The sequence below is a fragment of the Zingiber officinale genome, chromosome 11A (assembly GCF_018446385.1).
Source record: "Zingiber officinale cultivar Zhangliang chromosome 11A, Zo_v1.1, whole genome shotgun sequence".
Taxonomy (NCBI): domain Eukaryota; kingdom Viridiplantae; phylum Streptophyta; class Magnoliopsida; order Zingiberales; family Zingiberaceae; genus Zingiber; species Zingiber officinale.
Window position 1 is genome coordinate 22,587,579 of NC_056006.1, and position 70,547 is coordinate 22,658,125.

General features: G+C 38.9%; 4 protein-coding genes and 1 long non-coding RNA gene across 7 annotated transcripts; all 5 read left to right on the forward strand.

The window, feature by feature from the left end:
• The first annotated feature begins 101 nt into the window (after positions 1 to 101).
• Positions 102 to 2,829, forward strand: LOC122030843 (auxin-responsive protein IAA17-like). The gene is made up of 6 exons (XM_042589886.1): positions 102 to 166; positions 270 to 736; positions 1,489 to 1,718; positions 1,980 to 2,121; positions 2,291 to 2,352; positions 2,547 to 2,829. The coding sequence occupies exons 2-6, from the start codon at positions 276 to 278 to the stop codon at positions 2,582 to 2,584; spliced, it is 933 nt and encodes a 310-aa protein (XP_042445820.1). The 5' UTR covers positions 102 to 166; positions 270 to 275; the 3' UTR covers positions 2,585 to 2,829.
• A 14,242-nt stretch (positions 2,830 to 17,071) lies between these two features.
• On the forward strand, positions 17,072 to 23,236 carry LOC122032268. 3 transcript variants are annotated; one of them, XR_006126012.1, is made up of 6 exons: positions 17,072 to 17,532; positions 17,624 to 17,787; positions 18,729 to 18,945; positions 19,286 to 19,360; positions 20,491 to 20,615; positions 22,657 to 23,236. It is a non-coding gene; the product is annotated as an uncharacterized LOC122032268 (long non-coding RNA). The 3 variants fall into 3 exon arrangements; XR_006126014.1 differs by having other exon boundaries at positions 20,496 to 20,615; XR_006126013.1 differs by having other exon boundaries at positions 18,763 to 18,945.
• A 3,802-nt stretch (positions 23,237 to 27,038) lies between these two features.
• Positions 27,039 to 28,653, forward strand: LOC122032267 (cationic peroxidase 1-like). Its single transcript, XM_042591547.1, has 4 exons — positions 27,039 to 27,317; positions 27,407 to 27,598; positions 27,673 to 27,838; positions 28,166 to 28,653. Exons 1-4 carry the CDS (start codon positions 27,087 to 27,089, stop codon positions 28,555 to 28,557), a joined length of 981 nt encoding a protein of 326 aa, XP_042447481.1. The 5' UTR covers positions 27,039 to 27,086; the 3' UTR covers positions 28,558 to 28,653.
• An 8,681-nt stretch (positions 28,654 to 37,334) lies between these two features.
• On the forward strand, positions 37,335 to 38,136 carry LOC122031294 (peroxidase 4-like). The gene is made up of 2 exons (XM_042590422.1): positions 37,335 to 37,380; positions 37,745 to 38,136. Exons 1-2 carry the CDS (start codon positions 37,335 to 37,337, stop codon positions 38,134 to 38,136), a joined length of 438 nt encoding a protein of 145 aa, XP_042446356.1.
• A 2,311-nt stretch (positions 38,137 to 40,447) lies between these two features.
• On the forward strand, positions 40,448 to 44,043 carry LOC122031295. Its single transcript, XM_042590423.1, has 3 exons — positions 40,448 to 40,628; positions 43,252 to 43,391; positions 43,483 to 44,043. The coding sequence occupies exons 1-3, from the start codon at positions 40,448 to 40,450 to the stop codon at positions 44,041 to 44,043; spliced, it is 882 nt and encodes a 293-aa protein (XP_042446357.1).
• Positions 44,044 to 70,547: the final 26,504 nt, after the last annotated feature.

Here is a 70,547-nt window from a genome sequence, read left to right on the forward strand (position 1 = left end):
CTCGATCCGCCAAGATGCAGATAGGTTCCGAGAAGGCGTCGTCCCTTGATCTCTTGTCGATCGTCGTCGCCTCCCTCTCCGACGGATAAGGGCTAACGATAAGCCCAAAGTGTCTAATGTAGGAGGAAGAGGAAGCTGCTAACGATCAGCAAAACCAGACGCAAAGGTGTCTTCGTTTTTTTTTGTTTTTACTCCTCTGCCCTTTGCGATTGTTTGTTCGACTACCTTTGAATCTTCAGCAGTTTGATGATCTCCTATTCTCTATGCAGAGGTTGATGTCGTCGACGATGGAGCATGATTACATAGGTCTGTCGGAGCGGAACTCCTCTGCCGGCGGAGTCGAGGGAGGGGTTCTGAACCTCAAGGCCACGGAACTCAGGTTGGGGCTGCCTGGGTCGGAGTCGCCCCACCGCGTGGAGAAGATCGGGCTCACCCTGGATTTGCTCCCCAAGAGCTTCGTCTCCGGTGCCAAGAGGGGGTTCTCCGACGCCAACGATGGGGGCGGGACGTGGGGATTTGCCGCCGAAGGTGGCGGATCTGAAGTGAACTCGGTAAAAGGTGGCGGCTTGTTTTCGGGGAGAGGGGAGGTTGCGTCCGGTGGCAGTGCAGGGCAGCTTTCTGGGCAAGGGAATGTGGGGAAGGACCTAGCGGTGAAAGCGGCTGGGCAGGAGCGGAAGGTCACCCCGAAGGGCTGTGGTTCTGTTGGGAATGATAGTCCGGTAGCTCCTGCAGCGAAGTAAGTGTGATAAAAATGATCCTAGATTTTTCTTTCATAGATTCATAAATCTTCATGCGTTCTGGTTTATGTTTTTTGTTTCTTTTTTCCCCCCTTTTGGCATAGCTTGGATCTTTTAATCGAATTTGTTATAATTTCCCTCGCCGTTTCACTGATTTTTTCTTTTTCTTGTTTGCTCTTCGCTGTTTTTTCCCCTTCTTCCTTACGTTCGGTGAAAATAGAGTCCTTTTTGGGTGCACAAACGTAGAATCTGGGTGACATCCGTTTGGTGGTTTGTGGTTCAACAAGGGTTTGCAATGGTATAAACTCTGCCATTCATTTAATAGGAAGAATCAATTTTTTTCTCGGCGCCAGGATCTTTGTATCCATGAAATGACATTACTAAGAAAGGAATTTAATCAATTACTTTATGTAAAATATTATGTATGCTTTTGAGAGACTAAGATCTTCCCTTGGATGTTAACATATGTATTCAAGTTTTGTCTACTTCTGGGTTTCTAGACTCGAGTGTTTTGATACTGAAATCATAAAGTAATTTAATCAATTACTTTATGTTCAATTGTAAACCATAACACTTTGGAACAGACATGAGATGCATAATTTTTCCATAGACCTACTGCCAAATTATCTTCTACTTAATTGATCATGTACGATACAGATGTAATTAATTATGTAGATGGGATTTTTAGTTTGTTTCTGTTATGCTGAAAGAAGTTAGAACATTGAACATGTAACGGGCATGCATATGGCAGAGCACAGGTGGTTGGTTGGCCACCAATCCGTAGTTATCGGAAGAATACTATGATTACAAATCCATCTAAGGTTAAAGATGATGCTGATGGAATACAAGGGCAAGGGTGTCTTTATGTGAAGGTTAGCATGGATGGAGCTCCTTATCTGAGGAAAGTTGATCTCAAAATATACAAAAACTATAAGGAACTTTCATCAGCACTTGAGAAAATGTTCAGCGGCTTCACAATTGGTGAGATTTAATTATTCCTTATTATTTGTTTTTTTTAAATGAAATAGAAAATAACGAAGAATGTTTTTTGTTCAGATATATGTTTCTTTATGCCATTATTTGCAACAATACTCATTTTAACAAATATCAAAACCTTAATTCAATTTTTTCCCATGAGAAAATAAATTAAATCATGGATGGAAGCCTGTCTATCCAAATCAAATTAATTTCGCTGAAACTTAATATGGTGCATATGATTGACTCCTTTCCATTCGAATTCAGGTCGGTGTGATTCTCATGGAATACCAGGCAGAGAGGAGTTATCTGAGAATCATTTGATGGATCTCCTGAATGGTTCCGAGTATGTCATTACTTATGAAGACAAGGATGGAGACTGGATGCTTGTCGGTGATGTGCCATGGGCGTAAGTAACCTTATTTGCTTTTCATAGTTCATGTGTTTTCTGTTTCATTAATTCTGTATATTTCTATTTGGACGTAATGTAATCAATTTGTCTTTCTGGTCATGAATTATTTGTTGTCCCTGAAACTTCCATTCACATTCTTTTCTGCTAATTAAATGAAATATTTCAGGATGTTCACAAACTCATGCAGGAGGTTGAGGATCATGAAAGGTTCAGATGCTATTGGACTTGGTCAGTAAAATCCTTTCCTTCACATTTCATTTTCTGGATTTTCGATCTGATATGTAAAGAAGCATCCCTTCATTCCATGTTTTAGTGTGTCCTTAAATGAAGTTTGAGTTTATTGTGCCACAATTAAGTTGCTTGCTTTTGCTCACATTTTCCATGCAACCTCAAGACTAACAAAACTATGATTGTTTCTGTAGCCCCAAGGGCCCTGGAGAAATGCAAGAACCTGAAATAGACACATTATCATGGACACAATAATCAAATAGCTGTAAGTGTATTTGAGAATGGAAGTTGAAAGGGTTTAGTTATCAATTGTTTTATATAGCTTATGCTTTGTGGCTTGCTGTTCTGAATGGACTATTTAGGCTTGTTACTACATTCCGATGCTTAAGTCAGGACCTAAGTTTGTTGGACTATGCTTGCTTGAGTTTCTGCGAGTTTCCCTTGTAATTGTAATATAAATGCTTGGATTGCTGTTTGTGACTGATTAGCCATTATTTACTATTCGAAACTCAGTCTATGGTTCCATTTGGACATCTGAATCAGCCATCTGATGGATGCCAGTGGTCTGGAAAGAAAAAAATTGTTATCTCCAGATTTGCTTTTATCATTCCTTCCCTTTGAAACATTTATGTAAAAGATGTATTTTAAAACATCTCCAGATGTCTGTAACTTTGTGTATTACTATATTTTGCTATGACCTTACTGTTCTAGCCTATGACCTATTTAGTTATCATCTAGTCTCGTGCCATACAGTTTTCATTTTTATCCTTCTCTACCAGCTCAAATCCTATTCTAGAACAAATCCTATTCTTTTCTAGTGATTACAATTTCAATACATGTCTGTGTCATGAATTTCCACTGTATATACTAAGTGTGTCAAGAGTTATCTCATGTTGCTTTTTCTGGGTGGTGTAGTTGCCGTTTTCTGAAAGGTGGAAACTACTTGAAGAAGAAGTAATTCGACCAAGGAATTATGAGAGAAAGCAATTAGAATCTGACAGCAAGGGACATCCCATTTATAGATATGATATGGAGTCATTTTCAGTATGTAGATGTCAAGATACATGAGTTAATTAGTATGGCATGTTATAGATATTAATTAGTATGGCATGAGTTAATTAGTATGGCATTTTCAGTAATAAGTTGGGAATTTTAGGCAGGATCATGTTTTGGGTGTTGGAGGATTTGGTAGAGTTTACAAAGGTTTGATCAGTGAAGATTTCAGGGATGGACTGCAACCCCTTCAAGTAGCAGTGAAAGTCCATGATGGTGATAACAGTCATCAAGGTCATAGGGAATGGCTGGTATCCATCTCCAATAACTCAATTGTTGGTTCTGTCTCATCGCTTCCGATTCCTTCGTCAAGGTAAAAGCATCGCACTCTCGGTTCCGGTTCCTGCTTTAATCTCTTTTAGTCTTGATTTTAATCATTTACTTGCATTAAAATCATTAAACTATTAGTGAATTATCGATCTGCTGTAGTAATGCTGGTGAACTTGATGAAGGACTTGTTTTTATGAGGTCTTGTTAAGTGATGAAACCTTCTACATTGCTTTAAATGCAAGCAGTTGGTTGATTATCCAATTAGTGCCCTATAATTTGTATACGGTTCATTAGTACCACAATGATTATGCGAGCATAAAAATAAAACAATAACATATTTTCCAACTTGTCCAGTAATTTTTCATTCTTTAATTTGTTGGATACAAGTTCAATTGTTAATTAACTTCCATAATAGGGGAACAAATGGCCATCTTTTGGATTTGCAATTCTATTTGACGTCAGCTATCATATTACTAAACTTTCATTCTGATAATGCCAAGGCACAAAACTTCCAGATTGCTAGTTTTTTGTTTTCTCTCTATATATTTTTTTCATGAATCATGAGTTACCTTGGACTTTTGTTATCAATAAACTCTTGCAATCTCCTCAAATACTCCTTATTATGTTGTTATGTATGTAGAAATATGAGCGGACAACAGGAGAACGTTGCAGTTCCAAAGTTGAATGAAAGGATATTGTCGTCATTGTCCAAGAGATCAGTGGCTGCCCATCCTTGTCATGATCTTGAAACAGGTAACCGAAAACGAAAGAAACAGTTCCACTAATATTTACACATCTATTAATTTGATTTGTCTCAGTATCTGTTTCTGAACATGAATTTGTCTCCAGGTAAAGAGCCCCCTGTTGTGTTCAATGTGGTAAGTGTATTTTTTTCCTTTTAACTGATAAAATGTACAAAATAAAGTATCAGAAGTGATATTGTTTTTTACAAATGCAAACTAATTTTGAGTAAATCATCTTTTTGCTCGTTTATCAAATTAGATTGCCTCCCAAAAGGATGCAAGGGTTAGATTTGAACTTGTTATTCATAGATCTATCACTATATGATGTGGTTGAGATAATTGATGAATGTTTATCTTTTTAAGCATTCCAATTAGTCATCTTGTTACCTGGTGCTCTTATTGCATTTTCAACTATGATCTTTGGTCTTGGTTTACTAATATATTATTTATGTGTTTTTACAATTTACAAATCTCAAGTACTCTAGAGTTGAAATTGATGAAGTGCGGTTCGAGTCGGTTGAATGCATGCTAGATTACATTTGAAGTGTGGTTCTACCTTGATGTGTTAAAAGAATGTTCTACTTTGATTTTGATATCTATTAGCTAGCTTTTGATGTAAAAAGAATGTTTGAGTATTTTATGGATACTGTTGTAAGAAGATTATTTATATAATTTGTGAATATTTGTGTATTTTATGGATATTGTTGAATGAAGAATATTTGTATAATTTGTGAATATTTATGCTTTTTTTATTATTGTCGATTTTTCATTGTTTCGGAAATCAAATTTGTGCTGTTAAAAAATATACATATTACATCGGTTTTCCACCGCTGCAAAACCGATGTTATTAACTAATATTACATCGGTCATTTACCGCTGCCAAAACTGGTGTTATTAACATACAATATTACATCGGTTTTACACCGTTGATGAAACGGTGTCGTTAAGTGATACTACACCGGTTAATAACTGATTCGAAGACCGGTGTCGTTAAGTGATACTACACCGGTTTTAACCCGATGTCTAAAATGGAAGACTTTTAACATCGGCTTCATAGACATCGGTCGAAAATGAAATAGACACCGGTGGAAAACCGATGTCTATGAGGATTTTTGTTGTAGTGTATCTAAATTCTTTTTGATCCTACAATTGGTATCAGAGCTTGGACTGCCAAAAGGTTTAACCGCTGACTGTGCACAAGAGCTATGGTATGATTGAGCCATGTAAGTACAATATTGACCTCTAACAAAGAAAGTGGGGGCTCCTATTTTTGGATCAAGAGGACCAAACACCATGCAGGAAGTCCTAGTTACAGCTAGATAAGGAAGTCCATTAGGTTGGGTGGACAGAGGGGCAGGAAGACTTGGTGGGTCGAGGATCGGACATGGGAAGTCTGTGGTCCTTTGTTTGAGGGCAGGATTGTTAGGGTTGTAAGGTTGCAAACATAGTCCCAAATTGAAAACACATGGAAAAAATCATGAGGTTAAAAGGATGGATGATATCTCCATTGGCATGAGGCCTTTTGGGGAGATCCCAAGAGCAAAACCATGACGGTTTAGGCCTAAAGTGGATAGTATCATACCATTGCGGAGATATCTAAATTCTTTTCAATCTTATATATAACCCGTGCTAGTCATACATAATTGATGATGTCCTAATGCATCAATTCGACGACTAGGGAAATTTCAATATATTTATAATTGCACATGTATCGATAATCACTGGTTGCGATCCAATCACAAATTCTCTCATGCTATGAATTATATTACGGGCATTCAGTAAATGAGTTTAAGGTAATCAAACATATAATATGCACTCAAATAGTGAATTTATACTTATCAAATAAATAAAAAAATTGTAAGGCGATTCCTTAGGACATCCCTCAAATTCTAACACTCCCACTATGTCTAAAGCCAACCGTCACGATGTCTTAAACCATAAGTACAGACGTGACTCTTAAACTTGCTTTATGGTAGAGCCTTTGTCAAAGGATCCGCTAGATTCCTTTTATTGGGAATTTTATGGAGTTGTATTTCTTTCCTACTAACGATCTCCCTGATCATATAATAACGACAAAGCACATGTTTTGATCGCTGATGAGACCTTGGTTCCTTTTCTTGCACAATGGCTCCAGTGTTGTCACAGTAAATAGGTAACGCTTTAATAATGGATGGAAACACTCCAAGTTTAGTAACAAACTTCTTGATCCAAACCACTTCCTTTATTACTTCCGAAGCTGCAATGTATTTCGCCTCACAAGTAGAATCTGTAACAGTGTCTTGCTTGGAACTTTTCCAACTAACTACACCTCCATTTAAGATGAATATGAATCCAGGCTAAGACTTGGAGTCATCCTTGTCCGTCTGGAAACTAGCATTTGTATATCCACGTATGGTCATATCACCATCTCTATAAACTAAGAACATATCATTACTTCTTCTTAAGCACTTAAAGATCATCTTGACAGTCACCCAATGATCCATTCATGGATCAAAATGGTATCTACTCATAACACTCAGAGCTTATGATATATCATGTCTTGTACATAACATAGCATACATGATAGATCCTATTGTTGACGCATAAGGTATCTTATCAATGCAAATTCTCTCGTCTTCTATCCATGGGCACATAGACTTCGAAAGTTGAATTTCATGCCTCATAGGTATGAAACCTTTCTTGGATTTAGACATGCTAAATCATTTTAGTAGGGGTGGGATCGGGTCGGGACCTGTCCCGTAACCCCGTTACCCAATACCCATCTCGATAAGAATTGAGATTTTTTTTCTCCCGATCCTGTACCCGAAAAGTGTCGAGACCCGAATGTTCGGGATCCCGAATATTCGGGATCGGGTAGGGACCCATAAGAATATCCCGAAAAATATTTTTTTAAAGAAAATCTATGGAGACTCAAATAATTTTTTAGTACAATACAAATAAACTAAAACGACTTCGTGGTACATAACCATTAAAAACTAAAATATCTTCCTAGGACATCATAAATATATTAAAAATAATCAAAAAAGACTAAAACTCCTACTTAGTTTATACTTTATACCTAATACAAGAAAATTCAAAAATAAAAGTTATCATGTTAGTCATTGTATCAATAATGAATTGATGATATGGTGACCTTAGTCCTTAGAAATGCTTGGATTCAACCTAAAAGATCACAAAAATTATTCTTTATATCATTTTATCAATTTTCATATGCTAAAATAAACTAACTGACTATCTTTTTCACATATTGCCAATAAATTATTTAGAAACAAAATTATGATGAAGTATGAGAAAAATGGGAAACACATAAAAAATAAACATAATGGTTAGATGATTAAAATATAAAAAATATATTTAAAATAATATTTTTAATATAAAAAATAATATTATAATATAATCGGGTCGGGACGGGATTCCCGTCAGGAGAAAAAAAAATTCCCGATCCCTTTCCCCATAGTGATCGGGAAGGGAAAAATCCCGAACCTTCGGGTCGGGAAAATGTCAGGTCGGGATATTTTCAGGTCGAAAATGGGATGGGATTCGGGAAGGGTCAGGATTTTCGAGATTTTTTCCAGCCCTACATTTTAGGACTCTGTCTATATATGTCGACTGTGAAAGACCAAGCAACCTTCTCGATCTATCTCTATAGATTTTTCATCTCGAGGATGTAAGTTGCTTCTCACATGTCTTTCATGGAGAACGTATTGGACAACCAATCTTTAACTGACTGTAGAATTGACACATCGTTTCCTATAACCAATATGCCATCAACATATAATATTAGGATTACAGCTACACTCCTACTCACCTTTTGATACACACAAGGTTCGTCTGAATTTTGTGAGAAATCAAATTGTTTTATCGTCTCATCAAAACAAATATTCCAACTCCTGGATGCTTGCTTTAGTCCATAAATGGACCGTTGAAGCTTGCATACTTTATTCTTGTTGATAGATGTGAAGCCTTCGAGTTGTGTCATATACACATCCTCGAGTAGATTTCCATTAAGGAAAGCTATTTTCACATCCATCTTTCATATCTCATAATCATGATGAGCTAATATGGCCAAGAGTATCTGAATGGATTTAAGCATGGCCACAGGTGAGAAAGTTTCATCATAGTCAATGTCTTGCCTTTGACGATAACCTTTTGCCACCAACCTTACCTTGTAGGTAATAATATTACTATCCATGTCAATTTTCTTCTTGAAAACTCATTTGCACTCTATAGGCGTAAGGCCTTCAGGTGGGTCCACCAAGTTCCAAACTTGGTTTTCGTACATGGAATCCCTTTCCGACTTGATGGTTGTAAGCCACTTGTCTGTTTCTGAACTATTCAGAGCCTCTTTATCATCAGTAGGTTCCTCATCCTCAATGAGTAACATATCATTTGATTCTCTTACAAGAGATCCATATCTCTCAGGAATATTGCGTGTCCTACCTTATCTACGAGGTGGTTGTGTTATAATCGATTGCGGTTCTTGACTAGGAATCTCATTAGTATTTATTAGAGTCCCTTGAACCTCATTAAGTTCAATCATACTCTCACTTGCTCCCTGTAAGAGAAATTCTTTCTCTAGGAAGGTAACATGCCTTGAAAGAAATACTTTTTATTCCAATGGGTGATAGAATTGGTAATCCTTAGTTTCCTTAGGGTATCCAATAAATAAACACTTATCAAACTTAGCATCCAACTTGTCTGATATAGTCCTCTTCACATAAGTAGGGCATCCTCATATCTTCAAATAAGATATGAGGGGTTTCTTACTAGTCCATACCTCATATGGAGTAGTTGAGATTGCCTTCATCGGGACTCTGTTTAGCAAGTAAACAACTGTCATGAGTGTATAACCCCAAAAGGTCTTGGGAAGATCTGCACAATCCATCATTGATCTAACCATGTCCAACAAGGTTTGATTATGCCTTTCCGATACATCATTATGTTGTGGCATATAAAACGGAGTCCATTGAGACAATATACCATTATCCCTTAGATAATCTAGAAACTCTTGGCTTAAATATTCACCACCTCAAACAGATCGAAGTATCTTAATATTTTTACCAAGTTGTTTCTCTACTTCACTTCTGAATTCTCTAAACTTTTCAAAGGCTTCAGACTTATGTTTCATTAGATACACATACCCATAATGAGAGTGATCATCAATAAAAGTAATGAAGTAGCTATAATCTCCTAATTCATGAGTTGTCATTGGTCCACATACATCGGTATGTACGAGCCCAAGTAACTCATCAACTCATTCACCCTTTTGAAAAAAAGGTAACTTTGTCATCTTGCCTTTTAAACATGAATCACATGTATCAAATTATCTAATTCAAATGATTCAAGAACTACAATCTTTTTTAATTCGGGCATGCGTTTCTTGCTTATATGGCCAAGGCGGCAATGCCACGAGTAAGAGGTTAATTGATTATCTATTTGGGCATGTTTATTGCTCTTTTTGATATTGAGTACGTCACTAGATATATCTAACGCGTAGATGTCATTACATAAAGTTTCAGTGCCATAAAGAATATCATTTAAGGTTATATAACAATAATTGTTACTAAAAGTTAAACGAAAACCTTTTCTATTAAAGAAAGAAATAGAAACAATGTTCTTTATTAATGTTAGAACAAAATAATAATTATCTAGTTCTAAGACAAGTCCACTAGGAAGTTTTAACAAGTATGTTCCGATGGCGACTGGGACAACCTTTTCTCCATTCCCAACTCCCAGACTTGTTTCTCCCTTGACGAGTCTTCTGCTATTCCTTAGCCCTTGTATATTATTACATATATACGAGCCACACCCAGTATCTAATATCCAAGTGTCTAAGGAAATAGCATGACAATAAATAATGGAAATACCTGAAGAGGATGGGACATCGGATGCATTATTCTTCTTCACGAACTCAAGATAGATCTTGCAGTTTCTTCGCTAATGTCCATCTTGCCACAATGATGGCATGAGCCCTTTTGTGCCAGTTCTACTATCTTAGCCTTTTTGCTCTTCCCTTTATCCTGATATTTTGGCTTCCTCTTAGAACATTTCTTCAAGGAGTCTACTAAAATCATAATTTTCTATTCACCCTTAACAGAAGTCTCCATAGTCTAGAACATATTTATCATCTCGGGGATGGTCGATTCCAAATTGTTCATCCGATAGTTCATCATAAATTGTGAATGACTTTTTGGTAAACTATATAGAATTAATTCAATACTTAACTCATGATCTATCGTAAAATCGAGTGATTTTAAATGTTTATGTAGTCGCTCATCTTTAATATGTATTGTACTATAGACGAACTCTTCTACATCTTTGAGCAAAAGAGAAGCTTGGAGACCTCGAACTTTTCGGATCTTGCTTGCTCATCAAATAGCTCACAAAGATGATAGACAATATCATAAGCATTCAAATGCTCATGCTATTATTGTAATTTAGGGCTCATAGCGGCTAGCATGATGCAACTAGCAAGTACAGAAACATCTTTATGTTTATAAAAGGCCGATAGTTGATCTGTAGTTGCATCGGCATCAAGACTGGTGGGAAGAGGTCGAACAAGGACATAAGCTAGCTTCTCAGCTTTGAGAACAATTCTCAAATTTCAAAACTAATCCAAGAAGCTCGACCCAGTCAGTTTGTTCAAGTCCAAAATTGAACGTAGATTAACAGAAGTCATAATTAAATAATTAACCTATAAATACAAAAACAAGAATGTATAAGAGACATGATTTTATTTATGTAAACAATTTATATAAAAGCTCGCTTATTTATCAAATTCAAATACCCTTATTTTGAATTCAGGAGATGGTAGATTTTCTCCAAGTGGGTTAATATCTATCATAGATAAGAATAACCTTGACTTTGGCTAACAAGTCATTCTTAGCTATAGTGGTAGATAACATATTTACTGATTGCATATCATTTACATGCAACTATCACATTGTGCTAGCAACTAATTGATCTTCGCATAAATATTGGGTTGTTAACACATTAACAAGTATATATCAAATGCATATCAATCAACTTCACCTCTATCCACATTGATCATGACTTTGACACAACAAATCAACGCTTCAAGTTTAAAACCAAACCGTTAATTATGAGATTGCATCTCTATGGTTTGAACATGTTTAATTTCAAGTTAAGTTTGACTTTGGCCAACAACTCAAACAAGAACTTAAACTCTGGTTCTTACCATATTAATGGAAGGTGTAGATTTTAATATTGAGTAAGAGATTTAGGTCTCATCTACATCATACAAAATTCTATCTACATAACATTACACACATGACATAAATGATGACATGACACGTCGCATGCATGGCATAAATGATGATATAACACATCACACGCATGACATAGCATGACACATCATACATATGGTGAGATCTAATCACATCACGCGCATGGTAAAATCTAATCATGTTATAATTAATGCATCTACATGACATACAGTATGTCATGTTCATGGTATAAATTTATATATGTTATAATTCTATTTTATAAATAAAAATATGTTATAAATCAGATTTTAATAAATAAAGATTTATTTAATCAAACTAGGAAATCAATTTCCAAATTTAATTAGCATATCTTATCTAGAATCTTTCTATTAATCAATAATCTTTAATTATTTTGGAAATAAATTTTCAAATTAATTTCCTAACCATTTAGAAAATAAATAATTAATATTTTAGAATAATTCAAATCTAGATTTTTTTTATAATTTTTCAAATCTTTTCAAATTTGGTATTTCCTCACAATTTAGGGAACTTTCTAAAAATAGAATATTTTAAAAATCTAATAATTCCAAAAAATATTAATTCTATAATTTAATTTAGAATATCTAAAATCTGGATTTTTTTTATAATTTTTTAAAATCTTTCGAAATTTAGTATTTTTTAACAATTTAAAAAACTTTCCAAAAAAAGAATATTTTAATAAATCTAAAAATTTCAAAAAAGATAAATTCTAAAATTTAATTTAGAATATCTCATATTAAGATTTTTTTAAAGTTTCAGAATCTTTCCATATTTAGTATTATCTAACAAATTAGGAAAATTTTTAAAAATAGAATATTTATTAAAATTCATAAAATTTCAGAAATGATAATTTTAAAATTAATAGAATATTTCTAAATTTAATTTTCTGAAATTATATCAAAAACTTTCCAAAAATAAAATTTTCTAATAATTTAGGAAACTTTCCAAAAAATATAAAAATCTTAATAATTCCAAAAAAAAATCTAAAATTAATTACAACACAAATTATGAATCGTAAAATAATTTTGCGATCATGTCGAAGCACAATCAGGCTCTGATACCACAGTTGGGATATGCCTGATGCGATGTGTACTAAAACACATTTCGTAAATAAGCGCAGTGGAAAATAAAATAATAATAAGTCCTAAATTATTACATCACATGCACCACACACATACAAGGATACAACATGCCAAATATGATTGCCTAATTAAATTATTTACGAAAAGTAAATTTACGCTAGGTGTACCTTGCGGATGAACTGTAACTAGAATGACATCAATCGTAGCAACGTTGTCGAACCTCGTCTCTATTTGTATCCACTTCGAGCTCCTCAAGACAACTCCTTGAGTACAAGCCTCTCCTTCAGAAGTTACTATCCACGAGCGAAGAAGAGGGATCAAGAGGAAGAAGAAGAAAAGCATACAAGGAAGATATTTCTTCCTTGTGGTGGTCATGGCAACAAGGGGAAGAGCTTCCCCTTATTGGCGGTGGCAAAGAGAGAGGGGAGAGGGAGAAGAGAAGAGAAATTGGGTTAAGGTTTTCCAAAACCTTACAAGTCAATTAATGATCTCATGTGTATAATTTTCTTGCAACCATATCAATATATAGCCCTTATTAATGAGTTAGATTAGAAAGCTCAAATCCAGCCCATTATCCCTTAACCAAAAATTAGTCTATTAACCCCTTGGTTTGGTTCACAACTAAGCCAAGTTGGTTCATGACTAATTTATAAATATTAAACTAAATATGGTCCAACTCTTCCATAAGAGATGTGGCTCATCCGCGCTTCCATTGCGACAACTATTTTCATATTTGTCTTATGTATGGTCCAACCAAATATTTATCTCTTGATCTAATAATTCTATTCTTTAACTTGTTGTATGTCTTTTAGAGACTCGTTAGTGTGTGTGATCCAATAGGTTCCTGATTTATCTTGGCTTTCTATAATTAACTACTTAATTATAGAACGATCATGAGTGACACCTAGTAGGATATCATGATCCCCAATTAGTCGGAAAATTATAATTATATTGATCTTAGAATTAATTCTAAACAGCAGCTACAGTGAGTCATGTCTCGTTCCTTTCACTCGTCTTATACCCACTCGATTCAGGACATGGTCTATGCGTCTTGTCCCCACTAGGTTGACTACGTCACACCTAGCCCAAGTAATACTTCCTCATTTTACGAATTCAAATTACTCGTACATATGTACAAGAGTCTCGCACTCTTAACATGTGATGCTTTGGCCAAAGACTTTGAATGATAATTCTAATGAGTCGCCATAGGGTATACGTCTCCTCGTAAGGAGCAGTGAATCCTCTATGGGCTATCCAAACACCTTCGCACACTTCAACTTATACACAATTATTCGGGTTCACGCCTCAATGAGATGCTTGCTTAAGATATCAAAGTATAAGTCTCCATGACCAAGATGATTTGTATCCCTCAAGTCAAAGGAAACTTGGACTCGTGCTACAGTATGAACTTCACAGACATATTTATATATATGTAGAGAACCATATGAAGTTTTACAATGAGTCACTCCAATGAACTAGTTACCATAACCAGTATTAATGTTTAACTCTTGGCATCACAATGTCTCTAGCCAATGAGAAAACAACTGCTTGGCTAAACCAAGGAATATAACACGTGCTAGTCTTATAGAATTGATGATGTCTGAATACATCAATTCGATGACTCGAGAAATTTCAATATATTCATAATTGTACATGTAGAGATAATCACTAGTTGTGATCAATTCACAAATTCTCTCATGCTATGAATTATATTATGGGCATTCAGTAAATGAGCTTAAGACAATCAAACATATAATATGCACTCAAATAGTGAATCTATACTTATCAAATAAATAGAAAAAAAAAATCGTGAGGCGATTGCCTCAGGACATCCCTCAAATTCTAACAAACCTTGAGCTGCCAAGGCTTCCTTATTGCTCAATATCCGATCAACTTTGACCTACGAAGACTACTCATTGCTTAGCATCCAGTCAACCTTGACCTTCCAAGACTTCATCGTTGCCTGACATCCAATCAACCTTGACCTACCGAGACTTTCTTATTGTCTAGCATTTGATCAACCTTGACCTGGTTGGACTTCCATCATCACCAAGTGTTCGGTCATCCATAATCACTTTGACTTTGCTTCTCATACCAAATGTCCAATTTTTAATGACCCACTTGGACTTCCCTTCTCATGCTAATTTCATGCTGGACTTCCGACTGATAAGTGTTCGAACAACCGTGATCCACTTAGACTTCTCGTCTTCATGCCAACTTCCTATTGGTCTTTCGATAATCAAGTTTTCAGTCAATCATGACCCACCTAAACTTTTCTCACATCATGTCAATGTCACATTGGACTTCCAATATCATCAAATATCTGGCCAACCTTGAGCTACTCAACATATATATTGCTGAAACATTGAAACTCAACTCAAGTTTGGTTAACCTGGTCAACATTTGCTAGAGGTCAATTGAACCAACATTGTCAATAGTATTCCATAAATTATCCATGTATTGGAAAAAGAATTTAATTTTTTTATAAGGTTTAGTATCTCAAATGTTTCTTTAAAATTGGCCAAAAGTTAAAAAGGCGACCCTTATTTTTGGAATCAATAACGCCTCATTTTGATTTTTTATCAAAAGGGCATCCCATCCCCATGTACAATTACCAAACTACTCTCCACTATATAGTAGTAGCTTATTCTCATTACTATTGTTCTCCTATTTTTTACCACCTAAATCAGTATGTTCTAGCAATTATGAAACTATAGTTGATACACAGTTGCACCATCTACGGTTTCATAGTTGCTCCAACTGAGTTGTCATACAGTTGTGGTAGCTACAGTTTTGTAACTGCTACATAGTTGTAGCAGTTCGATTTTATTGTTTCTATAATATGAAAAACTTTTTTTAAATCAAAATTATTTGAAACCTCCGAAAAGAATTTAAATGATACTTTTTTAACTTGAAACCTAGTCGTTATGGATTCCATCCTTTAATTAGTAATAGATCTCTAAATTATCTTCAATTTAATATATTATATATCCCATTATTCAACCCGAGTCAAAAGTTATGATCTCTCAAAATTTAGGGTTTAACATGCACATTATAGCTGCTATGAAACTGTAGCTACTACAATTGAGTTGCCACGCAGTCATAGTAGCTTCGATTTCATATCTGCTATAACATGATTATTAAACTCCTAGAGGTCATAACTTTTGACTTAAATTGAATCATGGGACACACAATATATCAAATCAAAGCTCGTTAAGAGATCTACTATTGATTATGGGGTGAAAATCATAATGACTGGGTTTCAAGCTCAAAAAATATCATTTAAATTTTTTTCGAAGACTTCGAACAATTTTAATCTTAAAAATAATAATGTTATAGTAGCTATCAAACCATAGCTGTTATAACTATGCGGTAACTTAGTTGTAGTAGTGACAATTTCATAGTTGCTATAATGCGCCCGACTAGCTCAAGATTTAGTGGGAGATGAATAGTATTAGAAGATAGTTATGTCATTTTATAGGGGTGGATCACTCTTTTGATAAAAAAAATCAATATAGGATGCCCCTTCGATGATTCAATAAAAAAAGGTACCCTTTTAACTTTTACCCTTTAAAATTTTGATTTATTGTTTCTTTTAAAATGTTAAATTATAAAAATAAATCTAAATCATGAATAAGATGATATGTCATATTTAAAAAACTTCAATATTCAAATATTTTTCTTTTAAAAAGTCATTAGGAAGAGGAAGGGAACGCTGTTTTACTTCAAATAGATGAAGAACTCCTACTTTTTGTACCTATCAAGGAAGAGGAAGGAAAAGAGAAGAAGGAAGATCATCAATGAAAGAGGATAAGAGAATCTTTTGAGAGTCAGATCGTCGACAAGAGAGGCGAAGAATACGAGATCATCGGCGAGAGAGGAAAGGGGCATGAAATTATCAGTTGGGGGGGGGGGGAGACGATGGGATCACAGACGACTGCAAGGGAGGTACTACAATAAAATTACTAATAGACAACACAACAAAGACAATAATTTTAGTGAAAATTATTGTAAATTTGATAAAAGATAATGATTTTTAATAAAATCATTATCTTTGATACAACGATTACCCCAAAAGACATTCTTAACAACAGTTAGAATAATAGTACAATAAATTATTGTCAATAAAAATATTTTATAATATTTGGAATAATGATACATAAACCATTGTCGGTGTGCTAATAAGGCAATGATAACCGTTGTATTTTCTCCTACCTCAAAACTTGTGCATGAGAAAATGTAAAAAAAAAAGTTAAAACACCTTAATTCTATATATGTTCTAGAAAATTAAGGACTAGAAGATCTGACCTCCTGTTCTAGTGCACAATTCCTTTATAAATAAATGCACTTCAGACTTCGACCTCGCTTCACCGCTCTACCATAAAACAAAAAAGAGAGATAGAAGAGGAGGATGGAGAAGATGAAGAATCTCATGGCCGTCGTTTCTTCTTCCTCTCCCTCTCCGCTGTCGCTGCTGTCTTCGTTCTCAAGTTTGAGAGTGAACGGGCAGGCGGTGGCAACACGCCCCGGCAGCTATGTCAGTGGGTTTAGTTTGTGATGAGGAGGCACCCACTGTCCCTCCTTCCTCCTCCCGCCCCTTCGACGACGACGACAACTACCAACCCTACAACTCCTACTCCTATTTTGTCGACTGTAGAAGGCAACTTCACTTTCCTGCCATCGCCCTCTTCATTCTTCTTTTCTGAGACTGAAACTTCCACGTGAGGAATCCGGACCAACTAGGCATTGTGTATAATGTCCTAAAAAGTGTTGCTTCTTGATCCCGATCTTGCTTGCTTTTTTTTTTTTTTTTGTTTGTTTGTGAAGTGCTTGACTTGGCTCTTGCTACACGTTGAAGGAGTGGACCAGAGTTTTTGGGCTTGCTAGTTGCAGATCCATGACCATGGAGGAGATCAAGGAGCCGCTGATGGGGGACGAGGAGATGCCTCCTTTGCTGGAAGACCAAGAGACTGACACCAAGCTTCACTGCATTGCTCTCTTTGTTGAGCCCTCTCCCTTCATGTAAGTAAAACACACATGTTTCTTCAGTACATCGAATCGTGTTTATCTTAGTTTTTTCCCTTTTTATTCTTTTTGTTGATTGCTGATGAGTTCGGATCATGAAGCTTGGTGCCCAAGGCGATCGTTCCTTGTTGCTTGGACGGATTTCCTTATGGTTTGTGATTGTTCGTTTGGCCAAATTTCTTCTCTCTTTTTTGGGAGAAAACAAATTTATTTAATTTTCTTAAAGAAAAATTAGAGTTGTTTATCATTCTAACGAATGTTGGATATGGTTCTTGTTTGGATGAGTTGCATCCAGGTTAGATGCGTCGATCCTAGCCAAAAAAAAAAAATCATTATCTTCCTTATTAACTGCCAAAAAAAAATTGAATTTTGAGGCAATTTTGTGATTTGAATGTCTTTTCTACTTGGTTAAGTTTCCTTGTGCTTGATGAAGCACATTATTTACTAAGTTATTGCCAGATTAAGTTAAGAGATTAAGGGATCTTCGAAGTGGTTTCCCTTGGTTGGGGTGATTATTCTTATTTAAGTGAGTTGCCTCTATGGTTTTGGTCCACTTATTTTTGTCTATTTGATTTTGCATGTCTAAACCAAGAAATCTTATTCTATATGCTTTGGTGATTTAGAGGTGAATATTTCCTGGATGAGGAATCTTATTATCCTCTGCGCATTGTTTTAAATAACCGTCATTGAGAAATTTTCTATCCTAAATTTATTCTATCTCAATTTTAATGTCAATTTAAAGAGTAGTCTATGCTACTTCAGTCAAACATTTCCCCTAAAATAAAGAAAATTGGGAGTTTTTAATTAGACAAAGTATCTTGTTACTTTTGGATAGATATCAGCAAAACATACCTCATTCTATAATAGCTTCGATAAATTTGTTAAATATTTTTTTGTTTCTCTAATTGTTAATTGAATTTGATTGACTATTTGTGAAGGTTAATAATGTAGCGTTTGGTTACATTAAACCAGTTTTAGAGGTGACTCAAGAGGAATACAAGCACATCATGAACACCAACTTGGAAGCTGATTTCCATTTGAGTCAACTTGCTCATACTCTTCTTAAGGCATCTGGACAGGGCAATATCATCTTCATTTCCTTGATTGCGGGTCTCGAAGGATACTCTTCTTTGTATGTCTATGGATCATCTAAGGGTATGTACATACCTTATTTTTTTTCTTTTAAAAAAAATCCATTCTAATATCTAAACGCAATATGAAGCTAGGTATCTAACCAAAATTTGGATTGGTTGTCTTTAGGAGCCATGAACCAACTCACTAAATGTCTCCCTTGTGAGTGGGCTAAGTACCACTTTAGTCATTTTCTCAAACTATTTTACGTTTTGTGCCAATCTTTATGGCCTTAATGAACTTTACCTTTTGTGTTTTGCTTGAGAAGTGAGTATTGATTAACTTCTCTAGAAAAATTGTTGTTTGTTGTTACATCTTTTCCTTGCCAAAAATGCGGCTTCATTTCCCTTAAATTCACTTGCAGCTACTCTAAAGCAGTTACAAAAGCTTTCTCCAGAATTTCATTGTGTAAGTTGAGGACCTATTGGATGCAAACATAGTAAGTAGGCATTGATTGGATGGTTCTTTCTTCAGTACACTTAACCCTTCAATTTATTTGTAGGTTCATTACTTGCAATACTTAAATGCTCTTTATCATGATGATTATGTTGCTACTTTAGACAACCTGCACTGCTACTTCGACAACATGTATAGATTTGTATGTGCCTTTTGACTTTTGGTTGAATCTAGAGTTGGAGTAAATTCTTCATGGAGTGGTTATAATAATTTGACATTATGTTAATTATTCATCCTCATGTTTGTTTACATGAGAGTGGACGTTGATTTACCTAAGCACACAAGAAAGCATGGAAAAGGCTGGGATAGTGCACAAGGCTCAATCATTGCTCTGGAAAGGCTTCATATACACTTTAGAGATATGATATTTTGATATTTGTTCCCAACTAAAAGTCAGAAATCATGGAAGTTTTATTCAATTGAAGAATGGGGTTCATATCAGATCTTTTATTGGTATCATGTTTTCTAGAAGAATAGCATGGCTAAATAATATGCTACACTCTATCCCTGTTTGTTCTATTGAATGAGACACATTGCTACAATGATATTGTTTTACTTAGAAACTAACTGTCTGTACATTATTATATCATTTTCAAGCCTCCTAATTTTTGTTTTGTTTCCATATATAGATATTTCTATAGTCAAGAACCATCAAAAGCTATTTTTTGGTTTCAGTTATTCTCACTAAATGAAGTATTTCCCCTTAACAATGGATCTTTGATTGATATTGTCTCATCATAGCATCAAATGATTCCCACTGTCATGTTTTTATTTTCATTTTCTTCTGAAAGTTAAGAAAACATATAATATTTTAAACTCAATTTTTCTTGCAGTTGTTAAACCCACATCCTTGTATTCATAATATCTTGTGTTGTCTTTATGTGCATGCTTCATTTTATCAATTTAACATGTGTATTCTATTTTTACAAATTCGTCCAAGAGACTTTCCCTTCATTAATTCCATCTTAGTAATTCTTCATGTAATGGGAATCACATTTGGTATAGTTTCATGAATTATATTCTCAATGTGCATTACTATTAACCAATATTTTACAATGGTATCTTTGAAAATAAGAAGCCATGTTTTCTAACTGGATACTTGAACCCCTAAAGTGCAGGGATGGAAGGACTTTTTAACAGATCAGCTGCTCCATCCTTTAAATTTTAGGTTGGGAAATATGAAACTGCTTTGCTATGTCTGGGCTCGCGCATAGTCCCATCCTTTGAAAGCTTTGGAGGTAATCTCTTTAAAGTCATTATCCTTTTCTTATTTAAACTTAATGTCATTATTTTTTACTGGACATCATTCTTCTTATAACAAATGATTAGTTTATTTAACAACTTCACAATATTGGTATTTTGCATCCAACTTTTTTTCTCTATAAGCTTCTTTTTATGCTCAAGATAAATATATTTAGCTTGTGATTTAAAAAAATTGTTGATTTGGTGGATTCGTTTTTTATTTCTTGATTGCTATTCCAAACTGTTGTAATGGGTTAAAATGGTAAAAGGGTTATTACTGGTATTGATATTTAAGGACATGTCTACTTGAGGAGAAGGGAGCTCAGTAGAGGAAAAGCGTCAGTTCTCTCAGTGGCATAGTTAGGATTTTTTATCAGGGGCAATTTTAAAAAATTCATAAAAGAAGAAGGGAATTACTCACTCCTCTTGGAACACCATTACTTTTTGAGAAAAATAAAAAAATATAAAATAGAGAGAAAGAAGCAAAAGAGATAACATTATCTTCATCGTTAGCAATTTCAACTAGTTTCAGTTAGTTCGACAACGACACAAAGAGAGCAAGGTAAGACAAAATATGACTATTCTTGTGGTACCAATAAAACCCTAAAAAATACAAGAAGAGGAAGAAGATATGGGGGTTGACTGCTACTCAATCTTGTTGTTGGAAGAGAGCAGCAATTGATGCTGCATTTCTTGCTTATCGGAGAAGAGAAAGGAGAAGAAAAGAGAGTTCTTGTGCTTTAGAAGAGGAGTGGAAAAAATTGTAAGTTTATTTACATTGGAGAAGAGGAGAAGAAGCAAATGAGGAAGAAGAGAAAGAATAAAAACTAAAATCGAGGAATGGACGGAGGGGTTGCAATGTGCATAGGGAGGAGAGGGAGAACGAAAATGAAAAGTTTTGTCAAAAATATCTTAATTCCTTTTAAATTGATCAAACTCATTTAAACATTAAATTTGGTTTGGTCATAATTCAACTTCAAATCAATCCCGATTTAAATTAACATAATCCTTATTTCCGTATCCACCCATTGAATTTAGTTCAAACTCAATTCAATTTTAATTTAACTTCCTTACTTCGTGTCTTATAATTTAGTTCATCCATTTATTATTATATATTTTAATTTTAAAATTCAATACTTAGAGAATATATATATATATATATATATATATATATATAATGTGAGAGTGGGTGGTCGCACCCCCTCTCCTTAAGGTGGCTACGCCCCTGAGTTCTCTTATCTACTCTGGTAGAAGAAGACACAGTAAAAGCAAGGGAAGGGGACGTTTGGAGCTTCTTTCCCCACTTTTGGCTCCATCTAAAAATGGATGGAAGAAGGGAGGATGAGAGGAAAAGACTGGATTTAACTATCCATGTCTTGGGGTTGATAAAATGAGAGAGGTTGTTTTGTCATTTTTTATCTCATTTTCTCGTCTTTCCTTTCTTATCATGTAGACAAACCTTCTCCTTCTCTTTACACCGCCACTTTTCCTTTCTTTCCCCGCTTTGTTCACTCAAGTACACACACCTTATGATTGTTAATCTAGATTTGTGTAATATTTGTGTAGATCATTACTTGACCTACAACCCAAGTTTTCTCCCTTATTGCAGAGACATGTATCTGTCACTGAGTTTGGATACAAACTTGTAAACTATTTAATGTGCATAATAAATGAAAACAAGTGTAAGGGGTCCATCGTGGCACAACTTCAAAATATTTGATTGCATTAAGCCTTTAGCAATATATCCTTATAAAAAATATTTGCATATATTTGGAATTGATATGGTGAGCATAGGATATTTTTTATTCTTTGAAATGGATAAGAAGTATGACATTACATAATATATATTTTTTGCAGAATGGAAAGCCTTTCAAATCCTTTCTTGATAATTGAAATTCAATTTAAATTTGTGACTTTGGATATCTATAAATTTGCTAGTTAAGATTTTCCTGAATTATTCACTAAAGGATGGTTAATTCATTATCTTTGTAGATCTCTGACCTTGAATTTGATTTCTTATTTCTCCAATGTTGCTAGGCTTACTTTGGCCTTTTTGATGACCATGGAGGTAAGGGAGCTATTGAATTTGCTTCAAAAAAGATGGGAGAGTATATTGTAGGCGAAGTGTTGTCGAGCAACAGAGAAGGCTTCAACGATGTAGATTGAGCTATTTGGGATGGAGACTTGAAAATTGATTCAGAGTTCCTAAAGGAAGGAATGGATGGAGGGGCTTCTTATGTCATTGCCTTACTTAGAGGTGCCATTCTGGTAGTGTCTAATGCTGGTGATTGTCGTGCTGTATTGTGCCACTCTGGTAAAGTAGAGGCCCTTACATTTGATCACTGCCCTTCTCGTGAAGATGAAAGGCAACAAATTGCAAGCACCATAAGTATAATCTATAAAATTTTGTCTAGATTTGTTCTTCTAGTTGTTTCACAATATCTTTAGAAAATACTTTTGAAGTAATTACTCAAAAGTAATATTACATTAGCTCAGATTAGGAACTCTATTCCAAATAACATTATTATAATAACAATCTGAATTCAAAAATAAGGGACTTATGTATATGGTGTACTTGTATTTATTTTATTATCTATAGTTGAATTTCAATTCTTTCTCTTTAGTATCCAACATTTAACACATTGACATTTGGCAAAATGAAAAACTTTTAACTTTTTTTTATATATTTATAATTCAGAGGACAATATATTTTGTGTATTAGTGCATGATAGATATAAAACTCATGATTACATAGAATAAATATTATGATTAGTTGTTGCTTCTTAAGTTCCTTAGATTGAAGCATAGTCAAAATAAAGAAGGATCTCGACATAGAGGAAGATCACTGGAGATTGGCATGAGTATTGACATGTTACCATCAGTTTGCTTTCAGAAAAAATATCTGCTTGCACTTGAAAATTCAGAAGATGAAGAGGATTTGTAAACGTGTAGGATTGTATATAATTGTGAATATATGTTTTGCTAGTTTGTATATATATATATATATATATATATATATATATAAAATGATTTATTATTCTCTAGTATGTTGAGAAACGACAATGGTTAAAATGATAATATTTTAATACAAATAACAACGGTTAAAAATTGTTGTCTAAGACCCATAAAAATCATGAGAAATTGATGCGTTGAAAAAAATTGGGTGTTCCAAGACATAAGGGTATAATCCATTGTCTTTGCATGAAATAAAACGGTTAAAAATAGTTGTGAAAGACCAAAAAAAATATTGTTAATTGACATGTTGAGAAAGATAGGTGAGCTTAAAGATAACAGTTAAAAATCGTTGTCTTTTCATTTGAAACACAATAGTCTTTCACTGTTATGTTTTAAGTTGAACCGTTGTGTTTCAGGAAAAAAAGACAACGGTTATTTCCTAAAACGACAATGGTTTTTAACCGTTATGTTTAAAATAAAAAGATAATGACTTTTTAGTCGTTGTCTTTGAGCGCTCCTATATTTCTCAACACTCAATTAATAATAATTTTTTTTTATCTTTCAAAATATTTTTTAACTGTTGTCTATTAGTAATTTTGTTGTAGTGAGGCTATATAAGGGCACACATTTTTAAGTGATCGATTTGGAAGAGGAAGAGTCTGCTTGGTTTAGAAAAACAAGGTATCAGTGTGCAAGAAGGGTCTACTGTTTTTAAAAAATAAAGTATATAATTAAGAAAAAATTTAATATAAATAATATTATAATATGATGTCGGGACAACCCGACATGCCCCCTTAAACTTTAAACGATCATAACTTTTGACTCAAGACTCAGAATATGACTCTGTCTATGGCTATGCGAGTAGAATTTAAAAATCGATATTTGTTATTGGGGTACTTGTAATCGTCAATTTTTGGATACAAATTCCACCATTTAGGCGCTCATATGAACTTATGAAGATTTTATTACTATTTTTAGTAATTTTTATTTTTATGGTATTTATGATATATTTGGTATTCCTGATAAGTATGTGTCATAAGTTAGTCTAAAACAACATCCTATTTTATTAATTTTAATTTCTGTCAAGAGAATTTTTTTTTTTTTTTGAAAAGATCTGTTTCTTTTCTACAAGATCAAGATTGAATTAAGGTCTATATATTATAATTTTTTTTTTTATAGGATTTAAAGTTACATGTCTAATTGTATGAGAATTTATCTCTTAATTATTAATAATTTTTTTTTTTTTAGCAAATGATGACTTTTCTCCTTATTTGTTTGGATTTTCTTCTTATCTTCTCTTTTAATCTCTCTTTTTAGTTAGTCCGTAGAATAATCTTTTAATCTCTCTTTTTAGTTAGTCCGTAGAATAATCATGTCCAACGTTAAAATATTAGGATTCTTGGGCTTCAATAACATAGAGATTCTAGGCATAGGCCTGAGTTGGCCCTGTCCATTGTGACAACTTTTTGCAATCACTTCTAGCAATTAATTTTGACATCTAGGATGATATTAATAGTTGTACGTAGTTGCTTAATAATTTTATAGTGGTCATGACAACAAGTTCAGATGTGGACACCACATGGCTTAGGTAGGATTCGATCAAAGTGTGATTAAGCTCGACCAAAGTGAAAATGGTTTCTCGCAACTCATCTAAACTATAATGAGTTTGGACAAAGTGACTAAACCTTCTAAAGCTTCGGCTGAAGTCCCTCGTGTCTCTTAGTCGATCGACCAATGTTAAGAAGTTGAGTCAAAAATAGGGGCGCCACAGATACATCCAAATATAATACAACTTGTCCTTGTTTATTTCCCACTTCTCCCTTGATGCCAAAACACATTAGTTGTCGGCACTGATGGCGGAGAGAAAGATATATATATACTCCTAACTTTGATTAAATTATATTACCACCATTGTATTACGATCCGAAATATATGAATTTTTATTTCCAAAATAGTTTTATTGGATTAAGAATATATCAAAAAAATATTATTTCTCAACACATTTAAGTTAATATTGTCATGCATTCTTTGGCTGCTTACAAGTAGGTAAACGTCCCCATGATTAATTTTGGCCAAATTTGACCAATTAGTTTCAGCTGTACGTAGACTTTTGCTTGCTAATGACAAAATATATATATATATATATATATATGTATATTTTTTTTGATTAAGATGAAAAATAATCTAATTAATTATATGCAAAGTAGAATATTATTGATCATGATAAATTCAAATTGTAACAGCTACAATTTATAATTACTATACGTTATTCAACAGAATAATTTTTAATTATAGTAATTATGAAACTGTCACAATGTCAATGTTAGATGAAAAAATCAAATCCGTATTGTAATAACTAGTTGTGAAATGCTACAATATATATACAAATTATGATTTCATACTGGTACAACGTGGACTTATCTGTTCATATATATAACTGTACTTAGGGAAGCTAGCTAATCTTACCAAAGCTCATGAGAATCGAAATCTGTTCATATATATGATTTTAATGGGTTGAGTCTGGTGATTTATGATCATCTCAATAAAATCGAAGTCTGTTTCAATATTGTTTGACAATCTGTCGGAGATTTTGAAAAATTGATTGAATTTAAATTACACCATGGCAAATTAAATTTAATTTATCTGTCGAGATGACCTGAGTTGATAATCTCAGATTCAACGGGGGTTGATTTCCGCCAAGTGCTGAGTGCAAACCGCACGGTAGTGGAGAGGGCAGATTGGCCTAGCGGGTAGATCGGTCGAGTGGTAAGATCGGCCGAGCGGGCAGATCGGTCGAGCGGGCAGATCGATCGAGCGAGTAGTGAGGTAGAGCAGCCAAATAATAGAGCTGGAAGAGCGACCAAGCAAGCAGATTGACCGAGCGAGTAGAGCGATAGATCAAGCAGAGCAACCGAATGTCTTTTCCATTCACATATATCCAACATGTTGTTGAATAGGATAAATTTGAGTGGTAGTAATTACGATTTTATAACCATTAAAATGTGAATATTAGATAAACAACTACGAATGTTGTCAAATTCATATTATGATAGATATGAAATCATAGTAACTATAATATATATTTATAATAATTATAATTTCATAACAATTGCAACACTTTATTATTCATCCAATTGTTCAACAGATTCAGGATTTCACCGTATGGAAGGAATTAATAATATCGAATAGACTTGAGAGCAACTGTACATTTTATACGACACGATAGGTAGGACGTCTTTTGATTAAAAAAAAAATGTGTTTGGACCATTGTGCTCTATAAATTAATTAACTAGTTAGTGAGAGTGGACCGTTAGTTGAAATAATGCCGACTTGTTAGGCATTGACTTTCTCTATCATTCAGACAATTCCTGCTTAACATTCTCCTTCTATTTTGATTAATTATATTAATTGCTAATTCTGCCTATAAATACGAAGCTTTTGAACACCATTTTCTTCATGCCCAGCAGTCGATCCCTGATAATTAAGAGTGGTTAATTAATTAAGCTTAATTAATGGCTCCTTTGTACCCTAATTCTCCTTGCTGCAGTATTCTCCCATTGATAGGAGTTTTCATGGCGGCGGTGGCGTCCATGGCGGCCGCTCAGCTCTCGTCGACCTTCTACGACTCCTCGTGCCCCGACGTCCTCACCACCATCCAGACGGCGGTGCAGGATGCAGTCAACCAAGAGGCCCGCATGGGCGCCTCCCTTCTCCGCCTGCATTTCCACGACTGCTTTGTCAACGCAAGTCAACTGATCATTATATATATATATATAATTACAGCTGCATGCATGCATGCATTCGTTGATTCATACACGTGGTTTAATTGCAGGGCTGCGACGGGTCGGTGCTGCTGGACGACACCGCCAACTTCACCGGCGAGAAGACTGCTCCGCCCAACAACAACTCCATCCGAGGCTTCGACGTCGTCGACACCATCAAGTCGCAGGTCGAAGCGTTGTGCCCTCAAGTCGTGTCCTGCGCCGACATCCTCGCCGTCGCAGCTCGAGACGCCGTCGTAGCTGTAATATATACATGAACGATGATGAGGAATTAATCCATTTCAGTGATCGAATTAATTCTAATATTTGGTTGCAGTTGGGTGGACCTTCGTGGACGGTGCAGTTAGGAAGAAGGGACGCGACGACGGCCAGCTTCAGCACGGCGAGCAGCGATCTCCCTTCACCTCTTTTAAGCCTCAGTGGTCTCATATCAGCCTTCTCCAACAAGGGTCTCAGTACCACTGACATGGTAGCACTCTCAGGTATATATCAGATCAATTAATCAGACACTTAATTCACAGCTATTAGTACTATAATTACATTTAATTTTTTTAATATATTAAAAAAATATTATTTATGTAAGTTTTTTTTACTTAACTCACTAAAGTTCATCCCTCCCACACCAAAAGTCTAGCAGCCCAACTCTAATTATTGGATTACTCACTAACTATCAATATTATAAATAGACGTATTTTTGGAAAATAAAAAATAAAACGTACTTTTGATTTTTTGACTCATGAATCAATTATTTCTTCATTTTGATATTAAAATTTAAATATACATTATATATATATATATGTTGTAAATAGGAGGACATACCATAGGGCAAGCGAGGTGTGTATCCTTCAGGAACAGGATCTACAACGAGAACAACATCAACCCATCATTTGCCGCCTCCACGCAGGCCAACTGCCCGAGTGTGGCCGGCAACGGCGACGACACACTATCTCCTCTGGATGTTCAGAGCCCGACCATCTTCGACAACTTCTACTTCCAAGGTCTGGTGAACCAGACAGGGCTGCTGCACTCCGACCAGCAACTCTTCAACGGAGGATCCACGGACTCGCTTGTCAGCACCTACTCCACCGACATGGCCGGATTCTTCAATGCCTTCGCGGCTGCGATGGTGAATATGGGGAACATAAGCCCTCTCACTGGGAGCAATGGCGAGATCAGGATCAACTGTAGGACGATCAACTGATTGATGATTGCATCATTGAATTTGTATGGGATTAAAGGTTATCCATGATTCATAATAGTTGAATAAATTGATATATGAACCAAGAAATAAGGAATGATGCCTAAAGGAAGAGTTTATCAAAAAAAGAATGAGCCTTTTATTAATCTTTTAAAAATAAAATGATTTGCTAAATCAATACTTCAACATTTCCCCAAAGACTTAGGCACTGTTTAGTTAGAAGATGAAAAAAAATCACACAAAAATTTTCATCATATAAAACTTCTCTCAATTTACTTCGTAAAACTATATTCCTTTCCCTTATTTATTTTGAAAAAAATAGGAGTTACTTTTATTTCTTTTATTTACCTAATGGATATAGAAGGATTTATAAATCTATCGGTGGATTATTTTTCCATCAATTTTGCTTTCGCTCAAATCGGGTGGAAAGCAATCCCTACCTTCAACATTTCAATGTGCACAACTATTTCTTAGAGTCACGTACTGACCTCACGTGATCGTGATAGGCAACACCGCACGACGTCCTCTTTGTTTGCAAAAAAGGATGAATTATATTTTTTTCTACTTAATAGGCGTACAGATTTAACAATTCGCATGTCCGCGGATCATTTTTTTAATATTTTTTTCGTTCGTCCAAATCGGATAGAAAATATCTTTCTTTCATCCCTTCTCGTATGAGTCACGGTCTAATTAAGTTTTCTCGCAACCTTCTAGTGGTACAGTTCGCAAGCACAAACATGCCTCATACACAGTCGTGGACAACCTCCCTAAGCATGAAGTCGCCTCGTGCAACCATCTACAACATCCTTGCACAAGCGCCAACCTTAGGCCGCAGACCTCGCATGGATGCAGATGATAGCTGATCCCGTCCGGACGCTGAGTCGGACGGAGGTTGGTCGAGGTGTCCCGATGGTCGACAGAAGGTCGTAGAAGATGATTCGGCTCCCACGGGTGGCTGACGCTGCTGCAGGACCCTGCGCACACTCAGACGATCTCCCCCTTTCACGTTAGAGACCGAAACCCAGGGAAAAAGTCCCCGGATCAGGTCCTCCGACGCTCAAGTCAGGTCCTTTTTCCCCAGAAAGAACAGAGAGAAGCAGAAGGAAAGACAGTTGTGGAAAAAAGTGACGAGAGAGTGTGTGCGCGTACCTACATACCAGGAATTTCTCGCCTTTTATGTCCCCCTTCTGGAGCCTGCCATCCTGTCAGAAAAACGTTAGACGCTGGGCTTTGTCGCCTAGTTCCGGACACCTGTCGTGCTGCTATTTGTCGCGCCAGCATCTTTCCGTTTAGGAACCTCCGTCTTCGTACATGATTTTGTCCTGTAGTGGGGGACAGCTGGCAGGCTACTACTGGTTATGAGGGCATCTTTTCGTCTTAAGAACCTCCACCTTCGCCCGCGTCGTTGATATGTAATGATTCTCCTTGACGGACCGTTGAGGTTCTCCGCACCCGTGCTAGGCAGTTCCTCCGATCCACTGTGACCTGCCCCGGCCTGCACCCGTGGTTTGCATTTTCGGGCCTCCAACTCGCAGACCTGCAGCCCCAACTGTCTAGACACAGCTATGCTGATCTTCAACCTGCACCTAGCGCTTTGTACTTCCTGGCCCTCAACCGCAGGTCTGTAGCTCGGGCTGCTTCCGATCAGCTCTGCCGCTTCCGACCCGTCGGCCTATACTTCCAGTTCTTGGCCTCTGCTTAGCTCTGCCGATCCCGACTTGCATCCTGCGCTTTGTACTTCCTGGCCCTCAACCGCAGGTCTGTAGCTCGGGCTGCTTCCGATCAGCTCTGCCGCTTCCGACCCGTCGGCCTGCGTGCCGCCTGACGTCTTCCCTCGCCTTTCGACTGCTTTGCCCCCTTGATTGATCAGCCTGCCTTACTTCTGACTATTACACCTGCTCGTCTTTAACCACCCCGTCATCCTAACCATTGACTGCCACATCACCTTGACTATTGACCACCACGTCATCCTGACTTTTGACCGCCACATAGCCTTGACTTTTCCAACCCTTTCCTCATGGGCCCCTCCATTACCAACCGTATCACAAGCCTCCCTCACAAGTCTAGTCGAAGGAGGACGACAGTCTGACTGACTAGACCTTCGTATCTCTCTATGACACCAGCCTATCTCTGAGACCTCAGCATATCTCTGTGCTCCTGCCTCAGCACATCTCTATGACCTCAGCATATCTCTGCGCGCTATTGCTTCCTGCGTCACGCACCAACTTTTGTGTCGCGTCGCCTGAGCTTTCACATCAACCTTTGTGTCGTGTCGCCTGGGATACCATGCCTCCTTTATTGCGTCGCCAGCCGCTTGGGGCGCCTGCCTTGACTTAGCTGCTACTCCTCTTTATAAGGAGTCTTAAGGTCGCTTCTCCATGTTATCCCCTCTTCTTTACGCTGTCTTACCCGCGTTCCGCCAACCGCTTCCCCACATGATGCATTCCCCTCCCTCTTCTCAGGAAGTTGACCAACCACCCTCCCGAACGCTGGTGAACGAACTCACCACGCAACTTGTCTCGAGAGAGCGCGAGCTAAATAGGGTGTCTCAGGATCGAGATCGCCAGATAGCCGCTCTGCGTTCCATGGAAGACCAGTATCGCCTTGCAAAGTACTGCGTGGATGTGGAGAAGACGAGGAAGGAGCAGTGCCAGGCTAGCCTGCATCGTCAACTTGGTCTCCAGGAACAGATGCGTCGAGAGCATGAACGGGAGCTATCCCTCCTTCGCTCGGGCCTTGAGGATAAGCAACGCACCATCACTCAGCAGCAAGCGGTCATCAGCTCTTTACGCGCGGAGCTAGCTCGAGCTGTGAACGCCCCTGAATCTCCCGACAGATCTTCACGCGGAAGCGTTCACTCCCCAGGGCCAATTCCTTCCATGAGTCAAAGCTGGCCTGGGGAATAGTTGTCTCAGTGGCTCCTTTGCCATACGGCGTTCCTGCTTGTGGCCTTGGCTGTATCGCCTTCTTATTGGATTGTGCTGCAATGCTTGTATATCCGTCCCCTTTTGGCCCAGTTTCTCCTGCTCAATTTTCATCTAGCAAGTATTTTTAGAAACTGTTTCATAGGTAAAAGTTAAGAATTGCTTCATGATTCTTTTTCACGTGTGAATTTGAGATAACAAAACCGACATAGAGCTTAAGACTTAAAATTGTAATGATTATGCAGAACCTGATTATGTAGTTAATACTGCCATCCTAGGAGTAGGGTAGATGACACTCCGCATCCTTTGCCCTGCGTATTTGCTGCATATTACCAATTTGCATAACATAAAACCAGACGTAGCTGACCTGATTATAGAAAATGCTCCGCTCCAAGTGAGACACATTCCTCAGAAAAGTAGTCAGGTATAGGCACCGAGCTCGCTTATGATTTTCGCAGAGGAGTTGCTTTTTTATCCCCGCGTGGGGGGCCGGCTTATGACTCGCATTGGGGCGAGAGCTTGGGGCTACCGACCTAAAAGGTCGTTGGGCGTGAGCACAGGGCTCACTTTTAATTCTCGCATGGGAGCCGACCTGAAAGGTCGTTGGGCGTGAGAGCAGAGCTCACTTATAACTCGCACTGGAGCGAGAGTCTGGGGCTACCGACCTAAAAGGTCGTTGGGCGTGAGCACAGGGCTCACTTTTAATTCTCGCATGGGAGCCGACCTAAAAGGTCGTTGGGCGTGAGCGAGCTCACTTATAACTCGCCTTGAGGCGAGTCTGGGCTACCGACCTAAAGGTGGTTGGGCGTGAGCACAGGCTCACTTTTAATTCTAGCATGGGAGCCGACCGAGAGGTCGTTGGGTGTGAGCAGAGCTCACTTATAACTCGTGCGGGGAGAGTGTGGGACTACCGACCTAAAAGGTCGTTGGGCGTGAGCAGAGCTCACTTATAATTCTCGCATGGGAGCCGACCTAAAGGTCGTTGGGCGTGAGCAGGCTCACTTATAACTCGCACTCGGGCGAGGACTACCGACCTAAAGGTCATTGGGCGTGAGCAGGGCTCACTTTTAATTCTCGCATGGGACCCGAACGAGAGGTCGTTGGGCGTGAGCGCAGCTTATAACTCGCACTGGGGCGAGTCTGGGGCTACCGACCTAAAGGTGGTTGGGCGTGAGCAGGGCTCACTTTTAATTCTCGCATGGGAGCCGACCGAAGGTCGTTGGGCGTGAGCAGAGCTCACTTATAACTCGCCTTTGGGCGAGTGCAGGCTACCGACCTAAAGGTCGTTGGGCGTGAGCACAGGGCTCACTTTAATTCTTGCATGGGAGCCGACCTAAAGGTCGTTGGGCGTGAGAGCAGAGCTCACTTATAACGCGAGAGTCTGGGACTACCGACCTAAAAGGTCGTTGGGCGTGAGCACAGGGCTCACTTTTAATTCTCGCATGGGAGCCGACCTGAAAGGTCGTTGGGCGTGAGAGCAGAGCTCACTTATAACTCGCACTGGGGCGAGAGTCTGGGGCTACCGACCTAAAAGGTCGTTGGGCGTGAGCACAGGGCTCACTTTTAATTCTCGCATGGGAGAGCGTGAGAGGAGAGCTCACTTATAACTCGCACTGCGGTGAGAGTCTGGGACTACCGACCTAAAAGGTCGTTGGGCGTGAGCACAGGGCTCACTTTTAATTCTCGCATGGGAGCCGACCTGAAAGGTCGGGCGAGAGCGAGCTCACTTATAACTCGCATTGGGGCGAGTGGGACTACCGACCTAAAGGTCGTTGGGCGTGAGCACAGGCTCACTTTTAATTCTCGCATGGGAGCCACTGAAGGTCGTTGGGCGTGAGAGGAGAGCTCACTTATAACTCGCCGGGCGGGTTTGGGGCTACCGACCTAAGAGGTCGTTGGGCGTGAGCAGAGCTCACTTATAATTCTCGCATGGGAGCCGGCCTGAGGGCTCACTTTTAATTCTCGCATGGGAGCCGACCTTAAAGGTCGTTGGGCGTGAGAGCATAGCTCACTTATAATTCGCCCTGAGGCGAGAGTCTGGGACACCGACCGGGAAGGTCGTTGGGCGTGAGAGCATAGCTCACTTATAACTCGCCCTAAGGCGAGAGTCTGGGACACCGACCGTAAAGGTCGTTGGGCGTAAGAGCAGGGCTCACTTTTAGTTCACCCTGAGGCGAGAGTCTGGGACACCGACCAGGAAGGTCGTTGGGCGTGAGAGCAGAGCTCACTTATAACTCGTGATGGGCGAGAGCTGGAACACCGACCTAAAAGTCATTGGGCGTGAGCAAGCTCATTTAAAAGGTCGTTGGGCGTGAGAACAGAGCTCACTTATAACTCGCACTGCGGCGAGAATCTGGGGCTACCGACCTAAAAGGTCGTTGGGCGTGAGCATAGGGCTCACTTTTAATTCTCGCATGGAGCCGACCTGAGAGGTCGTTGGGCGTGAGAGCAGAGCTCACTTATAACTCACACTGGGGCGAGAGTCTGGGGCTACCGACCTAAAAGGTCGTTGGGCGTGAGCACAGGGCTCACTTTTAATTCTCGCATGGGAGCCGACCTGAAAGGTCGTTGGGCGTGAGAGCAGAGCTCACTTATAACTCGCACTGGGGCGAGAGTCTGGGGCTACCGACCTAAAAGGTCGTTGGGCGTGAGCACAGGGCTCACTTTTAATTCTCGCATGGGAGCCGACCTGAAATGTCGTTGGGCGTGAGAGCAGAGCTCACTTATAACTCGCACTGAGGCGAGAGTTTGGGACACTCCGGTCCGAGACCGGTGGCGATGGCGCTGGTCCGAGACCAGTAATGATACTCCGGTCCGAGACCGGTGGCGTTGGCGCTGGTCCGAGACCAGTAATGATACTCTGGTCCGAGACCGGTGGTGATGGCGCTGGTCCGAGACCAGTAATGATACTCCGGTCCGAGACCGGTGGCGATGGCGCTGGTCCGAGACCAGTAATAACCCCCAAACGGCAAAGGCCTAGATGCATCACTCTCTTTCGCCTCCATCCGTGCCGGCCACGCCGACCTCATTACTTTAGTTAATCTGGTCGCCATTGCTAGCTTTGGGCGTACTCATTTGTGTCGCGCTTCTTCGACTACTGGCGAAGCGGCGTAGGAATGCCGTTTTGAAATCCACGAAGCGATTGATGGACTCTGGAGGCAATCCATCGAACCACTTTTGTGCCGACCCGGACAGGGTGTGCAGGAACACTCGGCATTTGACAGCGTCGCTGTATTGATACAAGATAGCCGCGTTCTTAAACTTCCTCAGGTGCTCTTCCGGGTCCTTGCTCCCATCGTATTCCCCAATGTTCGGGGCCCGATACCCTTTAGGCAGGCTTTCCCTAAGGATATGAGCCGAGAAGGGTACCTTGTCATCCGGATCTTCAGGTAGATCTCCAGCAGGGATTATAGCTTTTCCCTTCCCTGAATCCCGAGGTGGGTGTAAAGAGCTTTCCGCCACCGATACCGGCGGTTCCTCCTTCTTCGGGCTATGCGCACGGGGTTCGGCTCGATGATAGTTGCGGCGGGGCTCTCGGAATGAAGTACGAGGGAGTTCTTCCTGCTGCTTCCTCTTTGAGCCCCTGTCGGAGGCAGGAGCTGGTTCCTTAGACGCTTCGGGCGCCAAGCGAGGTCGCGAAACTGTTCCTTGCTTTTCAGAGGCGGCTTGCCTTCTAACTTCCTTGAAGAGCTCGTACTCCCCCGCGGTCATGGTTACGTTGATCCTCCTGCTAGAGCTACGGCCCGAGTCCTCCATCTTCACGCTCCGGATCAGGCTGTTGTGTTTCCCACAGACGGCGCCAAATTTGATCCCGTCCGGAGGCTGAGTCGGACGGAGGTCGGTCGAGGTGCCCCGATGGTCGACGGAAGGTCGTAGAAGATGATTCGGCTCCCACGGGTGGCTGATGCTGCTGCAGGACCCTGTGCACACTCAGACGATCTCCCCCTTTCACGTTAGAGACCGAAACCCAGGGAAAAAGTCCCCGGATCAGGCCCTCCGATGCTCAAGTCAGGTCCTTTTTCCCCAGAAAGAACCGAGAGAAGCAGAAGGAAAGACAGTTGTGGAAAAAAGTGACGAGAGAGTGTGTGCGCGTACCTACATACCAGGAATTTCTCGCCTTTTATGTCCCCCTTCTGGAGCCTGCCATCCTGTCAGAAAAGTGTTAGACGCTGGGCTTTGTCGCCTAGTTCCGGACACTTGTCGTGCTGCTATTTGTCGGGCCAGCATCTTTCCGTTTAGGAACCTCCGCCTTCGTACATGATTTTGTCCTGTAGTGGGGGACAGCTGGCAGGCTACTACTGGTTATGAGGGCATCTTTTCGTCTTAAGAACCTCCACCTTCGCCCGCGTCGTTGATATGTAATGATTCTCCTTGACGGACCGTTGAGGTTCTCCGCACCCGTGCTACGCAGTTCCTCCGATCCACTGTGACCTGCCCCGGCCTGCACCCGTGGTTTGCATTTCCGGGCCTCCAACTCGCAGACCTGCAGCCCCAACTGTCTGGACACAGCTATGCTGATCTTCAACCTGCACCTAGCGCTTTGTACTTCCTGGCCCTCAACCGCAGGTCTGTAGCTCGGGCTGCTTCCGATCAGCTCTGTCGCTTCCGATCCGTCGGCCTATACTTCCAGTTCTTGGCCTCTGCTTAGCTCTGCCGATCCCGACTTGCATCCTGCGCTTTGTACTTCCTGGCCCTCAACCGCAGGTCTGTAGCTCGGGCTGCTTCCGATCAGCTCTGCCGCTTCCGACCCGTCGGCCTGCGTGCCTGACGTCTTCCCTTGCCTTCCGACTGCTTTGCCCCCTTGATTGATCAGCCTGCCTTACTTCTGACTATTGCACCTGCTCGTCTTTAACCGCCCCGTCAGCTTAACTATTGACTGCCACATCACCTTGACTATTGACCACCACGTCATCCTGACTTTTGACCACCACATAGCCTTGACTTTTCCAACCCTTTCCTCATGGGCCCCTCCATTATCAACCGTATCAATGGCTATGCATGAGGTCGCCTTGCCGAGCATGAGTAGCGGCCCTACGCAAGTACCTTAGCTGACTATGGTATTGTTGTACTTCATTTTTTTTCCCATCTCTTTTTTTTTCTTTATTTTTTATTCTCTTTTCTTTCCTTTATATTTTTTTCCGTTTCTCAACCCTTTCCCTAGAGATTTTTTTCCCATCTTGAATTGCTTTCCTTTCCTGTTCCATCTTTTAGTCCCCTAAAACTGACCTCAACCAGTCGTCCCCGTGGACTAGGAAGGCAAACCAACCTTGAAAATAATACATCCATAAGAATTAAGAAGAGGAACCTTTTCATATGCAAAATAATGCATTCATTACAAGCACAAAATGATCATAGGTTGAACCATATTTTTTCACTGGCTTAGTTTCAACAAGTGTTAGAAGCTTGAAAAAATGAGTTCAGAATACAACAAAAAATGGACACTAATTTCTTCTTTTAGCCAATTGGATACAGAGTGAACAAACAAGATGTACTTCATGTTAGAGAAAATTAGGAGGAGGATAAGAGAATAAAGATAGACAAGTGGAGCATAATAATCTCTCACGCTACAATTAAATCATAAAATATGTAACTTATTTATAAGCTACCTACATAACGTATTACAACCCATTAATTCCATAATTCACCCCACTGACTCAACTAATTTCATAATTCCATAACTCAACTCCCATAATCCACCCTATACTTGGAAAATCTACTTCAACTATTTATATCAAATAAGGAATACAATAATTTTAAGTTGAAGAAAAATATCCAAATAACATGTCTTAGTTTTTCAATAATCCATATTTCTAGCAATGATGAAATATTATTGTCTATTGTCTATTATTTCTAGCAATGATGAACAAGAGTCTCAGTACCACTGACATGGTTGCACTCTCAGGTATATATCAAATAAATTAATCAGACACTTAATTCACAGCTATTAGTACTATAATTACATTTATTTTTTTTAATATATTAAAAAATTATTATTTATGTAAGTTTTTTTTTACTTAACTCACTAAAGTTCATCCCTCCCACACCCAAAGTCCAGCAGCCCAACTCTAATTATTGGATTCGTCACTAACTATCAATATTATAAATAAACGTATTTTTGGAAAATAAAAAAATAAAACGTACTTTTGACGATAAATAAAAAAATATATATATTCTTGCCTTTTGATTGTTTGACTCATAAATCAATTATTTCTTCATTTTGATATTAAAATTTAAATATACATTATATATATATATGTTGGAAATAGGAGGACATACCATAGGGCAAGCGAGGTGTGTATCCTTCAGGAACAGGATCTACAACGAGAACAACATCAACCCATCATTTGCCACCTCCACGCAGGCCAACTGCCCGAGTGTGGCCTGCAACGGCGATGACACACTATCTCCTCTAGACGTTCAGAGCCCGACCATCTTCGACAACTTCTACTTCCAAGGTCTGGTGAACCAGACAGGGCTGCTGCACTCCGACCAGCAACTCTTCAACGGAGGATCCACGGACTCGCTTGCCAGCACCTACTCCACCAACATGGCCGGATTCTTCAATGCCTTCGCGGCTGCGATGGTGAATATGGGGAACATAAGCCCTCTCACTGGGAGTAATGGCGAGATCAGGATCAACTGTAGGACGATCAACTGATTGACGATTGCATCAATGAATTTGTATGGGATTAAAGGTTATCCATGATTCATAATATATAGTTGAATAAATTGATATATGAACCAAGATAAAGGAATGATGCCTAAAGGAAGAGTTTTCAAAAAAAGAATGAGCCTTTTATCAATCTTTTAAAATTAAAATGATTTGCTAAATCAATACTTCAACACTTCCCCCAAAGACTTAGGCTCTGTTAACTTAGAAGATGAAAATAAATCACACAAAAATTTTCATCATGTAAAACTTCTCTCAATTTAAAACTATATTCCTTTCCCTTATTTACTTTGAAAAAAATAGGAGTTATTTTTATTTCTTTTATTTACCTAATGGATATAGAAAGATTTATAAATCTATCGGTGGATTATATTTTCATCAATTTTGCTTTCCCTCAAATCGGGTGGAAAGCAATTCCTACCTTAAACATTTCAATGTGCACAACTATTTCTCAGAGTCACGATTGACCTCATGCGATTGTGATAGGCAACACCGCACGACGTCATAGCTTTTTGTTTGCAAAAAAGGATGAATTATATTTTTTTTCTACTTAATAGGCAGACAGATTTAACAATTCGTATGTCCGCGGATCATTTTTTTGATATTTTTTTCGTTCGTCCAAATCGGATAGAAAATATCTTTCTTTCATCTCTTCTCGTATGAGTCACGGTCTAATTAAGTTTTATCTCAACCTTCTTGTGGTATAGTTCACAAGCACAAACATGCCTCACACACAGTAGTGGACAACCTCCCTAAGCATGAGGTCGCCTCGTGCAGCCACCGACAACATCCTTGCACAAGCGCCAACCTCAGGCAGCAGACCTCACATGGATTTAGATGATGGCCATGGATGAGGTCGCCTTGCCGAGCATGAGCAGCGGCCCTACGCAAGTACCTTAGCCGACCATGGTGATGTTGTCCTTCATTTTTTTCTTTATTTTTTTATTCTCTTTTCTTTCCTTTATAATTTTTTTCATTTCTCAAACCTTTCCCTAGAGATTTTTTTCCCATCTTGAATTGCTTTCCCTTCCTGTTCCATCTTTTAGTCCTCCAAAACTGACCTCAACCAGTCGTCCATTATCAAGCCATTCCCTACATAGTGATGCTCATTCCTTAATTAAAACTTCATTTTGATGGTCTTTTAAATCCTTTTTCTTTGTGGACTCTTTATGTGTTTGGCTTGATAATGAGGCTCAATAATGAGGCATGATTAGTCCATATTGAGCCTTTTTCCACTCCATTTTTCATCTTTCTTGACCGTTGTTACGCTACCACAAGTGTGCGATTATGTCGTCAGTAATAAAATATCAACCCCACAAGGATTGATGAGCACTAGTGAGTTCACACAACTACCTAACTAGATAATCAAAATATTGATTCAAGTCCTATGAACTAAGGCTGAGGAAGTAAAAGAGAATGAAAGTTTTGAGAAGAACATACCAAGGTGAGTGTTCTAGGAGTTCAGTTTCATTATAATGTTGATCAATGTGTTATGAGTTGCTCGTCTCCTATCCTTTATCCTTATGCAATGTAGGAAGTCTAACTAAATCCCAACACTCCCCCATGATAATCATGTCAGAGTATTGCTCCCTTAATTACCTAATGTTTCGAGGTAGTAGAGATAACCTAGAATGTCTAGTTAAAGTATTACCCTTTGTCACTTAGGGCTCCCCGGTTATACGATCCTAGATTATACAATATACCTATTGACATAGATTAAGGAATAACCCATTGAGTTTAATTAGGTTCTTCTGTGTAGTAAATTACCCTCCCTTTCAAGGTGATGCCTTTGAAACTCAGGATCAACTTAGGACTATCAACTGATTGACAATCTGCATCATTCAATTGTATGGGATTAAATTATCCATAATACATAATTAAGTACAAATACATTACACACAAATATATAAACCAAGAAATAAGGAATGATGCCTAAAGGAAGAGTTTATCAAAAAAAGAATGAGCCTTTTATTAATCTTTTAAAAATAAAATGATTTGCTAAATCAATACTTCAACACTTCTCCAAAGACTTAGGCTCTGTTCAGGGGCGGATCTAGGTGAGGGCTGGAGGGGGCTGAAGCCCTCGCCAGGATTTGCAGGAGAAAGAGCTAAAGTGGAGTTCGGGATGAGAAGTTTGGTGTCCGGCGTGACTGTGAGAAGCTCGGCGTTGGACAAAAACGAAGCAGCGAACTTCTAGATTTTCTTTTTAATTTTTTAAAATAAAATTAAATCTCGGCATTGGTCGTCAAGATTTGTCATCCAGTGACTGTGAGAAGCTCGGCGTCGCCACTGGACAAAAATGAAGCAGCAATCCAGCCAAGCTCGGTGTCGCCCACTGGACAAAAATGAAGCAGAAAAGTTCGACGTCGCCCACTGGACAAAAACGAAGCAGCAATTCAGCAAAGCTTGGCATCGTCCACTGGACAAAAATGAAGCAGCAAAGCTCGGCGTTGCCCACTGGACAAAAATGAAGCAACGAGGTTTTCAATTTTTTTTAATTTTTTCAAATAAAATTTAAAGGCCTTTGCAGCCCAGTGCCCAATAAGCAATAGGTCATCCGTATAATTTTTTTTTGTCTTCGTCAATTGCGCTTTCTCCCTCGCCATCGCGAATCGCGACTCCGCCTTAGCAGTCGGCGCTTCGTTCAGCAATCCGTCGTTCGTGTTCTATCGTCCACTGTCCGTCGGTCCACAGCCCACTAGTCCGACGCCCGCCGGTCCGACACCCGCCGTTCGTGTTCTATACTTTTTTTTTTTGGTGTTGATTCCACTGTCTGTCGGTCCGCCACCCACCAGTCTGCAGTCGGTCCGCCGCCCGCCGATTGCAGCAGCCGCCCACTAGGTCCGTTGCCTCCCTCTCTGTTTTTTTCTCTAGTTTTGTTTTTTTTTCTTGTGTTGATTCCGCTGTCTGCTAGTCCGCCGCTGACCAGTCTGTCGCTCACTGGATGTTGGTCCGTCGCCCGCCGAGTGCAGCAGCCGCCCACTAGGTCCGTTGTCTCCCTCTCTTATGTTTTTCTCTACTGTTTTTTTCTTGGGCTGATTCATTGATTGGATTGTGTGTGACTTTGTTCTCAAAATCTTTTCTATTTTAAATTGTTCTATTGACTACCATTACCAAATATGAAAATTAATATTATTTAGTGGCACAGTGCTATTCGAGGAACATAGTAAACTCATTGTGTTGTTTTCTCACTTGTTTTGCAGAGTCATTGTCTTATTAGGAAGCCCCTAGGCACTAGGCCACCACTTCTCAAGTCATTCACATAATTCGAGGTTAATTTTTTTTACCATTCTTATTTCTTTTTTTTTACTTTTTTATTTCAATTTAAATTAGAGTGTTTAGGGTTTAAATTAATTATGATTTGTGAATATTAATTTAATTACATCATATACATGAGTTTATTTATGTAGATTATGGAGAGGTTTTTTAAACCTAAACATTTTCGTGAGAGTTTTTCCAATGATCCTAATACTAGTGAAGTTGTGGAAATTCAATCTCATGTGGAATTAGATTTAAATGATATTGTTAGTGATCCTGGATTACGAAAATCAATTGAAGAGTTTGATATTTCTATTCGAGATTAAGTCCGAAAAGAGTACTTGACTAAGGGGCCTTGCCAACTAATTGGCGCATATGTATCCAAAAAGATCTTTTGGTAATCAAGAAAGGAGTTTCCAAGAAAGTTGGTATAAAATATATCCATGGCTAGAATATAGCATATCAAAAGATGCGGCGTTTTGCTTATGGTGTTATCTTTTTAAACCATCAAATAAAAGAGGTCGATATAAAGAAGATGCCTTTGTAAAAATAGGATTCATTAATTGAAAAATGCTTTAGAAAGATTTAATTTGCATAATGGTGCCGTAGATAATTGTCACAATCATGCTAGAGTATAGTTTGAATCTTTTCAAGATCAAAGACATAGTGTTTCAAATATTTTACGAGCACATGGGCGAGATATAAAGGTTTCTTATCGCACCCGTTTAACAACAATGTTGGATGTTACGCGATTTCTTTTGAAGCAGGGACTATCTTTCCGTGGACATGATGAGTCAAGTAATTCTTTAAATAGAGGAAACTTTCTTGAATTGCTTCAATAGTATAGTTCACGAAATGAGAAAGTTTCAAAGGTTGTTAATCAAAATGCTCCCGGAAACAATCAAATGATTTCTCCAGCAATTCAAAAAGACCTTACGCGTGCTTGTGCCTCTGAGATAACACTTTCCATAATCAAAGATATTGGAAACAATGTTTTTTCCTTAATGGTTGATGAATCTCGAGACATTTCAGTGAAGGTGCAAATGAGAGTTGTTTTGAGACATGTGAACAGAAGAGGACAGGTGATTCAACGATTACTTGCAATTGTACATGTATCTGACACTAGCTCTCGTTCTTTGAAGGATGCTATCGATACTTTATTTGTGAAACATGGATTACATTATCTAGACTGAGAGGTCAAGGATATGATGGAGTTTCAAATATGCGGGGTGAATTCAATGGGTTGAAATATCTCATTTTGCAAGAAAATCCATATGCAAGGTATATTCATTGTTTTTCTCACCAATTACAGTTAGTTATTATTGCTGTTGCCAAGAGTAATCTCAATGCAAGTGATTTTTTTTAACTATGTTACTATGATTGTCAATACGATGGGAGCATCATGTAAAAGGAGAGATCAACTTAGGCAAATTGAACATAATAGGATTATTGCAATGTTGGAGGGTGGAGACATTAGTACGGGCAGTGGCAAAAATCAAGAAACTAATTTAGTAAGGCCAGGAGACACTCGTTGGGGATCACACTACTTGACATTGGGTCGTCTATTATCTATGTGGCCTTCAGTGATACAAGTGTTGGAGAATATTTGTGATGATTCTAATTCTTTTGATAGTAGAGGGGTTGCCAAAAGTTTGATTCAAAAAATGGAGAATTATGAGTTTGTTTTCATATTGCACTTGATGAAGATGATATTGGAAATGACACATGAGTTGTCACTTGTGTTACAACAAACAGATCAAAATATTGTCCAAGCCATAAGTTTGATTGAGAGTATGAAAGATCAATTTCAAATATTTAGGGAAGACGGATGACATACAATTACAGATAAAGTCAACACATTTTGTGAGTTGAATGAGATCCCAGTGCCGGATATGAAAGACAATTGTTTGATTGGTGGTCATAGTAGACGTAGAAGGCAAGTCATCACCAATTTGCATTATTATCGTGTGGAGATTTTCTATCAGGTATTATTTCTAAAAAAAAATTATTATTATTATATTCATCAATAAGATTTTTTTACTTATTAATTATTATTCTTGCAAATTACAATGTTAGGTTGTTGATTCAGTTATACAAGAGATGAATACTCGTTTTTTAGAAGTTGGCACAGAATTGCTTAGTTGCATAGCATGTCTTCATCCAAGAAATTCTTTTTCTGAATTCAATGTTCAGAAACTTGTTCGACTTTGTGATTTATATCCTGAGGACTTCTCAACAAATGATTGTATAGTTATTGAACAACAACTTCAGAATTTCATTCATAATATACAACAGGATCCAAATTTTTCTGGAATTGAAGATTTGGGGAGTTTTGCTCAGAAAATTGTTGAAACTCTAAAAAATCAAGCTTATCCATTGGTTTATGGTTTGATTGAGATGACATTAGTTTTACCAGTTGCGACCGCTTCTGTTGAAAGAGTATTTTCTTCGATGAAGATGATAAAGACTAATTTACGTAACAGAATGGGAGACGAGTGGATAAGTGACAGTCTAGTTGTATACATCGAGAAAGATATCTTTTCAACAATTGAAAATGAGCAAATATTACAGCATTTTCAAAAGATGAAAAGCCACATAATGCAGTTGCCTCCTCTTTCTTATCCAACGACCACCTGATATGTCACCAAGTGTTAACCAATACTTCAATAAGCAATAGCCTAATTGCAATTTATTAATTTAGTATTTTATCTTTTTATAATGTCAGATTTAACTTTTTGTTATTAAATATATTTATTATGTTACAAAAGATATTCTTTTAGCCCTCGTTAAAATTTATTTCTGGATCCGCCCTTGTTTCAGACTTACTTTTTTTTTTACCGAAGGACAACTCCTTTTCTAGATCTAGATTTTGTTGAGTCATAACATACATTCATTGAATAAGTGATTATGAAAGTGTTCTTACTCAGAGAACCCTTGAGTTTAGCTTGGCTTGAGGCTTGGCTTTATTAAATTATTGTGGTTTTAGTATGAATCTGGAGTTTCAATTGATTCATGGGATCTCAACAAGTGAATTCCAATACTAAATATATATAATAGTTAAAGAAGATAAATAAATAGTTAAATAAGAGTCAATACACATTACAAAAAAAAACAAGAAATCAAATTAAATAGGAAAGAGAAGATTCAAGAGGCCTGTAATAATCAACATCAAAAAAGATGGATGAGCCAACTTGATATTTTTAGGCCTTATCATACAAAAAATACAAAGAATAGACTTCCAATTTTTTTTACTTTGTATCTTTGAGTTGGAGTAAATCAAGCGGCTAAGCTAAGAAGTTTTTAACTTTCTATTACATATCTGTTGAAATCAACATTTGTATGTTTCTGCTTGAGCCGTACGAGATGAAATTCTCATATATGGTTCTCCGAGGGGAGTTTTCTGGTTTTGGGTTACCTATCTCAATAAAGTATATGATTGGTTTGAGGAACGTCTCGAGATTCAGGCGATTGCAGATGATATAACTAGTAAATATATTCCTCCTCATGTCAACATATTTTATTGTTTAGGAGGGATCACACTTACTTGTTTTTTAGTACAAGTAGCTACAGGTTTTGCTATGACTTTTTACTACCGTCCGACTGTTACAGAGGCTTTTTCATCTATTCAATACATAATGACTAAGGCCAACTTTGGTTTGTTAATCCGATCAGTTCATCGATGGTTGGCTAGTATGATGGTTCTAATGATGATTCTTCACGTATTTCATGTGTACCTTACAGGTGGATTTAAAAAACCCTACGAATTAACTTGGGTTACAGGTGTGGTTTTGGCTGTATTGACCGCATCTTTTGGTGTAACTGGTTATTCCTTACCTCGGGATCAAATTGGTTATTGGGCAGTCAAAATTGTGACGGGCGTACCCGAAGCTATTCCTGGAATAGGATCGCCTTTGGTAGAGTTATTACGTGGAAGTGCTAGTGTGGGCCAATCTACTTTAACTCGTTTTTATAGTTTACACACTTTTGTATTGCCTCTTCTTACTGCTGTATTTATGTCAATGCATTTTCTAATGATACGTAAGCAAGGAATTTCTGGTCCTTTATAGAATCATAGATATTTGTAATTGATCATATCATACTGGCGAGGAATGATAGACAATAATATTTCATCATTGCTAGAAATATGGATTATTGAAAAAGTAAGACATGTTATTTGGATATTTTTCTTCAACTTAAAAATATTGTATTCCTTATTTGATATAAATAGTTGAAGTAGATTTTCCGAGTATAGGGTAGATTATGGGAGTTGAGTTATGGAATTATGGAATTAGTTGAGTTAGTGGGGTGAATTATGGAATTAGTGGGTTGTAATAAGTTATGTAGGTAGTTTATAAATAAGCTACATATTTTATGATTTAATTGTAGTGTGAGAGATTATTATGCTCCACTTGTCCATCTTTATCCTCTTATCTGTTGGTGCAATTTCCAGTAGGTCAAGGTTGACCTAGTTGACCAAGCATAAATCTTGGTCATGGTTTCGATGTTTGACAATACAGAAAGACATGTAGACATGGACAATGCAGGTGCAGTTGTCCATGCGGAGAGATACTGATCAGGGTCTGATTAGGTTGGATGAAGAAGAGTCAAGTAGGTCAAGGTTGACTGGATACTTGACTGGGAAGTCCTAACTGGGAAGCCAGGCAGTCGGGAAATCCTGGTGAGTAAAGCCAGGTGAAAATCCTAGTGAGTGAAGCTAGGTGAAAGTGAAAGTCCTGGTGAGTGAAGCCAGGCAGGGGAAAGACCTAGTGAGTGAAGCTAGGCAGTTTGGAAGTCCTGGTGAGTGAAGCCAGGCAGATGGAAAGTCCTGGTGAGTGAAGCCAGGCAGTTGGAAAGTCCTGGTGAGTGAAGCCAGGCAAGGGAAATCCAGATAGGTCAAGGTTGACCAGACATCTGGTGAAAAGTCCAAGCAGGGAGCTTGGCACGAGAAAAGTCCAAGTATGGAGACTTGGCACGGAAAAGTCCAAGCAGGGAGCTTGGCACGGGAGAAGTCCAAGTATGGAAGCTTGGCATGGGAAGTCGGAGAGAGCTCGGTAGCTCGGTAGCTCGGTCTCCGGACGAAGTCGGAGAGAGCTCGGTAGCTCGGTAGCTCGGTAGCTCGGGAGCTCGGTAGCTCGGTCTCCGGACGAAGTCGGAGAGAGCTCGGTAGCTCAGTAGCTCGGTAGCTCGGGAGCTCGGTAGCTCGGTCTCAGGACCAGGTAGGATTTAGGGCTGGGAGCTCTAAACCTGGATCAGTCTGGAGACCGATCAGGAGAAAATGCCGCAGAAGCAAAAGGGTGGTGGATCGGTCTATGGACCGATCCACAATCAATCTGATCGGTCGCCACGACCGATCAGACCATCCTCAGACCGATCAGGCTGTTGTCTGATCGGTCCAAGGATCTGCGATCGGTCTGCTGGCCGATCCACAGTTAAGATCATTGTGCATGCGCTTTCTCTGATATTTTCTGATCCGCACTTCTTTTTGCCCATATCTGTTTAACCTTCTGCTGTGAGTCTTTTGGAGATACAGGTTGCAGGTATCATACCAGTGCTTAGTTTCAAATTAAGCCTCATCAAAGGAATGAGACAAAAGATCTTTCCACTGCTTTCTCTGCGTCAAATACATTTGAAGCAGCAACGGCTACAGGTTGCGATTGGCTGTGTTTTTGACAGTGATCAGGCGGCGATTGGCTTAACTCCTGGTGATTGGTTCGAGCTCAGAGGCACCAGTGAAGATCGTGGTTCTATTGGTGTGAGCTCAGAGAATCAGAAGAGGAAGAGAAGCGATTGGCGAAGCCGTAGCTTGCAGCAGGGATTCGGTGCAGATTGGCAGCGATCCGGTGCAGGCTGATCGAATGCAGAGACATAAGAAGCAGTGTATGCTGGAAAGAAAAATTATGACAAGAAAGAAAAAAAAAAGAAGCAAGAAAAAAAAGGTGTGTGTGTTTCGGTTGAGAGCTTGCTGTGCTCTTGGACTCTGTCTTCATCATCTTCGTGGCTGTGAGCTTACTTCGATTTCCTTTGAGCCACTGTGATCTGTAAGTCTTGTGTGCTTCATTTTAAATCTGTTCAAGACTTTGTGGAGAGGTTTCTCCACCGAGAAGGAGAGCTTCATTAGCCGGAGTCATCCGGGGTGTGATCTACCGGAGATCAAGGGCTCGTCCACCTTACGGACACACCGAGGAGTAGGGGCAAGTTATCCCCGAACCTCGTATATCCGTGTGTTAGTGTGCTTGTTTCCTTCTTGTTTTAGTTTCCTAATTCCGCTGTGCTAACAAGTTTCTTTGTAGAAATTTGTGTTTAAGTTTTTAAGAGGCTATTCACCCCCCCCCCTCTAGCCATCTAAGATCCTAACAAGTGGTATCAGAGCCAGGCGCTCTTCATCCGGACTAACACCCTAAAGAGCAAGAAGATGGCTATGAAGGAAGGCTTTAGCACCAATCATCCACCCTACTTCGACGGAGCGGATTTCCAATATTGGAAGAGCCGCATGGAGTATTACCTCAAGACCGACATCTCCATGTGGTTCTCGTTCAAGGAAGGGTTCACACCTCCAAAGGACGAAGAAGGTAAGGAACTAGACTCGTCAAGGTGGTCCGCCGAGCAAACCCGCAAAGGACAAGCCGATGCCAAGGCAGTGGTAACCCTACAATGTGGGCTAGCCAAAGATCAACTCGTCAAGGTAGGTCCAGTTACGAGCGCAAAAGAGTTGTGGAACAAGCTCATCGAGCTCCAAGAAGGAACCCGAGACTCTCGGATCGCCAAGAGAGACTTGTTCCTAAACCAACTACAAAACCTCACCATGAAGGAGAACGAAACGGTAAGTGAACTACATGGAAGGTTCAAAGAGATCCTCAATGGTCTTCATTCCGTGGATGAACGTGTAGAGAATCGCGATCTCGTAAGGCATGCACTCAAAGCTTTTCCAAGGAATGCCTTGTGGTCATCAATGGTAGATGCCTACAAGGTTTCCAAGGACCTTTCAGTTGTTAAGTTAGATGAATTTTTCTGTGAAATGGAACTTCATGAACTTGCTAACAAAGGTCAAAAAGAGAAAGGTATTGCCTTAGTTGCAGGAGAAAAGAGCAAGGATGGAAGAAGAAAGAAAGAAAAGAAGAAGGAGAAAGAGATCCCTACATCCTCATCCTCCTCCGAGTCCGATGATGAAGGTGGATCATCATCAAGCGAGATGGCCAACTTTGTAAGGAGGATCATGAGAAGAAGCCGGAGATACAAAGGGAAAGGTAAATCTCTTGATCAAAATATTGATAAGACTAACGTTACTTGTTATGAGTGTAGCAAGAAAGGACACTATCGGATCGAGTGTCCAAAACTCAAGAAGAAGGAGGAAAGGGCCAAGAAGAAGAAAGCTCTCAAAGCTACTTGGGATGAATCCTCCTCAAGCTCATCGGAGGAAGAGAAGAAGGAGAAAAGCACACGTCAACTAGCGCTCATGGCAAGGGAGGAACCGGATTCCGGAAGTGATGGTGACACAAGTGACACATCAACCGCGGCTTCATCATCTTCGGATGATGAAGAGGTAACTTCGCCTCATTTAGAAAAGTGTTATAGAACTATTACTCATTTGTCTACCTTGCTTAAAAAATCAAAAACAGAAAATAAATCATTAAAAGAAGAAGTAGAAAACTTGAGGGCCCTCAGGGAAGATGAGGTTGATGACCTACATCTAGAGGTCCTTGAGGATGAAAACAAAGCTTTAAAGAGTGAAGTTGAGAAACTCAAGAAAATGCTTGAGAAATTCTCAACTAGCTCTAAGACCTTAGACATGATTCTAAATGCCCAAAGGGCGGTCTACAACAAAGCCGGGTTAGGATATCAACCCAAAGAGTCTAGTTTCATTTCACTAGTGTCTAGAACCCAATTTCATAGATCACATGCTTCTAGGGTTCATGAGAATAGGAAGGGTGTAACCAAAGCATGGGTTCCTAGGTCTTACATTGTAGATGCATTAGGTCCCAAGATTTGGGTACCTAAAACATCTATTTTTCGTGTCTTGTAGGCATTGGTAAAGGGGGAGTGTCTATCAACTTGGTTTGTTGATAGTGGATGCTCCAAGCACATGACCGGGGACAAGTCACTATTTTCTACCATTCAAAACAAAAATAGAGGTAATGTGTCATTTGGTAACAATGGTAGTCTTAAGGTTATAGGAGTTGGAGACATTCATATATCCGAATGCCTCCAAATCAAGAATGTCCTTCTAGTCAAGGGGATGACTTTTAATCTCCTAAGTGTCAGTCAATTGTGTGATACAGGTTACACAATTGAGTTTCATTCGAGTCAATGTCTAGTCAAAAACATTGACACACTTGACACGGTACTAGTAGGCACAAGAGTAGATAACATTTATCAAGTTTCTTTTAAAAGTGCTACTAATGCTCTTGTTAAGTGTTTCATGTCAAAAGAAGAAGAATCGTGGCTTTGGCATAGGAGGTTGGCTCATGTGAACATGAAGAATATCCGGAAGCTGGTCAACAAAGGGTTAGTGCGAGGCTTACCAAGCATCAAGTACCAAAAGACCAAATTGTGTAATGCGTGTCAGAAGGGTAAGCAAACTAAAGCTCCTCATAAAGGTAAAAGCGCTGTAAGTACAACTACTGCCTTAGACTTATTACATATGGATTTGTTTGATTGCAGTAGTGTTATCTCATTAAATGGAAGTAGATATTGTTTAGTGATTATTGATGACTTTACTAGGTATACATGGACATTCTTTTTGAAAACTAAGAATCAAACCATAGATATTTTTATATCCTTTTGTAGAAGAACTGAAAATGAAAAATCAACAACAATTAAAACCATTAGAAGTGATCATGGTGGAGAATTTCAAAATCATAGGTTTTTAGAATTCTGTCAAGAAAAGGGATATAGGCATGAGTTCTCTACTCTAAGGACCCCACAGCAAAATGAGGTTGTGGAGAGAAAGAACCGAGTCTCACAAGAGGCTGCACGAAGTATGCTCAATGAGTACTCACTACCGAGTTACTTATGGGCTGAAGCTGTAAATACAGCTTGTTATGTGCAAAACCGAATCCTGATACATAGGTTTTTAGGAAAGACTCCCCATGAACTTTGGTTTGGAAAACCCCCTACAATTAAACATCTTAGGGTGTTTGGTTGTAAGGTGTTTATTTTGAACACCAAGGACCATCTTGGAAAATTTTCGGCCAAAGCTGATGAAGGGATACTGGTCGGGTACTCGCTCACCAGCAAAGCTTATCAAGTCTACAACAATAGGACTAAATTGATTGAAGAGTCCTCTGATGTAGCTTTTGAAGAAATCCCTAACTTAAATGATCAATCAAGGGATGTAGGAGAAATTCAACTTGAACTTAGAAGGCCAAGTTTGAATGATCGAAACATAGAAAGAGTCGAAGTTGACTCTGATGTTGATGAGCAAAGGCAACAAAGAACTCAATCTGATCCTTTGCCTGATATTGAGTCCTTGCCTGTGCCTAGTGAGACTATTCATGAGGCACCACCAACACCAAGACAATCTAGGATAGCCACTAGTCATCCCCAAGACCAAATTGTGGGAGACATCCAACAAGGGGTTAGGACCAGGTCATATTTTAGAAATGAGTCTAATGAAGTCGCATTGATTTCAGAAATTGAACCAAAATTAGTTGATGAGGCATTGCGCGATCCTGATTGGATCATAGCTATGCAAGATGAGTTAGGTCAATTTGAAAGGAGCCAAGTGTGGGACTTAGTTCCTAGACCTAAGAAGACCACCATTATTGGAACTAAATGGGTCTTCAAAAATAAGTTAAATCAAAAGGGAGAAGTTGTAAGAAACAAGGAAAGACTTGTAGCCAAGGGCTATAGTCAAGTCGAAGGTCTCGATTATGATGAGACTTATGCTCCCGTGGCCCGATTAGAGTCCATTCGTTTGATGCTAGCTTTTGCTGCACATAGAGGTTTCAAGCTCTATCAAATGGATGTTAAATTTGCCTTCTTAAATGGCTTTATTAAAGAAGAAGTCTATGTTGAACAACCACCGGGGTTTGTGAATGCCGAAGCTCCAAACCACGTGTACAAACTCAAGAAAGCACTTTATGGGCTTAAACAAGCACCACGAGCTTGGTACGAAAGGTTGTCAACATATTTGCTAGAAAAGGGTTTTGTAAGAGGCCAAATAGACCCAACACTATTTCTGCGTAGAGATAGTGAAAATATTTTTGTAGCACAAGTGTATGTCGATGACATAATTTGTGGCTCAAATAACAAGGGCTATTTGAATGAATTTATTTCTCACATGGAAAGTGAGTTTGAGATGAGTCTAGTAGGAGAATTGACTTTCTTCCTTTGACTTGAAATCAAGCAAACTCGAGATGGAATTTATGCCCATCAAACGAAATACACTCAAGAGATGCTCAAAAAATTCAACATGAGTGACTCTAAGGAAGTGTCCACTCCAATGGTGACAAACACTCGTCTTGACAATGATGAGAGTGGGAAACCAGTTGATCTAACGCAATATAGAAGCATGATCGGTAGTCTTCTATATCTCACAGCTAGTCGACCGGACATACTTTTTGCTGTGGGCATGTGCGCTAGATATCAAGTTTGTGCCAAGGAATCTCATTTAACTGCAGTTAAGAGAATTCTAAGATATCTCAAGGGCACAATTAAAGTAGGACTGTGGTACCCTCGTACGGAGTCTTTTGATTTGATAGGCTATACCGATTCCGATTATGCTGGATGCAAATTGGATCGGAAAAGCACTAGTGGGGGTTGCCAATTTTTAGGTTCATCGTTGATTAGTTGGTCAAGTCGGAAGCAACATTGTGTTGCTCTCTCCACGACCGAGGCTGAATACATTGCCATGGGAGAGAGTGTATCACAATTGTTGTGGATGATTCACACTCTAGAACATTATGGACTTTCATATAAAGGAGTGCAAGTGTTGTGTGACAACATTAGCACAATAAACCTAACGAAAAATCCAGTCCATCATTCTAGGACCAAACACATTGAAGTGCGTCATCACTTCATTAGAGATCACGTAGCTAGGGGAGACATTGCACTCACATATGTTGAGTCAAAGTCAAACTTAGCCGATATTTTCACCAAACCCCTTCCGGAAAATGAATTTAGTCATTTAAGGAGAGAATTGGGAATGTGTTTGGCTCAATAAGTCATTTTGACCACATCATGATCAATAAGGACCATTAAAATGACAAGAGAAATTGAAAAATTAATTTGGGCAACTTGGGGACATCTCACACAAACTATAAGGTTTAACAAAATATTTTTGTTTACTAGAAATGAGGTGAGATGCTAGGATCAACCAAATTATTCAAAATGTATCATGCATCCCTTGAATAATTAGGTTGAAGAGACATAAATTGAGTATGGGGAAGGCCATTACATAATTCATGTGTATTTGGCTCCTAGATCTTACTCATATATTCCAACCAAGGAATCTTGGTTGGACCTGTGTCTAGAAATCATCTAACCTTGTTGATGTGTTGATTGATACCCTTGATCGATACCTTTCGTGATTTTGTTTGAAACTAGGATAAGTCATTGAAATTATGATAGAAATTTGGATATATTTTGACAAACTTGAAACTGAATCTTTAGGACTATAGACAATTTAAGACCATAGGACCTCATCGCTGGGAATTAGTTATGCATATAGACTCTTCAGGGTCTAGTTACTGAACTTGGAAGGTTTACTGGAGAAACTTCTACGAATTATCTACGAATTTCAGTTACTAAATTTCAGTATCATACACTGATCGGTCTGTCGACTGATCCAGTGAGGTCTGATCGGTCTGGTGACCGATCAGAGCGTGCCAAAATGCTGATTTTCGACTGTGTTGTCTGAAATTTCAGCTGAAAGTTAAAACACAGTTTGTGTTTTGGATTTCTAAAGGTTTGAAACTCTCCAAGACATTGTTGGTGCAATGGTCAAGGGGGAGTTGACTTTTAGGGGAAGTTTTTACTAGGGTGATATGGGATTATCACTAAGTTGATTGTTGACGTTAGTATCAAGGGGGAGATTAAGGGTTTCAGTGAAAGGTATGGGACTTTCATTAGGAAGAAACTCTTGACCTTGAATCACTCTTTTTGATGTGTGTCAAAAAGGGGGAGAATGGAGAATGTCTAGAGAATGTTCAAGGAAGAACATTGGAGTTAGTGGGAGAGTTTGTTGATCACAACGAGTGAAGTTGTGAACAACGGTAACTTACTCTTCAGGGGGAGATTTTGTTGATGTGTGTCAATAGGGGGAGAATGAAGGGTTTAAGTTAGGCCTTCATTATCTAAGAAGGTGGTTGTCTTATTAGAAGGAGAATGTAAGGTTGTAACTTATGTTTCATTACCTAGTGGCATGAAGAAAGTTGAGGTTATTGGATTAGCTTAACTTAAAGGTATTGTCAAATATCAAAAAGGGGGAGATTGTTGGTGCAATTTCCAGTAGGTCAAGGTTGACCTAGTTGACCAAGCGTAAACCTTGGTCATGGTTTCGATGTTTGACAATACAGAAAGACATGTAGACATGGACAATGCAGGTGCAGTTGTCCATGCAGAGAGATACTGATCAGGGTCTGATCAGGTTGGATAAAGAAGAGTCAAGTAGGTCAAGGTTGACCGGATACTTGACTGGGAAGTCCTAACTGGGAAGCCAAGCAGTCGGGAAATCCTGGTGAGTAAAGCCAGGTGAAAATCCTAGTGAGTGAAGCTAGGTGAAAGTGAAAGTCCTGGTGAGTGAAGCCAGGCAGGGGAAAGACCTAGTGAGTGAAGCTAGGCAGTTTGGAAGTACTAGTGAGTGAAGTCAGGCAGATGGAAAGTCCTGGTGAGTGAAGCCAGGCAGTTGGAAAGTCCTAGTGAGTGAAGCCAGGCAGTTGGAAAGTCCTGGTGAGTGAAGCCAGGCAAGGGAAATCCAGATAGGTCAAGGTTGACCAGACATCTGGTGAAAAGTCCAAGCAGGGAGCTTGGCACGAGAAAAGTCCAAGTATGGAGACTTGGCACGGAAAAGTCCAAGCAGGGAGCTTGGCACGGGAGAAGTCCAAGTATGGAAGCTTGGCATGGGAAGTCGGAGAGAGCTCGGTAGCTCGGTAGTTCGGTAGCTCGGTAGCTCGGTCTCCGGACGAAGTCGGAGAGAGCTCGGTAGCTCGGGAGCTCGGTAGCACTGTAGCTCGGTCTCCAGACGAAGTCGGAGAGAGCTCGGTAGCTCAGTAGCTCGGTAGCTCGGGAGCTCGGTAGCTCGGTCTCAGGACCAGGTAGGATTTAGGGCTGGGAGCTCTAAACCTGGATCAGTCTGGAGACCGATCAGGAGAAAATGCCGCAGAAGCAAAAGGGTGGTGGATCAGTCTATGGACCGATCCACAATCAATCTGATCGGTCGCCACGACTGATCAGACCATCCTCAGACCGATCAGGCTGTTGTTTGATCGGTCCAAGGATCTGCGATCGGTCTGCTGACCGATCCACAGTTAAGATCATTGTGCATGCGCTTTCTCTGATATTTTCTGATCCGCACTTCTTTTTGCCCATATCTGTTTAACCTTCTGCTGTGAGTCTTTTGGAGATACAGGTTGCAGGTATCATACCAGTGCTTAGTTTCAAATTAAGCCTCATCAAAGGAATGAGACAAAAGATCTTTCCACTGCTTTCTCTGTGTCAAATACATTTGAAGCAGCAACGGCTACAGGTTGCGATTGGCTGTGTTTCTGACAGTGATCAGGCGGCGATTGGCTTAACTCCTGGTGATTGGTTCGAGCTCAGAGGCACCAGTGAAGACCATAGTTCTATTGGTGTGAGCTCAGAGAATCAGAAGAGGAAGAGAAGCGATTGGCGAAGCCGTAGCTTGCAGCAGGGATTCGGTGCAGATTGGCAGCGATCCGGTGCAGGCTGATCGAATGCGGAGACATAAGAAGCAGTGTATGCTGGAAAGAAAAATTATGACAAGAAAGAAAAAAAAAGAAGCAAGAAAAAAAAGGTGTGTGTGTTTCGGTTGAGAGCTTGCTGTGCTCTTGGACTCTATCTTCATCATCTTCGTGGCTGTGAGCTTACTTCGATTTCCTTTGAGCCACTGTGATCTGTAAGTCTTGTGTGCTTCATTTTAAATCTGTTCAAGACTTTGTGGAGAGGTTTCTCCACCGAGAAGGAGAGCTTCATTAGCCGGAGTCATCCGGGGTGTGATCTACCGGAGATCAAGGGCTCGTCCACCTTACGGACACGCCGAGGAGTAGGGGCAAGTTATCCCCGAACCTCGTATATCCGTGTGTTAGTGTGCTTGTTTCCTTCTTGTTTTAGTTTCCTAATTCCGCTGTGCTAACAAGTTTCTTTGTAGAAATTTGTGTTTAAGTTTTTAAGAGGCTATTCCCCCCCCCCCCCCCCCCTCTAGCCATCTAAGATCCTAACATTATCCTCCTCCCAATTTTCTCTAACATAAAGTACATCTTGTTTGTTCACTCTGTATCCAATTGGCCAAAAGAAGAAATTAGTGTCCATATTTTGTTGTGTTCTGAACTTATTTTTTCAAGCTTCTAACACTTGTTGAAATTAAGCCAGTGAAAGAAATATGGTTCAACCTATGATCATTTTGTGCTTGTAATGAATGCATTATTTTGCATATGAAAAGGTTCCTCTTCTTAATTCTTATGGATGTATTATTTTCAAGGTTGGTTTGCCTTCCTAGTCCACGGGGATGACTGGTTGAGGTCTGTTTTAGGGGACTAAAAGATGGAACAGGAAAGGAAAGCAATTCAAGATGGGAAAAAAATCTCTAGGGAACGGGTTGAGAAACGAAAAAATATAAAGGAAAGAAAAGAGAATAAAAAATAAATAAAAAAAAAAAGAGATGGAAAAAAATGAAGGACAACATTACCATAGTTGGCTAAGGTACTTGCGTAGCTACTCATGCTCGGCAAGGCAACCTCATGCATGGCTATCATCTGCATCCATGCGAGGTCTGCGGCCTAAGGTTGGCGCTTGTGCAGGGATGTTGTCGATGGCTGCACAAGGTGACCTCATGCTTAGGGAGGTTGTCCACGACTGTGTATGAGGCATGTTTGTGCTTGCGAACTGTACCACAAGAAGGTTGAGAGAAAACTTAATTAGACTGTGACTCATACGAGAAGGGATGAAAGAAAGATATTTTCTATCTGATTTGGACGGACAAAAAAAATATCAAAAAAAATGATCCGCGGACATACAAATTGTTAAATCTGTCCGCCTATTAAGTAGAAAAAAATATAATTCATCCTTTTTTGCAAACAAAGAGGACGTCATGCGGTGTTGCCTATCACGATCACGTGAGGTCAGTCGTGACTCTGAGAAATAGTTGTGCACATTGAAATGTTGAAGGTAGGGATTGCTTTCCACCCGATTTGAGCGAAAGCAAAATTGATGAAAAAATAATCCACCGATAGATCTATAAATCCTTCCATATCCATTAGGTAAATAAAAGAAATAAAAATAACTCCTACTTTTTTCAAAGTAAATAAGGGAAAGGAATATAGTTTTACGAAGTAAATTGAGAGAAGTTTTACATGATGAAAATTTTTGTGTGATTTTTTTTTTCATCTTCTAAGTAAACAGAGCCAGGGGCGGATCCAGAAATAAATTTCAACGAGGGCTAACAGAATATCTTTTGTAACATAATAAATATATTTAATAACAAAAAGTTAAATTTGACATCATAAAAAGATAAAATACTAAATTAATAAATTACAATTAGGCTATTGCTTATTGAAGTATTGGTTAACACTTGATGACATATCAGGTGGTCGTTGGATAAGAAAGAGGAGGCAACTGCATTCTGCGGCTTTTCATCTTTTGAAAACGCTGCAATATTTGCTCATTTTCAATTGTTGAAAAGATATCTTTCTCGATGTATACAACTAGATTGTCATTCATCCACTCGTCTCCCATTCTGTTACGTAAATCAGTCTTTATCGTCTTCATCGCAGAAAATACTCTTTCAATAGAAGCGGTCGCAACTGGTAAAACTAATGTCATCTCAATCAGATGATAAACCAATGGATAAGCTTGATTTTTTAGAGTTTCAACAATTTTCTGAGCAAAACTCCCCAAATCTTCAATTCCAGAAAAATTTGGATCCTGTTGTATATTATGAATGAAATTCTGAAGTTGTTGTTCAATAACTATACAATCATTTGTTGAGAAGTCCTCAGGATATAAATCACAAAGTCGAACAAGTTTCTGAACATTGAATTCAGAAAAAGAATTTCTTGAATGAAGACATGCTATACAACTAAGCAATTCTGTGCCAACTTCTGAAAAATGAGTATTCATCTCTTGTATAACTGAATCAACAACCTAACATTGTAATTTGCAAGAATAATAATTAATAAGTAAAAAAATCTTATTGATGAATATAATAATAATAAATTTTCTTTTTTAGAAATAATACCTGATAGAAAATCTCCACACGATAATAATGCAAATTGGTGATGACTTGCCTTCTACGTCTACTAGCTATGACCATCAATCAAACAATTGTCTTTCATATCCGGCACTGGGATCTCATTCAACTCACAAAATGTGTTGACTTTATCTGTAATTGTATGCCATCCGTCTTCCCTAAATATTTGAAATTGATCTTTTACACTCTTAATCAAACTTATGGCTTGGACAATATTTTGATCCGTTTGTTGTAACACAAGTGACAACTCATGTGTCATTCCCAATATCATCTTCATCAAGTGCAATATGAAAACAAACCCATAATTCTCCATTTTCTGAATCAAACTTTTTGCAACTCCTCTACTATCAAAAGAACTAGAATCATCACAAATATTCTCCAACACTTGTATCACTGAAGGCCACATAGATAATAGACAACCCAATGTCAAGTAGTGTGATCCCCAATGAGTGTCTCCTGACCTTACTAAATTAGTTTCTTGATTTTTTCCACTGCCCGTACTAATGTCTCCACCCTCCAACATTGCAACAATCATATTATGTTCAATTTGCCTAAGTTGATCTCTCCTTTTACATGATGCTCTCGTCGTATTGACAATTATAGTAATATAGTTAAAAAAAATCACTTGCATTGAGATTACTCTTGGCAACAACAATAATAACTAACTGTAATTGGTGAAAAAAACAATGAATATACCTTACATATGGATTTTCTTGCAAAATGAGAGATTTCAACCCATTGAATTCTCCCCGCATTTTTGAAACTCCATCATATCCTTGACCTCTCAGTCAAAATAATGATAATCCATGTTTCACAAATAAAGCATCGATAGCATCCTTCAAAGAACGAGAGCTAGTGTCAGATACATGTACAATTGCAAGTAATCGTTCAATCACCTGTCCTCTTTTGTTCACATATCTCAAAACAACTCTCATTTGCTCCTTCACTGAAATGTCTCAAGATTCATCAACCATTAAGGAGAAAACATTGTTTCCAATATCTTCGATTATGGAAAGTGTTATCTCAGAGGCACAAGCAGGCGTAAAGTCTTTTTGAATTGCTGGAGAAATCATTTGATTGTTTCCGGGAGCATTTTGATTAACAACCTTTGAAACTTCCTCATTTTGTTGACTGTACCATTGAAGCAATTCAAGAAAGTTTCCTCTATTTAAAGAATTACTTGACTCATCATGTCCACGGAAAGACAGTCCCTGCTTCAAAAGAAATCGCGTAACATCCAACATTGCTGTTAAACGGGTGTGATAAGAAACCTTTATATCTCGCCCATGTGCTCATAATATATTTGAAACACTATGTCTTTGATCTTGAAAAGATTCAAACTGTACTCTAGCATGATTGTAACAACTATCTACGACACCATTATGCAAATTAAATATTTCTAAAGCATTTTTCCAATTAATGAATCCTGTTTTTACAAAGACATCTTCTTTATATCGACCTCCTTTATTTGATGGTTTAAAAAGATAACACCATAAGCAAAACGCCGCATCTTTTGTTATGCTATATTCTAACCATGGATATATTTTATACCAACTTTCTTGGAAACTCCTTTCTTGATTATCAAAAGATCTTTTTGGATACATATGCCCAATTGGTTGGCAAGACCCCCTAGTCAAGTACTCTCTTCGGACTTGATCTCGAATAAAAATATCAAACTCTTCAATCGATTTTCATAATCCAGGATCACTAACAATATCATTTAAATCTAATTCCACATGAGATTGAATTTCCACAACTTCACTAGTATTATGATCATTGGAAGAACTCTCACGAAAATGTTTAGGTTTAAAAAACCTCTCCATAATCTACATAAATAAATAATTAAAAATAAACTCATGTATATGATGTAATTAAATTAATATTCACAAATCACAATTAATTTAAACCCTAAACCCTCTAATTTAAATTGAAATAAAAAAGTAAAAAAAGAAATAAGAATGGTAAAAAAAATTAACCTTGAATTATGTGAATGACTTGAGCAGTGGTGGCCTAGTGGCTAGGGGCTAGGGGCTTCCCAATAAGACAATGACTCTACAAAACAAGTGAGAAAACAACACAATGAGTTTACTATGTACCTCAAATAGCACTGTGCCACTAAATAATATTAATTTTCATATTTGGTAATGGTAGTCAATAGAACAATTTAAAATAGAAAAGATTTTGAGAACAAAGTCACACACAATCCAATCAATGAATCAACCCAAGAAAAAAACAATAGAGAAAAACATAAGAGAGGGAGACAACGGACCTAGTAGGCGGCTGCTGCAGTCGGCGGGCGACGGACCGACATCCGGCGAGCGACAGACTGGTTAGCAGCGAACTGGCAGACAGCGGAATCAACACAAGAAAAAAAACAAAACTAGAGAAAAAAACAGAGAGGGAGGCAGCAGACCTAGTGGATGGCTGCTGCAATCAGCGGGCGGTGGACCGACGAGCCCAGGACTGGTCGGCGGCGGACTGGTGGGTGGCGGACCGGCAGCCAGTGGAATCAACACCAAAAAAAAAAAGTATAGAACACGAACAGCGGGCATCGGACCAGCGGGCATCGGACTGGTGGGTGGTGGACTGGCGGACAGCGGACGATAGAACACGAACGACGGACTGCAGAACGAAGCGCCGACTGCTGAGGCGGAGTCGCGATTCATGATCGCGAGGGAGAAAGCGCAATTGACGAAGACAAAAAAAAATAATTATACGGATGACCTATTGCCTATTGGGCATTGGGCTTGGGCTGCAAAGGCCTTTAAATTTTATTTTAAAGAATTTTAAAAAAAATTGAAAACCTCACTGCTTCGTTTTGTCCAGTGGGCGACGCCGAGCTTTGTTGCTTCGTTTTTGTTCAGTGGGCCATGTCGAGCTTTGCTGAATTGTTGCTTCGTTTTTGTCCAGTGGGTGACTCCGAGCTTTGCTGGATTGCTACTTCGTTTTTGTCCAGTGGCGACGTCAAGCTTCTCACAGTCACTGGACGACAAATCTTGACGACCGACGCCGAGATTTACTTTTATTTTAAAAAATTAAAAAAAAAATCTAGAAGTTCGCTGCTTCGGTTTTGTCCAACGCCGAGCTTCTCACAGTCACGCCGAACACCGAACTTCTCATCCTGGACTCCACTTTAGCTCTTTCTTCGACAAATCTTGGCGGGGGCTTCAACCCCCTCCAGCCCTTGCCTAGATCCGCCCCTAGTCTGAAAGAAGAAAAATTGTTTGATTTAGGAAATATTTATTTGAAATTTGTGGAGTTCGGTTTCGAGGTCCGAATATTAGTTATGAATCATAGTTTTCATATTTCTTTTCTTGATCTATTCTATATTACATGGATTTCGTGTTCCAGATACTAGAATAATTATCCAATGAAATAGACTCATCTTGATAGAGATGACAGAACTATTCTCTGTATTATTAATAGGAACAATTATAACAACTCACACACTCATATTCCGGAGATACAGAAACAGATAAATTCCACCGTCGAACTACCAGAATGGTCTAGAAATCAAAGTTTTAAGTTTAAGTAAAGTAATTTTTTTTAACTAATACTTCATAGTTCTTATTAAAGTTAACTCATTGCAATTCCATCCAGTAAAATGGAAGAATTATAAATTTCCAAAATAATAGATAGAAATACCGAAAATGGGGCCATAGCGGTCCCCATTAGTGGTGTAGTCCCCCAGCCCAGAGCTACTTTACCATATTCCAAATTCAGTGGTTTCAATAAATTCCCTACGGTAGTTCATCTTGGCCCAGATCTAGAACTATCCTCAACAGTTTGTGTAGCCATAAATCCTATTTATTTAATCATTGGTTGAGATTTGTTAACTTTGTATACCATTTCGTTGTAGTTGTAAATAAACGATCTTATTATAGATCCATTGTATTGTGATCTTGAAATTGTCTAAAAATGGAAATAGCAACCCTAATCTCCATCTTTATATCTGGTTTACTTGTAAGCTTTACTAGGTACGCCTTATATGTTAGTTAGAGCCCTAGAGCCAATCATTTGATGATTGTTGTATGGACTCATTGTATCATATTCTTGTATATTAATAAAGACATTTATTTTGGTTATTATACTTACTTGTATTGGTGCCAAATAACTAAGTATAGTAGCGTCATTGAGTAGAAGGTTCTTACCTATATCAATCGATTGGTTGAATCGATAGTGAGATGATATAGGGAACACTACTCTCAATCATTCCTAGTCGAGTATTAACATTCAGGGACAATATTAATGTAATGAGACTAGAATGTAGGTCAACTCGATGACTTGATCTCACAAGTCATAGATATGGAGATATCAAGTTGACACATGGGTATGCATTGGAGAATGTATATTGAATGACCCGCCATGAGAAAGTATCATGGATCGTTATATGAGTGTCATATACTTTCTCATGTGGCTATTAGTATGACTACTAGTCCTTGGACCTGAAGTCACCATGGATCCCTACATAAGGAGTTACGTACTTTGGCTTCGTCAAACGTCACCCGTAACTGGGTGGACTATAAAGTCGATTACTGGGTATGTAACGAATTATGCAGAGGGATGTGAGTGATGTAGATGAGATCTATCCCTCCTATATGATGAAAGCGACATCGATATTCTTGATAGAGTGAGACCACGAAGTGTATGACCATGCCCAAATGAGTCAATATGAGATATTGAGCTCATTTAATTGAGTGAGTCTACTTGGAGTTCAAGATTTAGATTGATTAGAGGATGACACGGTCTATGCCTCACATTGATCAATCTAGATGTCTAGAATAGAAGGACAATGTCATATATTGTGAGGAGTCACAATTAGTAGTCACAAGGTGATGTTGGACCTCAACATTCTTATAACTTGAGTAGTAATGATGTGTTGCTAGATACCGCTCATTACTTATGCTTCTAAATGGGTTTAGGAGCATTGCCAACGTTATAAGAACCTATAGGGTCACACACAAAGGACAATTAGATGGAGATTAGGTTCATATGATGAACCAAGAGAATTAGATTCATGTGATGAATCAAATTGGATTAAGAGTAATCCTAATTGAACTAATTGAGTTGGACTCAATTTGATTCATGTGTTCAATAAGTCTAATTTAGATTATGACTCATTGAATCAATTTAATTAAATGAATTAGATTCATTATATTAAATTGGCTTGAATCAAATGGTTAGATTAGATCAACCAAGGGAGAGAAGTGGTCAAGTTTGACTTGATTTAAGTAGGAAGATGAAGAGTCAAGTTTTGACTTGACTTTAACTTGACCAATGCCACATCATCAAGGCTTCTTCATCTGGTCAAGTTTGACTTGACCAAATGCCACCTCATGGGAGTTACCAAGAGTTGTGACTCTTGATATTCCATGGGAGTTACAAGCCATAATGTGGCCGGCCACTTAAGGATGAAAATTGATTTTTCATTCAAGTGAATTCATTCCATCTTCTTCCTCCTCTCATTCTCCTCTCCCTCTCCTCCTCCTTGGCCGAACCACCTAAGGTGCTAGCACACCTTTGTTTGGTCTTCTCCACCTAGTTTGTTCGTGTGGATACGCATAGAGGATCGTACATTTGACGATCTCGAGATCCGGCGAACCTTTGGACGAGCGGGATTGCGAAGGGCTTCGCATTAAGGGTAAATCGCTCAACCATGTAGTTCTAGTATAGATCTAGATGTAAGAAACTTGTACTTGTAAAATTTTATTTTATTTTACTTCGCACGGATCCGGTGGCATGGGAATCGGGGTTTCTACAATGTGAAAAAGCGGTTTTTGCGGCCCGAAAATCCCAACAGTGGTATCAGAGCCACGTGGGAAGTCTTGTATGAGTTTAATTTGTATTTTTAAGAAAAATATCAGTTCTGTAACTTTCTGTAATTTTATGGTTTTATGATTTTTATGGGTATTTTTCTCGTAGAAGCGAAGCACAAGTATTTAGACACTTGTAGGCTTCGACTGCCGAGAAAATTTTTCCGAAACGGCAAGGTTTCGTCCCAAAACCTTTTGGGACAGCAGACTAAGGCACTGTAGGATCGCTTAGGAACACTCGCAATGGTTATATTGTGGGTAGGGGTACTGACACTGACCCCGCAAGGGGATTCGTTCCGCGATTGTGCCCGAAAACCTGCTAAACGGGATCGCCGGGAATTTTACTCATAAAATTTGTAAAAATTATAGTAAAAATTACAGAAAATTATAGAAAATACATAATTTATAATTATGTATTATTTTGTTATAGTCATGGCCAAAAGACCCAAATTGGATTTGAAAATTGTGTTGTAATTCATATTACGGCCTGCGCGCCGTCATTTGTGTTGTGTGTGCTGTATACTTGATACGCAACCTGCGTCGTGCCTCTCTTTTTATTCTTGATGTAAATTAGTTTAGACTCGAATGTAACTCGAGTTTCATAATTTGTAATGTACAAAATTGGAGCGGTGGAAGGTCCACCCGAGACGGAGTTACGAGAAGGGCGTGAGCAACACAAGGTGGTTAAAAGGAGAAGCTTGAGAAGCTGTTGACCCTAGGTTGACCATCCGATCTTCTCATTGGCTTGAGAAGATCGTAGTAGGGCCATGACTAATCATAAAAAAATATTTAATTAATTGCTTGTGTGTGTATATGTGATGCATGCTAGTATAGTAATTAATTAGCGCCTTAATGATTAGATTAGATCTAAATCATGTACAAGATGCACCCTATCGATTAGATTAGATCTCAATCGCATCAACTCAAATGCCTACAATGCCGTGATACCTATCACTACCTCGATCACATGTGTTGTTGAATCTGCCAAAGCAGAGCAACACATATTATCTTGGTAGGGTACGGAGGGACAATCTTGGTCCCGCCTATCAACGCATGGGTGAGTACAACTCAATTAGATTGAGTAACTAGTTAACTCAATTGGATCAAGTTTAACTATAGGCATTTTCCAAATAGTTGGTAGATAGGTCAAATCACATTTATATTAACTCTTGGGCGTATTAGACAAAGCTAACTCAAGTTTTAATATAAATGCGGATCTTGATCCTATAAACAAGAGTTGCATAGAGATGTAATTGGTAATTAGTTACCTACCGATCATACTAAGTCTTGGGCGATTTAGCCAAAGCTAACTCAAGGCATAGTATGATGTGGATCTTGTCCCACTTGAATTATAGAATTCAGTGGGAGCATCATTTAGTTAAAGGCCTAATTAAATGATTAAAAAGAATATGATATTTATTTTCTGCATTTTTGTTGTAGATAACCATGACGTCAAACACGAACACCTTCTCTCTGCGTTCTGTCCTTGACAAGGACAAGCTCAACGGAACAAATTTCCTGGACTGGTACAGGAATCTGAGAATAGTTCTCACCCAAGAACGTAAACTGTATGTTATGGAGCAGCCCATTCCAGAGGCTCCTCCTGCCAATGCCATGTGAGCTAACAAAGATGCTTATAAGAAGCATCAAGATGACGCATTAGATGTGTCCTGTCTTATGCTCGCGACCATGAACTCTGAGCTTCAGAAGCAACACGAGTTAATGGGCGCTTATGATATGGTTGAACATCTTCATCAACTATATCAAGGACAAGCGAGGCACGAGAGATTCGAGATCTCTAAGGCACTGTTTCAGTGCAAGATGCAAGACGAGACTCCCGTGAGCCCATATGTACTCAAGATGATTGGGAACATAGAAAACCTACAGAGGTTGGGGTTCCCACTTGGCCAAGAGCTGGCCACTGACCTGATCTTGCAGTCCTTTCCAGATAGCTACAGTCAATTCATCATGAACTATAACATGAACGAAATTGACAAGCCACTGCCCGAGCTACTTAGCATGTTAAGAACTGCTAAGCTCAACCTTAAGAAGGTTAAGCCCAACTCTGTTCTGATAGTTCAGAAACACAAGGGCAAGGGCAAGCCCAAAGGCAAGGGAAAGTCCCAAGCCAAGGGCAAAGGCAAGGCACTGAAGCCTAAAGGAGGGGTTGCCAAGGATGCTACCTGCTTCCACTGCGGTCAGATCGGGCACTGGAAGATGAACTGCAAGGTGTACCTGGAAGATCTTAATAAGAAGAGAAGTGAGACTTCCACTTCAGGTATATATGTTATAGAAGTCAATCTATCTATTTCTTCATCATGGGTATTAGATACCGGATGTGCTTCTCACATTTGTACTAATGTGCAGGCACTGAGAAATAGCAGGGCATTGACGAAGGGCGAGATGGACCTATGCGTAGGCAATGGTGCACGGGTTGCTGCTGTTGCTATAGGGACTTATTTTCTATCTCTGCCCTCTGGGCTTGTACTAGAGTTGGATGATTGTTGTTATGTGTCTACTTTAACTAAGAACATAATTTCAATTTCATGTTTGGACAAGAAAGGTTTCTCTTTTATAATAAAGGACAAATGTTGTTCAGTTTATTTAAAAGATATGTTCTATTGTAGTGCACCTCTGATGAACAGACTCTATATTCTAGACCTTGAGAGCCCTATCTATAACATAAGTACCAAGAGGTTTAAGTCAAATGACATGAACCAAACCTATCTCTGGCACTGTCGCTTATGTCATATAAATGACAAACGCTTATCCCAGCTTCATAAAGATGGTTTGCTGGACTCATTTGATTTTGAATCATATGAGACATGCGAGTCATGCCTACTAGGCAAGATGACCAAGACTCCCTTTAGTGGACACAGTGAGAGAGCGATTGACTTGTTAGGTCTTATACATAGTGATGTATGTGACCCTTTCAATGTCGCTGCTAGAGGAGGTTATAGGTACTTCATTATATTTACTGATAACTTCAATAGATATGATTATATGTACTTGATGACACATAAGTCTGAATCCTTTGAAAAGTTCAAAGAATTCAAGAATGAAGTACAAAACCAGCTTGGCAAGAGTATTAAGATACTTCGATCAGATCGAGGTGGGGAATACCTTAGCCATGAGTTTCATGACTATCTAGCTGAGTGTGGGATTCTATCCCAACTCACTCCTCCTAGAACACCACAATGGAATAGTGTATCCAAAAAGAGGAATCGTACCCTATTAGATATGGTACGATCTATGATGAGTCACATAGATCTTCCGACATTTCTTTGGGGCTATGCTCTAGATACGGCAATTTTTATACTCAACCGAGTTCCATCTAAGGCTGTAATAAAGACACCATATAGGATATGGACTGAGAGAGATGTCCAGGTGTCTTTTATGAGGATTTGGGGTTGTGAGGCTTACATTCGACGTCAAGTCTCAGACAAATTGGGACCCAAATCCGACAAGTGCTATTTTATTGGATATCCCAAGGAAACGAAGGGATATTACTTCTACATTCCCAGTCAACACAAGATAGTTGTGGTTAAGACTGGGGTATTTCTAGAAAGGGATTTTGTTTCTAGAAAGACTAGTGGGAGTACGTTCGATCTTGAAGAAGTTCAAGATGCGAACGATAGCACTGAAGCCTCGATGGAAGTTGAACTGGAACCACAAAGTGTTGTGGATGATGTTGTTCCACGAGGAGTTGAGGAACCACAACCAGTTCAAGTAGACATACCTCTTCGCAGGTCTGATAGGGTACGTCGTCAGTCTGAGAGATACTCATTTCTCTTGTCTGACCATGATGACGTTGTGCTCATAGAGGATGAGCCCACCTCCTATCAGGAAGTTGTGATGAGACCAGATTTCAAGAAATGGCTAGAGGCCATGAGATCCGAGATGGAATCCATGTACACTAACCAAATATGGACTTTGGTTGATCCACCTGAAGGGGTCAAACCTATTGGGTGTAATTGGGTCTTTAAGAGAAAGACTGACATGGATGGACTTATCTATAAGGGTCGCTTGGTAGCTAAAGGTTTCAAGCAGATTCATGATATTGACTATGATGAAACCTTTTCTCCAGTAGCGATGTTTAAGTCCATTCGGATCATGCTTGCTATTGCAGCATACCATGACTATGAGATATGGCAGATGGATGTCAAAACTGCGTTTCTGAATGGAAACCTGCTCGAGGATGTGTACATGACACAACCTGAGAGTTTTGTACATCCACAGCATACTAGCAGAGTATGCAAGCTGCATAGGTCCATTTATGGACTAAAGCAAGCTTCTCGGAGCTGGAATCTTCGATTCGATGATGCAATCAAATAGTTTGGTTTTATCAAGAATGAAGATGAGCCTTGTGTCTACAAGAAGGTTGTAGAGAACACAGTTGTCTTCCTTATATTGTATGTAGATGACATACTACTCATTGGGAATGACATCCCTTTGCTACAGTCTGTAAAGACTTGGCTAGGGACTTGTTTCTCAATGAAGGACTTAGGTGATGCTACCCGCATTCTAGGCATACAGATCTATAGAGATAGATCTAAGAGGTTGCTTGGCCTAAGTCAGAGTACATATATTGACAAGGTACTCCTACGGTTTGCCATGCAGAACTCCAAGAAGGGATTTTTGCCGATGCCACATGGCGTGAGTCTTTCGAAGACTCAAGGTCCCTCTTCTAGAGAGGAGAGAGACCGCATGGATCAGATCCCTTATGCCTCAGCCATAGGATCTATCATGTATGTCATGATATGTACTTGTCCTGATGTCTCGTATGCTTTGAGCATGACGAGCAGATACCAGTCAGATCCAGGTGAAAGTCACTAGATAGCGGTCAAGAATATTCTTAAGTACTTAAGAAGGACTAAAGAATATTTCTTGATATATGGAGGTAATGATGAGCTAGCTGTAAAGGGTTATAGTGATGCCAGCATCTAGACTGACCAGGATGATTATCGATCGCAGTCAGGGTTCGTGTTTTGCATAAATGGTGGTGCTGTGAGCTGGAAGAGTTCTAAGCAGAACACAGTCGCTGATTTTACAATAGAGGCCGAGTATATCGCTGCATTAGAGGCTGCAAAGGAGGCAGTTTGGATCCGTAAGTTCATCACTAAACTTGGGGTGGTTCCTCGCATTGCTGACCCTATTGAGCTCTATTATGACAACAATGGAGCTATAGCACAGGCGAAGGAACCTCGCTCACACCAGCAGACCAAACACATACTATGGTGCTTCCATCACATTCGAGATATTATCGAGAGAGGAGATGTGAATATTTGTAGAGTACCCACAGAGGCTAACATCGCAGATCCTTTAACCAAGGCTTTGGCATAGAGAAAGCATGATGGTCACACTAGGTCATTGGGGCTTAGAGCCCTTCACTGATTGGCACTAGTGCTAGTGGGAGATTGTTAGTTAGAGCCCTAGAGCCAATCATTTGATGATTGTTGTATGGACTCATTGTATCATATTCTTGTATATTAATAAAGGCATTTGTTTTAGTTATTATACTTACTTGTATTGGTGTCAAATAACTAAGTATAGTAGCATCCTTGAGTAGAAGGTTCTTACCTATATCAATCGATTGGTTGAATCGATAGTGAGATGATATAGGGAACACTACTCTCAATCATTCCTAGTCAAGTATTAACATTCAGGGACAATGTTAATGCAACGAGACTAGCATGTAGGTCAACTCGATGACTTGATCTCACAAGTCATGGATATGGAGATATCAAGTTGACACATGGGTATGCATTGGAGAATGTATACTGAATGACCCGCCATGAGAAAGTATCATGGATCGTTATATGAGTATCATATACTTTCTCATGTGGCTCTTAGTATGACTACTAGTCCTTGGACCTGAAGTCACCATGGATCCCTACATAAGGAGTTACGTACTTTGGCTTCGTCAAACGTCACCCGTAACTGGGTGGACTATAAAGGCGATTACTGGATATGTAACGAATTATGCAGAGGGATGTGAGTGATGTAGATAGGATCTATCCCTCTTATATGACGGGAGCGACATCGATATTCTTGATAGAGTGAGACCACGAAGTGCATGACCATGCCCAAATGAGTCAATATAAGATATTGAGCTCATTTGATTGAGTGAGTCTACTTGGAGTTCAAGATTTAGATTGATTAGAGGATGACATGGTCTATGTCTCACATTGATCAATCTAGATGTCTAGGATAGAAGGACAATGTCATATATTGTGAGGAGTCACAATTAGTAGTTACAAGGTGATGTTGGATCTCAATATTCTTATAACTTGGGTAGTAATGATGTGTTGCTAGATACCGCTCATTACTTATGCTTCTAAATGGGTTTAGGAGCATTGCCAACGTTATAAGAACCTATAGGGTCACACATAAAGGACAATTAGATGGAGATTAGGTTCATATAATGAACCAAGAGGATTAGATTCATGTGATGAATCAAATTGGATTAAGAGTAATCCTAATTGAACTAATTGAGTTGGACTCAATTTGATTCATGTGTTCAATAAGTCTAATTTAGATTATGACTCATTGAATCAATTTAATTAAATGAATTAGATTCATTATATTAAATTGGCTTGAATCAAATGGTTAGATTAGATCAACCAAGGGAGAGAAGTGGTCAAGTTTGACTTGACTTAAGTAGGAAGATGAAGAATCAAGTTTTGACTTGACTTTGACTTGACCAATGCCACATCATCAAGGCTTCTTCATTTGGTCAAATTTGACTTGACCAAATGCCACCTCATGGGAGTTACCAAGAGTTGTGACTCTTGATATTCCATGGGAGTTACAAGCCATAATGTGGCCGGCCACTTAAGGATGAAAATTGATTTTTCATTCAAGTGAATTCATTCCATCCTCTTCCTCCTCTCATTCTCCTCTCC

What these genes read in the sequence shown, in the direction of transcription:
- LOC122030843 (XM_042589886.1), top strand. Translation starts at nt 276, where the DNA reads ATGTCGTCGACGATGGAGCATGATTACATAGGTCTGTCGGAGCGGAAC. An exon ending in CCGGTAGCTCCTGCAGCGAA is followed by an intron (nt 737 to 1,488) that starts GTAAGTGTGATA and finishes TGCATATGGCAG; the next exon opens with AGCACAGGTGGTTGGTTGGC. An exon ending in TTCAGATGCTATTGGACTTG is followed by an intron (nt 2,353 to 2,546) that starts GTCAGTAAAATC and finishes TTGTTTCTGTAG; the next exon opens with CCCCAAGGGCCCTGGAGAAA.
- LOC122032267 (XM_042591547.1), top strand. Translation starts at nt 27,087, where the DNA reads ATGGCTCCTTTGTACCCTAATTCTCCTTGCTGCAGTATTCTCCCATTG. An exon ending in TCCACGACTGCTTTGTCAAC is followed by an intron (nt 27,318 to 27,406) that starts GCAAGTCAACTG and finishes GTTTAATTGCAG; the next exon opens with GGCTGCGACGGGTCGGTGCT. An exon ending in TGACATGGTAGCACTCTCAG is followed by an intron (nt 27,839 to 28,165) that starts GTATATATCAGA and finishes TGTTGTAAATAG; the next exon opens with GAGGACATACCATAGGGCAA.
- LOC122031294 (XM_042590422.1), top strand. Translation starts at nt 37,335, where the DNA reads ATGATGAACAAGAGTCTCAGTACCACTGACATGGTTGCACTCTCAG. An exon ending in TGACATGGTTGCACTCTCAG is followed by an intron (nt 37,381 to 37,744) that starts GTATATATCAAA and finishes TGTTGGAAATAG; the next exon opens with GAGGACATACCATAGGGCAA.
- LOC122031295 (XM_042590423.1), top strand. Translation starts at nt 40,448, where the DNA reads ATGAAGCAGCAATCCAGCCAAGCTCGGTGTCGCCCACTGGACAAAAAT. An exon ending in GACAAAAATGAAGCAACGAG is followed by an intron (nt 40,629 to 43,251) that starts GTTTTCAATTTT and finishes ATACAATTACAG; the next exon opens with ATAAAGTCAACACATTTTGT. An exon ending in GTGTGGAGATTTTCTATCAG is followed by an intron (nt 43,392 to 43,482) that starts GTATTATTTCTA and finishes TTACAATGTTAG; the next exon opens with GTTGTTGATTCAGTTATACA.